This window comes from Quercus lobata, chromosome 10 (genome assembly GCF_001633185.2).
Source record: "Quercus lobata isolate SW786 chromosome 10, ValleyOak3.0 Primary Assembly, whole genome shotgun sequence".
Classification (NCBI taxonomy): domain Eukaryota; kingdom Viridiplantae; phylum Streptophyta; class Magnoliopsida; order Fagales; family Fagaceae; genus Quercus; species Quercus lobata.
Window position 1 is genome coordinate 21,484,175 of NC_044913.1, and position 72,089 is coordinate 21,556,263.

General features: G+C 36.3%; 4 protein-coding genes across 7 annotated transcripts in view; 2 read left to right on the forward strand and 2 right to left on the reverse strand.

Annotated features, from left to right (window-relative positions):
* Positions 1–2,603, forward strand: part of LOC115963993 — a 3,216-nt gene extending 613 nt beyond the window's left edge. The window contains exons 1-4 of one of the 2 annotated variants that reach the window (XM_031083276.1): positions 1–1,186; positions 1,352–1,435; positions 1,540–1,994; positions 2,089–2,603. The exon at positions 1–1,186 is cut by the window's left edge and continues 613 nt beyond it. In XM_031083276.1, coding sequence (XP_030939136.1) covers positions 1,135–1,186; positions 1,352–1,435; positions 1,540–1,994; positions 2,089–2,289 — 792 coding nt within the window. In that variant the 5' untranslated portion in view covers positions 1–1,134 and the 3' untranslated portion in view covers positions 2,290–2,603. Of the gene's footprint in view, positions 1,187–1,334; positions 1,995–2,088 lie in introns of both variants that reach the window. The other variant, XM_031083277.1, reaches the window with a different exon arrangement.
* LOC115963992 (alpha-galactosidase-like) overlaps positions 1–7,819 on the forward strand; it is a 16,432-nt gene extending 8,613 nt beyond the window's left edge. For 2 of the 3 annotated variants that reach the window (XM_031083273.1, XM_031083275.1), the window contains exons 14-15: positions 7,299–7,448; positions 7,555–7,819. In XM_031083273.1, the coding sequence (XP_030939133.1) occupies positions 7,299–7,448; positions 7,555–7,686 (282 nt within the window). In that variant the 3' untranslated portion in view covers positions 7,687–7,819. The remainder of the gene's footprint in view (positions 1–7,298; positions 7,449–7,554) is intronic. The other variant, XM_031083274.1, reaches the window with a different exon arrangement.
* Positions 7,820–23,468: 15,649 nt separating this feature from the next.
* Positions 23,469–36,227, reverse strand: LOC115963268 (serine protease SPPA, chloroplastic). The gene is made up of 13 exons (XM_031082213.1): positions 35,679–36,227; positions 34,811–34,994; positions 33,756–33,893; positions 32,625–32,795; positions 32,448–32,551; positions 31,886–31,953; positions 30,696–30,862; positions 30,061–30,130; positions 26,925–27,079; positions 25,744–25,849; positions 24,682–24,769; positions 24,401–24,544; positions 23,469–24,142 (listed from the first exon to the last, which is right to left on the reverse strand). Exons 1-13 carry the CDS (start codon positions 36,132–36,134, stop codon positions 23,912–23,914), a joined length of 2,082 nt encoding a protein of 693 aa, XP_030938073.1. The 5' UTR covers positions 36,135–36,227; the 3' UTR covers positions 23,469–23,911.
* Positions 36,228–44,269: 8,042 nt separating this feature from the next.
* LOC115965579 (rRNA biogenesis protein rrp36-like) lies at positions 44,270–45,315 on the reverse strand. The gene has a single exon (XM_031084838.1). It carries the CDS (start codon positions 44,884–44,886, stop codon positions 44,443–44,445), a length of 444 nt encoding a protein of 147 aa, XP_030940698.1. The 5' UTR covers positions 44,887–45,315; the 3' UTR covers positions 44,270–44,442.
* Positions 45,316–72,089: the final 26,774 nt, after the last annotated feature.

Here is a 72,089-nt window from a genome sequence, read left to right on the forward strand (position 1 = left end):
CGATTTTTTTATTGGTTGAAAGGATTTTCCAAGTGGCATGTCAGGGTGATTTGGGATCAGACGTCTTGGATGTTGACACGTGGCGTAATCCTAACAGTCCACAGGTTGTGTTGTTTCGTTCTTCAAAAAATTGCCACGTGGCATATTCTGGTTTGCTCGCGTCATTTTAGTGTCCCACCGTGTTGCCTATAAATAGGGGAATACCTTTCCTACCCTCTCACATTTCTCATATTTTCTTCTCTAACATCAATCGTCCTTCGCTCCTCGTCTAGAAGTTTTCTTCCATCCTTAGTCCTCTTTATTTAGAACCAAGTATCCTCTTTTCTTCGTTTGTAGGTTTTCTTTAGAATTCTTTACAAAATGGCTGAGATAGTAGTGTCTTCGTCTAGTGATAGGGATGAGAGAGAGATAGACAAATACCAGGATGAGAGCAATAGTAGTGATAGCAGTAGTGAGAGTAATAGTAGTGGTAGTGACTCTATGGATGAGCAGTACTCGTCTGGAGTCCTTGGAGTTCCCTTAAAGGTTCTTCAGGAGGAGTTGAGGCAGAGGGCAGCATCTAGGTCATTCGTTGGTCTGTCCACCAGTGCCCAACCATCCTTCCCTTCCTCTAGTGAGGAGGAGGACATTTTGTATTGCTGCACCATGGACATTCCTTCAAAAATAGATGAGAAAAGGCTTTATCCACTTAGGGATAAATACCAAATCTCGGACGAGGTTAATCCTCGTCTTGCCACTCCTGGTGAATGGTGTTGTACCTCGAATTCAGGGGTTGTCATATATAAGGCTTACTTGTTAGGGGGTCTTAGGTTGCCTCTGAATGCTTTTGCTAGGGAGCTTCTCCATAGGTTAGGTATAGGACTAAACCAACTCAACCCCGATGCATAGAGGATCATTGTGTCCATACAAGTGCTATGGAGAGAGGTTTTTGATGGGAATCATCCTCTTACTGTGGATGAGTTCTTATATTGTTATAAACCCTTTGAAATAAGCAAATCTTTAGGTTTCTACTAGCTTTTAGCTAGGGGTTCTAGTTGTAGGTTAATAAGGTCCCTTCCCTCGTTTGATAAGAGGTGGAAGACGGTGTTCTTCTTCGTCTCTGGGTATTGGGCAGGGAGCCCTGTTGAGGTAGGCATGGACCTATTTCCTCCTTACACCGGTGAGATGGGTCATCTGCGTTCCAAGGGTATGTTACCTTTTTTAGCTCATCTTACTTATTCTATCATACTTGTCTAGCTTCTTTTTTTTTTCTTTTTTTTTTCAGTTGTAAGACGACCTTCCCTGACCAACTTCTTCCTAAACCGCATCCAACAAATGCATTCCTTTGCTGACAGGACCTTCTATTCCTTAGTGACGCTTCGCAGTCTAGCGACTTGGGGGCTTGGACTTGAACCTACAAAAGAAGCATTAGCCCACAAGCTTACTACTCGTCAATGTAAGTTATTTATTTTCTTACAATTTTGCTTGTTCCTACTCATTTAGTTCGTCTAGACTCTGATGAACTATGAAGGAAAATAAGGGGAAATGTCTTGCTGCTAGTGATGAGGTTGTCCAATTTAGGGACAGGGTCCCTATCTGGACTCGTCCACCTGCTGGCCACATTGAAGCTCGTCCCTCCAGCCTCATTGGAAAAAAGGAAGACTGTGTCTAAGAAACTGGACATAGGTAACCTTCCTAGCCGTCAAGGTAATAAGAAGCAGAAGGTTGATTCTTCGATGCCGTCCACCACTCTTGTCGTGGTTCTTAACCCTGCCGCTCCTATTGCTAAATCTATGGTCCCCAAGATTGATGCTTCCCTCACTCATCCTGATGCAAAACCGTCTAACCCTTCTCTTAAAGCCCCTCTTTCTGACGACGGTCCCTTGACTGTTCTAAGGAGTGAGAACCTAGCTTGGAATAGTTTCAAGCAAGTGGTGAGAAATGAGGACGTCTCCATATGCTACGATATGTCCATCAAGGAATTCGAGCATTCCACAATCCATGATCTCTTCAAGGTAACTTTTCTTTGCCCATATTAAGTCATGTACTTCATCTTCAAGTAACCTTTTGACGATGCATATTTTGCGTATACTGCACGTTATGACTAAGTTCATGGCGGCGTCCAGGCAAGTCGTGTATTTGGATAAAGAGAGGATCAGGATGAAGACGAAGATAAGGGACATGGAGGAGTCAAGTCGTAAGGTTGGGGAGAGGAGGAAGTTGGGGGATGAGGTGAAAGAGTTGAAGAACCTTGCTGAGGAGTTGAAGGTGGACATTGTCGAGAAGGATACTTGCCTGGACCATCTTTAGAAGCAGAATGACGAGCTCAGATCCTCTCTGAGTAAATCTAAAGACGAGGTCATCAAGGAATTCAAGACATTAGTTAGTTTATTGACCTCCTGGACAAGAAATACGCTGCGGGCTTCGAGGACTTCTATAGATGCCGTCGAAGCTTTTCCTGAGGTGGATTTTGATTCCATCAAGCTTTTCACTATAGCTAAGAGTTCCTTGCTCCAGACTAGCTCAGAGGACGTAAATATTGAAGATGATGCCTTTACCCCTCATCCCACGAAGGACGACTGAAAGTCTGGGGGTGTTGCCCTTAGTGGTTTATCCTAGTAGTTTAATTTGTAAGCAAAAATTTATTTTCGTCATCATCATTTTCTTTTCTCTTTTTATTTTTTGGGGGGGGGGGGGGGGGGGGGGGGGTCCGTTGTTCTGGACCATTTTAAATTTCTCCAAGTACATTTACTTCGTCCATGTTTAAGGACGGAAGTTTTATACACTTTCCTTTTTAGGCTTATTACTTTAAGGGTTTTTGGATGGTGGTCATCTACCCTTTTTATTTTTAAATACAAATCTCATCTATCTTTGTTTGTTTTTATCCCTTTTGTTGCTAGCTTTATTGTTCAAGTATTCATTTGTCCGTGGTTTGGACTTCACTTATTTAGGGACTTTGAAATGGTTAAGTGTTTGCTCGTCAATTATTGGGACTTCACTTGAGATAAGACATGATGGGAGTGGTCCAGTTGGCTTCTCAATCTATATGATGTACCTCTGGAATGTCTATATCAACTGCGAGTCTCCCTATTAGGACTTCACTCCAAGCGACTTAGCTAACTCTAAACCTTTGAGGAGGGCTTCATACTTAGGTTCGTTGTTGGTCGTCTGGAATTGTAGACGTATTGCATACTCTAAACGATCTCCTTTGGGTGATTGCAAGATTATACCAACTCCTCCCACGTACTGAGTAGACGAATCATCCACGTGGACAATCCATTGTTTTGCCCCCTGGTCTCTACTCTGCTAATCATGGGCAGGAGTGAATTTTGCGATAAAGTCTACAAGTACTTTTATTGCTTCTCTAGGGTGATATCTTACGTCAAACTCACTGAGTTTTATTGCCTACTAGATCAGTCGTATAGTTGCTTCCAGCTTATTCATAGCCTTCTTGAGCAAATGATCTATCGGGACGTTGATGATGTGAGCTTGGAAATAAGGCCTGAGTTTTCTTGCTGCTGTTACCAATGAAAAAGCTAACTTTTCTATTGGCGGGTATCATCCTTTAGCCCCTCTTAAGGCCTTGCTGGTGTAGTAGACGGGCTTCTACACCTTTCCTTCTTCCCTAATTAAGGCTGAGCTCACTGTATGAGGGGACACCGCTAGGTACAGATATAACTCTTCACCTGGTTTGGACGGGCTCAACAACGGAGTTGAAGTGAGTTTTCTTACTGTTGTTACCAATGAGAAGGCTAACTTTTCTATTGGCGGGTGTCGTCCTTCAGCTCCTCTTAAGGCCTTGCTGGTGTAGTAGATGGGCTTCTTCACCTTTTCTTCTTCCCTTATTAAGGCTGAGCTCACTGCATAAGGGGACATCGCTAGGTATAGATATAACTCTTCACCTGGTTTGGACAGGCTCAACAACGTAGTTGAAGTGAGATACGCCTTAAGGTCTTCAAATGTTTGTTAACACTCATCCGTCCATTCAAATGTTTTCCTTAACACTCTGAAAAATAATAAACACTTATCAGTAGCTTTTGAAACGAACCTGTTGAGGGCTGCTACTTGTCCAGTAAGGCTTTGGACTTCTTTGACATTCTTTGGGGGCTCCATGCTTAGTATCGCTTGGATTTTGTTAGGATTCGCTTCAATTCCCCTCTGTGAAACCATAAAACCAAAGAACTTTCCTAATGAAACTTTGAAGGCACATTTGTTCGGATTCAACTTCATGTTGTATCATCTAAGCATGTTAAAAGTCTCTTGGAGGTCGTCCAAGTACTACGTTTCCTTTGCGCTTTTGACCACCATGTCGTCTATGTACACTTCAACATTTTGCCCAATTTGTGGACGAAACATATGGTTGACTAGCCTCTAATAAGTGGCTCCTGCATTTTTCAGATCAAAAGGCATTACTTTGTAACAAAACAAAAAAAGCATTACTTTGTAACAGAACAAACCTTGAATTGTGATGAAGGATGTTTTCTCCTGGTTTGCCTCGTCCATCTTGATCTGATTGTACCCCGAAAATGCGTCCATGAAACTCAACAATTGGTGTCCAGCTATTGAGTCGGTCGTCTTATAATGGCATTTTATGAAGATGAACAATCCACAACAAGGAAGTTTACTTCTTTATTGATTTGTCGTGGGTAAAAGTTGACAACGATTGGTAAGGAGATAGTGCCTACTGGTAGAACCTCAATTCCTCCAAACCCAATCAAAGGCATATTCACTGGACGAAGTAATTCCTTATTAATTCTCATTTGCTGGAAGGCTGGATAGTAGAGGATATTCACTGAACTCCCATTATTTACTAACACTTTTCTTGTTGTGTAATTTGCAATCGTCAAAGTGATAACAATTGCATCTTCATGAGGATGATGCAGTCTCCTTGCATCTTCGTTCGTGAAAGTAATAGTAGGCTTGTCTACTCTGGACATCCTTGGTGGGAGGTCAGTGAGTTGAACATTCTAAACTACCTGCAAGTAAGTCTTCTTGGTTTTGGACGAGCTCCCGGTTGACATTCCCCTTACAATAACCCTTATTTCTCCTAGTGGCTGACACACTGACTCTTCCGCTTTTCCTTTCAATGGTTGCCTTTTGTCTATGTGGTCTTGTCCAAGGAAATTCTTCAATTTTCCTTGCTTAATGAGAACTTCAATTTGTTGCTTCAAATCATAACACTCGTCTGTTTCATGTCCATGATCTTGGTGGAAGCAACAGTACTTGTTTTTGTTTCGTTTTCTGGGATCTCCTTTCATCTTCTCTGGCCATTTCAAGGACAAGTCATCTTTGATTTGCATCAACACTTGGTCAAGTGGGGTATTCAAAGGAGAGTAGTTGGAATATCATCCTGAGGATAATCCTGCTTTCCTGCCGTCTCGATCTCTTTTCTCCCTTGTCTTGGCCTTCTTTGGACAAGGGCCTTGCTTTGGATGGTGTACATATCCAGCTTCCACTCGTTTAGCCTTTTTTTTTCTTGGCAATAATCACATCCTTAACATTTATGAAACTTTAGGCTGAGTGTATCAATTTGGCTATCGTCTGTGGCTCTTGGTCATACAACTTGTGGATGAACAAATCCGAAATAACTCCATTGTAGAAGGCTGCTAAGAGGATCTTATTGTCCATCTTGTCTACCAACAGGGCTTCCCAGTTAAAACAACTGGTGAAAGTCCGAAGACTCTCGTTTTCTCCTTGCTCTATGTTTAGTAAACTAGACGAGGAACGCTTATGCCTTTGGCCTTCGACGAAGTTGTTGACGAACAACTTACTTAACTCTTGGAATGAAGTTATGGTGTTTGGTGGTAGTTTACCAAACCACACCCTGGCTGGGCCTATCAACTTGATAGGAAAGGCTCTACATATGATTACATCTGGTATGCCTTACAGATGCATGGTCATCTTGAATGTGGCGATATGATTGCAAGGGTCTCGCGTTCCATCATATGAGTCCAAGGTAGGCATTTTGAACTTGGGGGGGTAAAGGATGACTGTGATGGACATGGTGAAGGGAGAGTCAGTTCTATGGATGAGATCATCCACATGGTTTGCTCTCCTTATGGAGTCCTTCATCTCCTCCATGGCTTTCTTCATCTGGTCCATTTCTCTCTCCAAGTGTGGCACCATCCGAGTGATGGTACCTCTGGACTAATCTCCTCCTTTAACACTATTCTTCGTCCCTCCGTTTTTTGAATTTTGCCCGTGCTCCTCGCCGCGTCGCTGTCGACGTTGTCTATTGACTTCTCTAGTTAACTCCTGGTTTTGTTACATCAAGTCTGCCATTGCAGTTGCTATGAACTGTAGCTATTGTTGGACAGACAGCAGTGGTGGTGCTGGTGCACGATTTGGATGACTGGAGGCATTTCCACTCTCCTGGTGTTTTGGAGTGGTGGCCATCGATTTAGTCTAAACCATGTAGCCTTTTTTGTCTTGGAAAACAAGGTGGTTAACACATAGAAACTTTGCTTACTCCCCACAGACGACACTAATTGATGATGCACAAGAATTAGTAGGCTTGATGCTCCAGGCTACGGTGGTGGCTTGATGACCTGAAGAGAAAAAAGAGACTGTCAAGAGTGACTGGTGTGAACCGGCCAAGAACCCTTTGATGGTTAAGTCAGTTTTCTCTCTAGAACACAAGGATGGTGAATTAGTGAGTAGTAGAACTTAGCTTGGTTGAATGAGACTTGATCATTTTATAGAGAGTTGGGAGTGAGTCTACTTGTTCAGATCCACTATCATCATGGGGGATGTGTGGAGTTAATGGAGAAAATGGAGTGGATTTCGAGGAATCCTCCCTGCGTTCTAAATGGCAGATCGTGGTCTGATTGCATAAAACCTGTAGAAAGCTCCTTTGAAATTGGCTAAGTGTTGTTTGGTCGTCCATGCCCTTGTGCCATGGACGACTATTATGATTTGGACGATCACGATATTCATGGATGAACCCTGTTCATGTTTGTGGTGCTTCTGTTGGGCTTCCTTCCTTATTAAACGTTCTGGATGCGATCTAGTTATGGACGAACTAAACTTAATTTAAACCCCCATCAAGTATATATATATATATATATATATATAAATTTATCATATATGAATCCATGTTTATACACGTGACATTTTGTGCATGTATAACTGGCTAAATCATGGGCATCAACTAAAAAAAAAAAAATGAAACAAAAGGTTGAGTAAATAATAATCGACTGTTACTGCTAGAATTTGCATTGCATAAATGGAGTCAATCAATTCTTCATCCATAGTTAAACGTCTAATTATAGTATAAGATATAATTACATAAAATTTTTAAAAATAAAACTTGTATGTAGGTTTGGGCTGGTCCTCTCAGTGATAACAAGGTAGCAATAATCCTGTGGAACAGAGGTTCATCAAAGGCTACGGTTACTGCTTATTGGTCTGATATAGGCCTCAAACCAGAAACTGTTGTCAGTGCACGAGATTTATGGGCGGTAAGATTTGTAAGTTGTAACTAGGATTTGATTTGATTTATTTTTTTTCCAAAAATGCGAGAAGGCATATTATACTCTTCTATAGTGTTATTTAGAGCTTCCTTGATTTGTGCAGCATTCAACACAATCATCCGCACAGGGACAATTCTCACTCGAAAAAAAGAAAAAGAAAAAATCAGTTCAGGGACAACTCTCTGCCAATTTGGAGTCCCATGCTTGTAAAATGTATGTCTTAACTCCTCAATAAAGATGGATTTCGTCCGACCTATTTCAAGGCAATCAGATAGATATGACTTGTAATATCTGGTGGTTTGTTTAAATCACTTAACAGACTGATCATTTAAATATAAAAATAATGGATGGGAGTAGATTATAGCAAATTAATTTGGAAAACACACTGTTTCATTCTTGAAGGCCCTACTGGCTGCTATTTTGCTCGTATTTTGCCAAAACATATAACATAAAACAGATCAAATAGCCTCCTAAGAAATACTTTGCTTCACCATTGTAAAGTCCAAGATCCATAATCCGAAAAATTGCATATATGAGAAAAATGAGAGACACCCATATCGATTTTCACTCAATAAAGTGGAAACTACCAATTTCATAAGAAAAGAAAAGAAAAGGAGGGACACCCGTACAGAGTTGTGGTTGTTGATCGTTTTTCTTCATTGAGTGAACCCAGATCCTGGAAACTTCTTGTTTGTTGATGAACTTGCTCCCTCCTTCACTATTGTTTAGATTAGATTCGACATCATCTTGAACATCAAGGCATACAACTCTTCTTTGTTGGCGTTGGGGTTCATTGGATTCTGTCACTGACCCACTTTGTAGATTGTTTTTTTTAATACAATTTACCCATGGCTTTAGATCTTGTTCTTTATTAACATGTGGATGAATAAAATCCATACACTACCATTTTTCTGGAATATTGCCACCGCCATCATAAGAGCATCTTCATGTTTGTGGGACCAAAAGGATTGGGATGGCAAAGAAAGAAAGAGTTTCTATCTGGTTTTTTTTTTTTTTTTTTTTTTTTTTTGGGTATAAATTTTATACCAAACTAAGAAATTGGTAAATGATGGTATTGGAAAGGAAGGGACTTAAAAATTAAAATCCTATCATTTATGAATTTCTATGAATTTATCAATTTCTTCACCCAAACACAGGTTAGTGGACCCAGATAAAAACGTTATTCTCAAAGTGAGAGAAATAGTCCCCCAGGTCGGAGAGAAAAAATAAAATAACAACTTCAACACTCTGTCACTTTCTTCCATTTGCTCCAACTCTTTGTTTTCTTCTTCATTGTCTTTGGTACCAAACTCCCCATTATATTTTGGATAGTGAGATTTTGATTGGTTGAATAATATGTAAAGGTTTATACTTTATAGAAGAATGGGGGACCTGGTTTTTTTTTTTTTTTTTTTTGTTAGTGAAAGCATCTGCATTTCGATTATTTGTAGTAGTGGATGAGTTTGTGAAATCTTAATCATGGGATTTTTAGTATAATTGAGTTTTGTTTTGTTTTTTATTTATTTATTTTTGAGTTTTGGGTTTGAAGGAGGAGAGAAGCATAAAAGATTATTGAAAAAAAAAATTATTCCTATTTTTCTAAAAGTAAGGAGAGAGGCAGGTTACGGCCGTTTAAAAGAGGACATCTCAAGTGGATTATGTAACACTTTTTAACCATGAGTAAGCATTATTAAAATAGGTCTAACCAAAGGTGGGTTAATTGCAATTGCCCCCTATACTTTTTACACCATTCTAATACAATGGTCTCAAGAAAGCAATTAATTCCTTTTATCTAGTTGCATACAAGCAAATTGAATGATAAATGATTGAGGTTTTCTTCTCACTTCAATAACACAAGAAGCAAAGATTTTTAGATATTAAATGACAAAATTCATGCCAAGATAACCTAATCGTAGTAAAGTTAACAACATATATTTGAAATTGTTAAGTTGTGATTTTTCTTGTTTTATGTTGGCTATATTATGTACCACATTTCTTTGTAATTTTATGCATAATTTCTTGGTCATCTGACCAAGGTACATCAAGTTGGCTTTGATCCAGTTTGTCGATCCCCAATTATAAGTTCTCTTCCTGTTTGCAACGGCTTATGTACAAAGTTTCATTCAATAATTCCTAGACTTTCTAATTTTGGTCCCTAAATATTTACCAAAGTTTGTTTTTCATTCCTAAATTTGAAAATGATATATTTTTTGTCCTTAAACTTTGTAATTAGTTTTTCTTAATAGTTTAGAGACAAAAATAGGGACATAAAAATGAACATTTTTCAATATTTTAATGATGAAAAAAAAAGATATTTTTAAAATTTTAAGGATGAAAAATGAAACATTTTCAATAGTTTAAGAAACAAAAGACGAACTTTTCAATAGTTTAGGGACCAAAAAAGAACTTTTTAAAATTTAAGGATGAAAAATATTTTGGTAAAATTTAGGGACCAAAATAGTATTTTACCAGAAAAAACAAAGACAAAAATACAAAACAATGGGAATAGATAAAATAAATTAAAAAAAAAAAAAAACTAAATATATTTAGAATTGGCAAGGTAAAACTTGAGAGGACAAATATTTATTAATGCATGGCAAGATAGCCATGAGATCCATCAAGTACTCATGAATCCTCAAAGCAAGTCCGCATCTGCCTTTATCTTATAAATACTTCTCTTCTACTGCATCTTGTATGACTCTTTTTTTCTTTTTCTTTTTTTAAGAAACAAACATACACACATAAACGCACAAAAAAACCCAAAGTAACTTTTAAGCAAGGGTAGAGTAGATTATGCTATACACAACACATTCCTTCTTTCGATTCCCATTACTTTTAAATATTATTCTAATTATTTTTTGGTAGCCCCAAAGTTCTCTTTGATCAATAGAGCCTTAATGTGAGCTTCTTTAAATTCCTATAGTATATTACTCTTAAACTTTGTTCTTCCATAATCATAGTTGATCAATACATAATTCTTGAACCATAGTGACCTTATGAAATTGTGAATTACATTGGTGTAGAGGGGGAAAATTCTCGATGTAGACACTTGATTTTGCACCCATAATTTAGTTCTGGAAGATGACTAAAATGACCATTTCAAATACCCAAAAATCATAGTTGCATTACATGCATTAAATTATTCATTGCATATCATAAAAATGATCTTGAGATTCTAACAGTCACGGCGATATGCCTGATTCCCAAATTGGACTGTCGGATTGAAAGATATCACAAGATCAAGTTTTCACGGTTTGCATGCATTATATGGGGGTGAAGCCGATCACGTGTGATTAATTGAAATTAATTCTAATTGGTTAAACAATTAAAATTAATTAAATAATTGTGTGATTGGTTGTTGGTTTTTATCAAAAATAAACTTGGTTGCATAGGAATAAAATGGATAATCAGATAACAAGAGAATTGTTGATAATTAAGTCTTTTTAGAATATTGATCTATTAGATAATTATTGTTTTTAAGGACCTGATTATCAAAATAAAAGGGCTTAATTTTAGACTACGAATTAAAAATACGTCCAGGTGCAATTCCTGACTCAGAAAATCCCTAAAAAAGAGTCCAGATCGAACAAAAGTTGGGAATTGGGCTCGACACTTAAGAGTGCCAATCAGCACTCTTGGAGTGCCGATTGGCACAGCTTCGAGGCCTGGCCTAGAAATGTTCTGATCAAGATAAAATGCATCCATTTTGAATTTTTAGGGATAAGAATGCAACCTAATTCGTATTTGATCCAATCCAGCTTATTTTTTAAGCACCAAACCTCTATAAATAGGGAACAAAAATAAGAAATCAGGACCCTTTTTCTAACTTCTCTCTCCCCTTATGTTAAAGAAGTTTTAGAAGCTTTGCATTAGGAATTTCTTTTTTGCTAAGAGGCTTCACTTAAATCCTTAGAAATTCACTCTCTTTGATCTCTATGATAGTTCTCTACTAGTGGATTAAGTTCATGTAGGTATAATTCTAACTTTGTTTCCATAACATGCTTTCATATATGCTTTATTTTACATGGATGTGATGTTGTTTCTTTTATGTTTAGATAACCATGTTTCTCATATGTTATTACATGATCTCTTTTGCTTTCAAAAATTTTCACATGATTAATTGATGAACATGCCTAGTTCTGGGGTTGAATCTTTCCTTAAGATTTTAGATATGTAATTTTTCTGTGTTTTTCTTAAACTAAAATCAAACCTGCAATTTTTCTCATGTTTTTCTTAAACTAAAATCAAATTTGAAAATTTTCACCATGTTTTTAAAATTAAAGTTAGATCTGCATTTTTCTCTTTGTTTCTTTTTCAAAGTAAAACTAGATTTGAATTTTATTTATAAAGTTTGAGTAGAATTTTATTTATAAAATCTTATATGTATTTTTCTTTCAAAAATCTGGTCTATATTTTAATAAAAAATCTGATTTGCATTTTTTCAAATAAAAAAATCTGACCTTTTTTTTAAGTAAAAACCAGATCTGCATTTTTCACAAAAATTGGTGTTTTCAAAATAAAAATCAGTTTTTTCTCTCACATTTAAAGGTGTAGGGACACGATTATTTAGGACCCAAGAATAATATCGGGCTCGAATATAAAGGGCCCGAACAATATGATTTGTAGAGTGTGGGCTTGAAAGGCTGGACCTTGGTCACTGGACAGCGGTTTGGGCGTGGTTTTTATAGAAGCTCGTATGAGGGTGGACTTGGCGTGACTGACAAAACCGTTCCTCAATGCATCCTATGGGGTTTTTGTCCTCGGACCCCGTCCGAGGAGCTTAGTGTTCTTCTCATTCTCCCATTTTTTCGGCCCCCCTTTTTCTCTTGGGTTCTTCTTCCCTTTTATACAAGTAGTTACCTCCCTTCCAATGTCCACGTGTAAGTTTTACCTTCTGGGATGGAGACTTGTCCTATCAGCCCATACCTAAAGTGGTTGGGAGTAGACGTAAAAGTTTGAATAGCATGGTGAAGAGCATGGGTCTGTCAGACACAGAGTTCTTTATTACAATATTGGCAGCTTTTTCACTTGTCCTGTCCCTGCATTAAACTCGTCCTTTTTCTTTAGGTGTCTTGGGGGATGCTGAGCATGAGATCGTCCTCGGCCACATCCTTGGGCCTTTTTGGGGCTTTCATTATGCGTCCTCGACAATGGATCTCCTCGGCCTGGGTCTTGGGCCCTAATGTAAAGTGGGCCGGTACCACAAATTCCCCGGCCCCACAAAAGGATTTAAACTAGATTTGAATTTTTATTAAAAATTCATTCTCTTTCTTTCACAAAAAAACTCAAATCTAAATTTTTTGCCAAACATTCCCATTAAACCTTTTTTTACATAAAATAAACTGGCAGATCTAAGGTTCTTAAATAGAAGTTTAAGCCTAGATCTAGGATTTGACATGGCATCTGTTGCATATTGTTTCATACTTTGAATATGGGTATTTAATGGTCATTTAAAGTCTAGAAGACCAGACTATGACTGAGCAGGGTGGGTGCCTAATACCTTCCCATCCTGTAACCTAGACCCCAAACCTTAGAATTTTAGGTTTCTAGAACTAGTGCTTTATTTGGTTCTTGGTAGATTGTATCTAGGACCAAAGTTTTGTATATTTTTTACATAGATTGTATCTAGGACCAAAGTCTTGTAAAGATATTCTACCAAATTGTATTTATATAATCAATTAATGAAATTTGAGTTATTTTTGACATGTGAATTTTTATTGTATTTTTTCTTATTCTTTTATATAAAAAATAAGTGGCAACTCTACACATAATCCTGAAAAGGGAAGGTGCTGATGCCTTAACCCCTTTTCTGAGAGCACCCAAGTTTTCTCTGATCTCTCACAGTGGCGACTCCGCTGGGGATGTCGAGGGCTAAGCTTCACATTAGACTTTAAATGACCAATTAAATACCCTTGTTTTTGTAAGCTGTTTTTGTTTGTCTGGTTGCTTATGTCTATGTATTGTCTGTATAATATCTTATTTGAAAATGCCTTGTTGATTGTTAAAAGCTTTCCTTAACTGTCATAGTGTGTGCCATCAAACAACAAATATGCATGTACCAATCTCAAGTAGTAACCATGGATCACCGGTCTTCATTAGATTTGGGTATCAAGTGGTGAACCCACCAACTCAGAGCCGAAATTCACTGGATTATTTCTTGTTGACTAAAAAGGATAGACTATGACATTCGGACCAACGTAATGTTCATTACATTACAAGTTGGGAGGTGTAATGTCCTAGCTATGGGAAACAACAAAACAACAAACACACCCTACAATGTAATGACTTAGAACCTATCCTTAGGCCGGTTTGGTTAAAATTGCATTGCATTTTGTGTGTGTTTGTTTGGTTGATAGATTTATATAGATGGGGACCTAGCTTTGTTTGACCCAATCAAGCCTTTTTTTAGGGGAAAATTTGGTCAAGATCAAAGGGAAGACTCCAAAGAGAATCCAAGAATGATAGCCAAGCCAACAGTTCCAGTTCCAAGCCTATCACAATACTGAAGCCTTTGAGTATAGAAGGCACCCCACAGTTACAACACCTTAACCCCGTGTTTGACTTGCAAGATAACCCAACCCACAAGAAATTTGAAGACTCTGTCACCATGGCAGAGGGAGAGGAGCAGCAAAAACACTGAAGAGCCAACGAGTACTTAAGAGCTACTAAACACTATGGTTGCAAGCCAAATTCAGTTGAGGGAAGACATGAACCTTGTGGTACAGCAGTTTCAGAATCTTAAAGATGGTCAAAAGGAAAACAAGATTGATTAGACTTCCCCTATTTCAGAGAGTGAGAAGAAGATTAATGAGAAGATAAGTAAGATGGAGGAGATGATAAAAAGGGCACGCAGGATGGAAGACCTCATGGATTATCAATCACTCTCTCTTTTCCCAAACGTAAGATTGCCCCCAAAGTTCAAGATATTAGTCTTGGACAAGTTTGATGGCACTGGTTGCCCCAAATCCCACCTAAAGATGTACAGGAGGACTATGCAGCCTCTAGGAGCTACTGAAGAAATGTTGGCACAAATGTTCCAAAACACCTTGACTAGAGCCGCCCTCAAATAGTTCCTCAACATGGAAGACAATAGAACTAGAAACTGGGGAGACATTTGCAGGGAGTTCTATAACCAATACAAGTACAATATAAAGGTGGCCTAACAAGAAGAGACTTGGAGACCACTAAACAAGAGCCGAAGGAGTCCTTTTCCGCCTTCATTACCAAATGGAGGTCCAAAGCCACACAGATGATGAATCCGAATGAGGAAGAGCAATTAACCATGGTTGTAAAAAACTTGTTACCTGTATAATATAAATATTTGTTTGCTCAGTACTTTCCAAATTTTAAAGCTTTAATTGCTACTGGTACTCAGATTGAGGATGCAATAAATTATGGGACTATAAAGAATGAGGATGCACCTAAATTTAAAAAGAATTTTGGGCCTTCTAGCTCTAAAACTACATAAGTATCTAATATATATAAAACTGATTCATACTAACTTATTGCCCCAATGCAAATATCACAAGGGCCACCCTAAGGCCTAAGAGGGAATTTCATGAACTTTATATGCCGATGAGTCAAGTATTTGAAAAGTTGAAAACAAAAGGGTTACTAAAACCCTTAGACCTAAGACTAGTCTCAAACCCATTACCTGCAAAGTTTGATGTGAGTAAAAGGTGTGCCTACCATCAAGGCACAGGCCACGACACTGACAGGTGTTATAATCTCTGTCATGCAATCCAAGATTTAATACACACCAAGGTGATTGCACCGACTACAAGGCCTAATATTACCAACAACCCCTTGCCCAACCACAATTTTGGGAGAGGACCAAGGATCAACTATTTGATTTTTGAGGAGGAAGGAGAAGAAGACTTGTCTGAATTGATCTATGACCTACCGGAATGCTTTATGATGACATGGGAAGAGTTGATGGGCATGACGTCCACAACAGGATACAATATATGGAGTGAGGATACTACAGAAATCCTAAATTACCCAACATCCACACATGGGGGGAGACTCTTCAAACCCCAATCAGATAACCCAACATCCATATATGGGGGGAGACACTTCATGATGGAAAAACACATGTTTGCATCGCATACAAAACATACACAACGGAAAATTAATGAATCTATTTCATTTGCAATTGATAACATGTATTATGTAAATTTTAGAATATAAGAACAAGAGAGTGTACCTTGGTGCGGTGAAATTCAAAACAAAATATTAGAAGTACTCGAGTACACTTTTAATATTCACTTCAATTCCATTTATGCCCAAGAAGTGTGGTCTCTCAATCAGTTTATATGTTTGTGTTCAAGGGAGAATTAGAGTGTCCAACACTCACATACAAACCATTTTATTCACTTACAAAATTCTTTATGTTTCTTTCCTTATAACTGGTTATCTAATTGTGCTAGCCTTTTGGGCCTTTCCAATTAGGCTTTAGTATGTGGCTTGGAGTGGGGCCAAAAGGGAACGAATAAGACACTAGCTCCAATGGGTCTTAGGCTTTTCTGTCAACTCTTGACAAGTCTAAAGTTACCATTAATTATATTTAATACCACTATATAAATATAATTGCATTCTAGATCTTATTAATAAATTATATCTCAAGACTTTATTCTACATACAACCCCTTCATAAAATATTTGTAGTAATACAAAGTCATGAATGTAGACTGCCACTTTGAAGATTACTACATCTTAATCCTTGAGTACCCGGTTTAATCCTTTAAGTTATTCATCATATATTTATGAAATCCAATTTCATAAATATATACTTTAGTAATTCTTTACTAAAATAGTTAGGCCTAACATTCTAAATAACCAAACCCATTAAACTTATCTCAAGGAAATATTTTATATCTCCATTAAGAGATTATCAATTCCATCTTAAGACTACATGTTCCATCAACACTAAATGTGGCTACCCAACATAATAAGGTTTTGATCGTGACTTTAAATCTCACTCCTGATATATCAAAGCAACCTACACTTCATGATCAGGTCCATTATTCTCTCAGGATTAAGACTTCATGTAAATAAAAGTCATGAGATTTATTATTCATTTGACAGTCGTTAGGAGAATAATAAATCTCACAGCGGTCCAGTTTAATATGCCTTAACTCTTAAAACATATTAACATATCAACTAGAAGTCTCCACTTCCATGATTAAGACAAATCATCTTAATTGATATGTTATAGTCTTTACAGATGAAATGCTCAATTTCATCACCGACTATGAACTAAAATTCTGAGTTTACAAAGAACTTGTGACTTATATCTTTTGTGACTAAATCATATAAATAACATACTATGCATCTCATGGACTATATGATAATGTCAAAATATTTATGTTACCATCATTTTAGATAATAATAAAACAACTTTATTAATCACAACATTAAGTCATACATAATATCATACATAGCATCATACAATAGGATTTAAGGGCACTAATCCTAACAATCTCCCACTTGCCCTAAAAACTATTGTGCACTAATCTAACTCCCATTCCCTCCAAATATGACTCAAAAGTCCTTTGAAACAAGGCTTTGGTAAAGGGATCTGCTAGATTATTTGAACTATCAATCTTTGCTACTACTACATCTCCATGAGCAACAATGTCTCGAATGATGTGGTACTTTCTTTCAATGTGCTTTCCTTTCTTGTGATTCCTTGGATCTTTGGATTGTGAAACCGCTCCACTATTGTCGCAAAACAATGTGATAGGAACTTGCTCCATTCTCATAACACCAAGATCAAAAAGGAATTTCTTGAGCCAAACAGCTTCCTTTGCCGCTTCATAAGCAGCAACATATTCAACCTCCATGGTGGAGCCAGCAATACAAGATTGGTTAACACTCCTCCAACTTATGGCTCCACCTCCAAGGGTGAACACACAATCTAAAGTGGACTTTCTGAAATCAAGATCTGATTGAAAATCTGAATTTGTATAGCCAATAGGTATCAAATCCTCACACCTGTAAACAAGCATATAATTTCTCGTTCTCCGTAGATACTTGCGAATATGCTTTACAGGTTGCCAATGTTTTGGTCCTAGATTTGATTGATATCGGCTGACCATGCCAACTAAATAATAAATATCTGGTCTAGTACAAAGCATGACATACATGAGACTTACCACTACAGAAGCATAAGGAACTTGTCTCATCATATTTTCTTCCTCAAGAGTCTTAGGCTTTTGTTCATCAGATAGAGGAACTCCATGTCTAAAAGGAAATAATCCTTTCTTGGAGTTTTGCATGCTAAACCGTTCTAGAACCTTATCTATATATCCAGCTTGTGACAAGCCTAACATCTTATTCTTGCGATCTCGCCAAAGCTTAATCCTTAGAATAAAGTTAGCGGCACCCAAGTCCTTCATATCAAATTAGCTTGACAACCAAACCTTTACTGATGACATTACCCCTACATCATTTCCAATGAGTAGAATATCGTTAACATAAAGCACTAGGAACATTACTACATTGTCTTGATGTCTTTTGTACACACATGGTTCATTAAGATTTTGTTCAAAACCAAATGACTTGATTGCTTGATCAAATTTGATGTTCTATGACCTAGATGCTTGCTTAAGTTCATAAATGGATCTTTTCAACTTGCATACCATATGCTCTTGGTTCTTTGCTATGAAACTTTTCGGTTGCATCATATAGATTTCTTCTTCAAGATTGCCATTAAGAAATGCAGTCTTGACATCCATTTGCCAAATCTCATAATCATAATGAGCAGCAATGGATAAGAGAATTCTGATAGATTTAAGCATTGCTACTAGTGAAAAGGTTTCTTCATAATGAATACCTTCTTTTTGTATATACCCTTGCTTTAAAGGTTTCAACCTTTCCATCTATCCCTCTCTTCCTCTTGTAAACCCATTTGCAACCAATATGTTTAATGCTGTTAGGCGCCTTTACAAGATCCCAAACTTGATTGGAATACATTGAATCTAATTCAGATTTCATAGCTTTGACCCAATTATGTGCATCTATATCATTCATTATCTCTTCATAAGTGTAAGGATTAGTGTCGGCTTCTTCTGAGATAGCTTTATAAGTTTCTCCCAAACCTATAAATCTTATAAGTGACCTAACAATCCTCCCACTACGACGAGGCACCTGTGTACTAGTCATCTCATGAGTAATATCTTGTGGTGTATTCGATACAACCACATCATCCCTAGTTTCATCCATTGGTTGTTCAATTACAGGTTCATTCATTTCAACCAAAACAACTCTACTTCTAGGAGTATAATCATTCATATAGTCATTTTCCAAAAATTTGGCATATGTACAAACAAATACTTTATTATTGTTATGACTATAGAACAAACCTCCAATAGTTCCTTTTGGATATCCTACAAAGAAAACCACTTCTGTTTTAGACTGTAACTTGTCAAACTTTCCTTTTAACACATGTGTTGGACAACCCCAAATACGAAGATGTCTCATACTAGGCTTACGCCCAATCCACAACTCTATAAGTGTTTTAGGAACAGACTTCAAATGCACTAAATTTAGAAGATACATTGCAGTATTTAAGGCATATCCCCAAAAAGAAATTGGTAGAGTCGAATAACTCATCATGGATCTAACCATATCTAAAAGAGTCCTATTCTTTCTTTCTGCTACACCGTTTTGTTGTGGAATTCCAGGTGCAGTCAATTGGGATATAATCCCATTTTTAGTTAAGTAATCCTTAAAATCCCCAAGAAGGTATTCGCCACCTCGATCAAATCGAATGGTCTTTATGCGTTTACCTAATTGATTCTTAACTTCAACTTTAAACTCTTTGAACTTTTCAAAGGCTTTGGACTTCTGTTTCATTAGGTGCACATAACCAAATCTAGAGTAACCATCAGTGAAAGTAATGAAATACTCATAGTCACCTCTTGCTTGGGTTGACATAGGACCACATACATCTGAATGTACTAGTTCTAGCAAATATTGGGCTCTCCTACCTTTTGCATTAAAAGGTCGTTTGGTCATTTTACCTTTCAAACAAGATTCATAAACTGGAAATCTATCAAAGTCCAATGGCTCTAAGAGACCATCTTTGATTAGTCTTTGAATCCTGTTTGAATTAATATGACCCAAACATAAATGCCAAAGATATGCATCACTAGTAGAAGGAAACTTTCTCTTTAATGATTTCACATTTGAATTATTATTTAATTCAGAATTATATAATTCATGCTTATCAGGAGTTAAAATATAAAGACCATTAACAATATTGCTAGAACAAATAAACATTTTACCCTTCTTTATTACAACATTGTCTTTCAGGATAACATAATATCTATGTTTACCTAAATAAGTTGTAGAAATTAAATTCCTACGAACATTAGGTACATATAGATAGTCTTCCAATATTAAAACCTTTGAATCAAAGCATAAATTAAACATTCCAACAGCTACAACTGGAATCCTGCTCCCATCAGCCAAAGTAAGAAACAATTCCCCTTCATTAAGCTTTCTGGTCTCCTTGAACCCCTGCAAAGAATTGCAGATATGATTAGTACAACATGAATCCACACACCAGGAATCCGTGGGATTTTGTACTAAACATATTTCAAGGAGGAATGAACTTTTCATATCCTTATTATTGACAGCTCTAAATTTTGGACAATTCCTCTTCCAATGTCCTTTCTCACCACAATGGAGATGCTTTCCTTTGATTTTCTTTCCTTTGTTGGCAACTCCTAAAGTAATTTGTTTACCATCTTGCTTGGTGAAGTCCTTCTTCTTCTTCTTCTTTTTACCCTTGCTTTTCGATTTAGGTTGAGAAGTAGAAGCTTCAACCATATTTGCATCAACACTGGATGTACCAAGAATGTCTTCCGCCGCTACCAATTCATTAATTAATTCAGACAATGAATAAATCTTTTTGTTCATATTATAATTAAGTCTGAATTCCTTGAAGGATTCTGGTAGTGACTGGAGTATCACATCCACTTGGGATTCTCTATCCATATCGGCACCTAAAACTTCCAGTGTATTCAGATTAGAGATCATCCGAAGACAATGCTCCCTCACTGAAGTGCCATCAGTCATTTTGGTATTATAAATTTACCTCATAGTTTTTTGCCTTGCAGAATGGCCTTGCTCACCAAACATCTCATTCAGACATAGCATTATGTCTGAAGCTAGTTCTACATCCTGCATTTGATGCTATTAAATATTTGAGATAGATGCTAGGATATAGCACTTGGCCATCTCATTAGATTTCTGCCAACGATCATATCGCTATTTTTCCTTAGGAGGAGCATCTAATGATGGAAAGCTAGGACATGGTTGGGTAAGCATATATTTGTGCTCTTCACCAGTAAGAATAATGTCCAAATTTCTTTTCCAGTCAACATAGTTGGATCCAATCAGTTTATTTTGATTAAGAATAGTAACAAGTGGGCTAAATGATGCCATGATCAAATCTGAAAACAATAAACATGAATATAATAAGTAAATTGGACATTATTAATTTAGCATATAAACATATAGTATGGAACCTTAATAAAACAATAATATAATATATGCAATGACAATCCAATCCCATATTTAATATCCCTCAGCATAGAGTGAACATTAAATACTATGATTGATTGAGAACTATTCTCATTATTAGTGCTATCATGATAACTCTTATCAAACACTAATAATATGCCGTTATACATTTAGCCTCTAAATAATAATAGTTAGAACTCAACATAGAGGATACTATAATATTTAGTCTAGTGTATACCATTGTCTAGAATCATGTGTAGCCACATTTCATCTCCCTTAATAGATTTATCTTGTAGTACCATGATACAAAACACTAACTGCATGGAATGCAAAGCTCAAGGCTAAGACAAGGTGTTTGATCAAACCACTATAAACCAGGAAATTCAATCTTGTAGGACCATGAAATAAATACTCACCGCATGGAATGCTAAGTTCAAAACAAAGACAAAGTATATATTTCATACTACTATGAACCGGCAATGGAGGCCGTGAGATGCAACCCTTGTATCTCTCTCCCACTAGATGTTTTAAAAGAAAGGTTTTTAGTTATAAAACATGCATAATCTAATTACACACAGCCTTGCACTTTATCCATGTGAAAACACTTAGAAATATTCAGAATTCTCAGTTTTCGATCGATTGAATGTATGTCTCGATCGGTCGAAAAAATTAAAAAATTGTCACAAAACAATCTGCCTAGCTCGATTGGTACTCGATCGCTTCTCAATCAATCGAAAAAGAACATTCGATCGATCGACTAGCAATCAAATATCAATCGAATCAAACAGATTGGTCACTGTTTCACTCGATCAATTGAAAGCAATTTTCGATTGATCGAATCTTGTGAAACTTGAATTTTCCAAAATTTTTCTTGAGTAGTTTTCAACGGTTTTTCATGATCAAACAACCATCATATGAATATGATAGACAGAGATTGATATCAAAACTGAATTCCATTGATGTTATAGCCTTAAAGTTCAATTTAACATACTTAAACTTGAACTTAAACAACATCATAACATCGATATCAGTTTTCATCAAACAAAAATTTCAACAACCATGCAGAAAATTAAATATATAATCTTCTAACAACATGAAATTATTATCTCTACTTCCAAAACTCACAAAGCATGTTATACAGATTCAAAATTGAAGATCGCTCTGATACCAACTGATGGAAAAACACATGTTTGTATCGCATGAAAAACACATGTTTGTATCGCATACAAAACATACGCAGCGGAAAATTAACGAATCTACTTTATTTGCAATTGATAACATGTATTATGTAAATTTCAGAATATAAGAACAAGATAGTATACCTTGGTGCGGCGAAATTCAAAACAAAAGATTAAAAGTACTCAGAACACTTTTAATCTTCACTCCAATTCCATTTATGCCCAAGAAGTGTGATTTCTCAATCAGTTTATATGTTGTGTTCAAGGGAGAATTAGAGAGTGTCCAATACTCACATACATACCATTTCATTCACTTATAAAATTTTGTATGTTTCTCTCCTTATAACTGATTATCTAATTGGGCTAACCTTTTGGGCCTTTTCAATTGGGCTTTAGTATGTGGCTTGGAATGGGACCAAAAGGGAACGAATAAGACAGTAGCTCCAATGGGCCTTAGGCTTTTTTGTCAACTCTTGACAAGTTCAAAGTTACCATTAATTATATTTTCAACTCTTGACAAGTCTAAAATTACTATTAATTATATTTAATAACACCATATAAATATAATTGCACTCTAGACCTTATTAATAAATCATATCTCAAGACTTTATTCTACATGCAACCCCTTCATAAAATATTCATAGTAATACAAAATCATGAATGTAGACTGCCACTTTGAAGATCACTACATCTTAATTATTGAGTACCCGATTTAATCCTTTAAATTATTCATCATATATTTATGAAATTCAATTTCATAAATATATACTTTAGTAACTCTACTAAAATAGTTAGGCCTAACATTCGAATAACCAAATCCAATAAAATTTATATCAAGAGAATATTTTATATATGCATTAAGAGATTATGATTTCCATTTTGAGAATATATGTTCTATCAATACTAAATGTGACCGCCCAACATATTGTGATTTTGATCCTGACTGTAGATCTCACTACCTCATAAATAAATATTTGAATTGTCTATTTTCAATTAGTAACATATCAATTTATAAGCTTAATGTAGTGAAATTTGTAAAACCACTAGCACTACTAAAAAGAAAAGAGTCCGCCCCAAAGGATTTATTTTTTGCCATTTTAAATTAGCCGAAGTCTGAGACTGACACGTTATTAGGAGTTTGTAACTGCAAAACTCGTTTAAAGCAATTGGAGATCAAAACAAAGCCAAACAATACATAAAATTGAATGTAGAGTGGCATTCATAGTTTGTTTACAACTTACAACTATTCTTTGTTAATTGTTAGATAAAAAAACTCCTTGCCTTTCTACTTCCTGGCATTAGGAAAATCCCCAAAACACTAATTAGCATTAGAAATTGACAATTTCGGGTGGGACAATGCATGTTATATGCATGTTATCCAAAAGATAAAGAGAAAAACAATGAATAATTACAACACAATATTTCTCTCTTCCTTTTTTGGTATTGCTCGAATAATTCTGTATATTTATATACAAAAGCACAGAGAAAACAGATGCAAACCAACAGGGAAATTGAAAAAAAAAAAAAAAAACACCCTCAAGGTGGCTCTGTTTGCTTTCACCAGTTTTCCAAACGAAGCATATACCCCAAACTAACCGCTCCTCCATTGTGCCAAATTTTAGAACACATATATGTCCAACCAAAACCAGATTTTGGAGAAGCAGTGAGACTCTGCATAACCAATACAGGTTAGAGGGATTAAGATGATTTTTTATCAAAATGATGTGATACACAGGATAACCAATAAAGGTTAGAGGGAACTCATGTAATCTTTTATCAAAGCGAAAATGGGATTGGCATAAGAATATCCCTCCAGTCTCTGGAACATGATTCCATCCATCCTGGCTTGAACTCCCTCAGAATTTGTCAACTCTTGCAGTAGTTCTTTCAGTGTGTTGTCAACTCCAACTAGAGTATTCCCTATGCCACTTAATACCTCTGGTAGTGTTGGGGATGGTCTTGAAAGCTCCACAAGAGTAACCTATATCCGTCCAACCAAATGCATTATAACACATTCTGTAAAGATAGTGAAAGACACAACCACACACTGTTTCTCACTTATAATATGTATGACGACGTGATTACAGATCCAAAACCAATGTATGTGCTATAATTATAAGCTGGAGTAGACTTATGAATTTTAGAGAATTAATAATCAGCAGTAGTATTCATCCAAAGCAAATTCAAGACACACAAAAGATAAAGAGAGAAGAAAGAAGAAAAATAGCAAACAAAAAACCTGTGTATCTTGAGGTATATTAGCCTTCAGTTTTGCTATAGCAACAGCCCGAGAAAGTCCACCAATAGCATCAACCAAACCTCTTGAAGCTGCATCTTTACCAGTCCAAACCCTCCCTTGTGCAACCTCCTCCATCTTATCTACCTAGCAACAATATAATAGGGACATTGGAGACTGTTCAGATTTTAGGGGGGGGGGGGGGGGGTGGGGGGGGGGAGATAAAAAAAAAAAAAAACAAAAGCGATTGAAATTATTATTGAAAATTAAAATGACCAACATACAGGCATTGATCTGGAAAAAGCTGCCTTGTCCCGAAATTGCATATATGCATTCTGTGCAGACTTAGCAAAAAGTTCTGCTTCATCTGGTCTGTATATAGAAATTGTAACTGGTCAATTGTAAAATCATAGAGGGGTAAACTAATTTTGCATTTAATGCACACCTTAAATTACAAAATTCTGCAATCAACACCCTTATTAGAGGTACATTGGCAATGTTCACTCCACCATCCAAATTGGCATTTAAATTAATAATTTAATGAGCAGATTAATCTCAGATTAGTGAGTTGATTGTGGAAATATTTTGGTTTGGGATGCACATTGCAAATGCTCTCATGATTAGGGTGGATATTTCCCATTCTACAATTCTCTTATATCTGGAAACAAGATAAACACTGTTAAGTGTATGGAATGGTAATTTCAGCACCCCAGAGTAAAATATCATACTCAATTTCTTATTTCAAAGCCTTGTTCGCTATGAGAGAGAGAGAGAGAGAGAGAGCTACATATATAAAAATACAGTTCCTCTTTTGATATAGAAATAGACAAAAATTTTGGGATCTCACTATACCCTTCTTGAACTTTGTTATTGATTTGGCATCCTGGATAATGATATATTAAGAAAACCCAATTATTGAAGGACATCTAGTATTTGTGTCATTATAACTATAGGTCATCATAATACTTAGATATATATTTTTTTTATAAGTAATATAACTTAATTGAAAAAAGAAACCAATGCAAAAAACCAAAGCACATAGGCAGTATAAATACTTAGAAATATGAATTCTAAATATAGTTGATATATTAAGGATCATGGATTTGTTTGGGCATTTCTAATGTCCATTTCATCCATAACTTCTCACATTTAAACCAATATTAATGATTGGGCATAACTGCATAATCAAGGAAACAAAATGATCTACACAAAATAGGCTTACATGGTTGGTGGAAGACTCATTCAGGTTTCAATTTGAACATGAGATTTATATGGACAAAAGAATACTTTCTGTTCCTGTTTCACAAAGGAAATGTAAAGCTAGCAATTGAACAAGGCCTATTTACCTTAAAGGTCTTTGATCCGCTGCAAGGAGCTCAGCATATTTTCCCCTCGATAAGATTTCTTTGTTGAAACCAATCTTTTCATACAGCTTCCCCAGGTTAAACCTCCCTACAAGCAAAATCACTAACTCATTAACAACTTCTTGCACAAGCCAAATACATTGTATTTAAGAGCCAAGGGAAGGTTTAAATAGAGAGAAAGAGATTGTGTGTGGGTGTTTTCAAGGCAACCAAAAGAAGAGAGGGAGAGAGTAAATCAACTTCCAAATGAAAAGCACTTTCTAACCCAGGAGTGATGCACAAACATGAGAAACAGTGTATTGTTGAAAACTTACTCATATGACTTCTTTAGTTATCAGAAAGAAAACAAAATAAAACCAAAAAAAAAAAAAAAAAAACTCTAGTTACAGATCTTCAAGGCCATTTCTGATTAAGATGTTGATAAGGATCAAAACATTCAATCTTGATCAGCCAAAGTTCAATCATGACTGAGAAAAGGGTAGAAGTAGCCATTTGGAGTGTGACCTTGCAGCTTTTATGGCGCAAGGAGACAACAATATGAGCTTACTTTCAGTCACAATCTTCCATGAGCAAATATTATTTAATTAGAAAAATTATTTGAGATCATTACAAAAGGTAAACAAATATATTCTCTTTGTAGAATTCAATATTTTTTAAATATATGGTATGCTCAGTATTGTGTCTACTAATAAGTTTTCATTATGATCGTATTCTTTAGAAAAGGATAGACTCACAACTCTCATATGTGATTTTCCTGTTTTCTTTTGGAAGAAAATTTATTTACTTAAAAAAAAAAAAAACTAAGGTTCTTCCTTTAGTAATATCTGGAGAATCTACATAAAGAAATTAATCAGAAGGTGTTTTTATTGTAAGAAAGGTTTGACAGAGAAGTCCATATATTTGACTAAACTAACTTAAGCTTCTTGCATATGTCCTCAGTTATATTTCATAAGATGTAATCGAGAATATAAAATAGGTAAAAAGAAAAAATGAATGAGAACCTTTTTCTTTTTAACCAATACCTTCTGCACACATATGTAGGTTTCTTACTGCTATTAGTCTATAACCAACAAAAATTTCTTCTATTTAATATTCTGACCAACATTATATCTCTGAAGTTCACTTTTTTTTTTCTCCTTTCCGTGAAGCATTCTTAGGTTCACCTGTTACAACTCCAATGGAACCAGTCAAGGTTAGATTTTCTGCAACAATAGTCCCTGCTGCCATTGCCATATAGTATCCTCCACTTGCTGCCACATCAGACATTGATGCAATGACAGGTTTTGATGCAGCCAAAAGTCGGATTTCCCTCCACATTCTGCACAACAAAACACCAGGGGTTATTAAGCCATAGGATAATTTCTTTAAATAATTCAATAAAAGCAACCAATGCCCCTTTGCCAATCTTCATGTCTTATTCCTCAACTCTCCTTTTGTCTTCTTGTTCAAATTTTTTATCAGTTGGCATTGCTTGGAAGGTTGGTCCTTTGATTTAAAATACCAATTGCATACATACTAGGTTTGAAACTTTTGACAGACTCCAGAAGTGTAATGGACTGGATAAGTTTTTAACAATGGCAGATGACTACATAAGTGCTGCTACCAGAAGCAACACAGAAACTAAATTTAAAGAGTAAGCAGGAAGGCCTGTAAACAGTCGCCATGGTCAGCACCACAAAAACAGCTTTTATTCAGAGAAATGTGTATTTTTTGTCCTATGCCTACCTCCACTTTGCCTTATTAAATCTAACAGTAGGGTTCCACAGTCCATACTTTTGATTGACATCAAACAAGTAGACACAGAATGTTTACCGCTACTGTGCCTCAATATTATACAATAACCATAGTCCACACAGGGTATGTTTGGAACGGAGGGGGATGGAGGAAGAGAAGTTCCCTTCTCCTCTCCCTACATCTCCCTCCATCCAAACATAGGGACAAGTTTCAGAGTCACAAAAGCTTAGTGGGAGGACAATAAATTCTCGACTGTTTTGGTGCCTAATGAGAAACTACTGCAGGTTTTGAGAGCAGGACATCTCTTGGTCTTAGTTTGCAAGCTAGATGTTGAAAAGGCAATCATGTTAATTGGGGTGTATTAGTTTTGGGGCAATACATCAAAGATGAAACACTTTTGGATTTCCACTATCAAGATTTAATTTCTTGTGAACAGAACTACCACTCTTCAACCTTCTCATTAGCCACAGTCCACACTTGTTTCAGAGTCACAGAACGCCTAGTGGGAGGACCATAAATTCTAGACTCTATTTTGGTGCCTAATGAGAGACTAATGCGAGTTTTGAGAGCAGGAGTCTTGGCCTTAGTTTGCAAGCTATGCAGAAAAAGAGATCATGTTAAATTGGAGTGAATTAAATTTGGGGAGATACAACAGAGATTAAACACTTTTGGATTTCCATGATTGAAAGATTTAGGATTAATTACAGTTTACCCACGTGGTTAGGCCCATTTTAATAGTGCCTACCCGTAGTTTGGATTTTGTCACTTTACTCACTTGAGGTGGCCTCATTAGGTCTCTATAACCCACCTTTCACTTCACCAACCAGAAAAAAAAATAAAAAACAAATAAATGAAGATCTAAAAGTTAGGGTTTTGTAAAAAGAACTGACAGGCAACAACAACAACCCACAAACCGAAGAAGCAACAACAACCTCCATCCACACCAAACCCAAACCAAAAGAACCCCCAATCTCAATTACCAACCTACATCCACAACACCAGTCAAACACTACAACCTACAAATTCAGGGGGGATTTTGGCTAGGAAGCTTCAGAGAAGAGATCGAGATGAAAAAAAGGAACGAACTGCCACCCGTGGAGAACTGAACTTGAATTTGGCCATGGCAGATTGGTGGAGAGAGAACTGAACTTGTGGGTCTTTTGTTATGAAAAATAGAGAAAGTTGGAACCGGTTTAAGCAGCACCGCCAACACTTAAGATGGAGCACAGCCCAATTTCCCACTTTTTAAGCAAAACTCATATTGAAATTTCATGTATTAAGCTTCTCTGATTTGGTGGAGAGAGATGCCTTTGTCAAATAGAGAGAACAGATTGACAGTGGTTTACTTTACACACGGAAGAAATAGTGGTAGAGACAGATTGTTAGGGCTCCGTTAGCAACCAAAAAAAGTGTTTTAGTTTGGAGTAGAAATAAATTTAAAACTTGAAACTACCGAATCCACCAATAAAAAAAGCCATACAGAGAAACCAAAACCCCAACTGCCACTTTTCTCCTTTCTCATATTAACACCAATATGATTCAATGAGGTCAAGGACTTACTCTCATGCTTGAAACTCAACACAGTTTGTGAGGAAGCCCAATGTCCTAACATTGAAGAGCGTTGGAATGGAGGTGGAGATGGAGATGGTATTGCAACTGCAACTATTATGCTTCTTGGGTACACTTGTACACATGGATGTTGATTTGGTGCTGTCAAAAATGGTAGAACCTGCTGCTCCTAATCCTATGAACCTCAGAACACTGCTGAGGCTTTACTGAATTAGGGATATTAATTTTTACCAAACCCTATATTTAGATCCTTTTAAAAGGTGAAGTGATGAGGTGGGTTATAGAAACCTAACGGAGGCCATTTCAAGGGGGTAAAGTGACACAGTCCAAACCATGGGTAGGCACTATTAAAATGGGCCTAACCATAGGTGGGTCAACTGTAATTAACCAGAAGATTTAATTTCTTGCAAACAGAACTACTGTCACTCTTCAACAGTTTGATAGGACTAAGGCAAGGTAATCCACATTCGCAGCTTTTCTCTATTCTTGTTAGGGAATTTTTCAGCATACGTTGGCTAGAGAAGCAGAGGACAGTTTATATCAAGCTTTACCTTTGGTAATAATAATACAAATCGAGTGCTGGTGACTTCAAATTTCTACGCGCAGATGACACTACTATTATTTCGGGGCTGATATAAACTTTCTAAGATGTCTACTCATACATTTTTAAGTAGTTACAAATATGAGGATTATTTTTGAGAAAAAAGAATTAGTTTCAGCGGGTGCTCCAGAGGAGGAGGTCTTGCAGAGGTTTTAAGATTTGGGGCAGGCTTCCTTCTCACATATTGACTCCCATTGGGAGCGTTGTGGGATCTTTTATTACCCAATATGAGGTTTAGTGTGTAAAAAAATTGACAGAGAATAATGAATCACCAAAGAGTAGATTATAAAGAAAACAAAATAATAGGCAACTTGTCTACAAAATAGCCACTATCTTAGTTCAGGTATCAATGGATTCATAACACATATATAGAGGTAAAATATTCCAGAACTTACAAATCAGAAGCAAGAGCATCACCTCCAGGGCTGTCAATTCGGATTATTGCTGCCTTGTATCTTTTAGACTCTGAAGGTGAGGCAAAGGGAGGGAAAAACAGATGACTGGAAAAATAATTTATGACTATGCAAATATTGGGTAACTAAAAACAGAAAGCAAGAATACAGACATTAAATTCAAACTAGGCAACCCCAAGTAGATGAGACATGATCCTTGTAGACTTCATGCTTTGCTCTTAGACCTCCAAAAGCAAAAATTATAGATGAATGTTGTGGATGCATATGGACATTACCATTTATTCAAATGAATAGGACTAACTCACTTTGTTCTTTTCTTTTACATTAGCAGTTTTTTAGATACCTAACCAGAGGTCTTCTCAAAGTCAAGTTGCACATTATGTGTTTTTCTTTCATTGTATCTTCGAATGGTTCCCCATGTTTTCACAACGTATAGCATGGAATAAGTGTATATTGTCACATAGTTTCTATTTAACATGTGATGACTGTTAACATGAACATAATTGGTATGCCACCATCTCAAAAGGCAAGGTCACATCTTAAGATCAAGTTGATCATCCAAAGAAAGAAAAAGAGCATTAGATCAAGAAAAGTGGAATTATAAGATAATGTATTACCTCTCACTGTACGAATCTTCTCAATGAACTGCTCCCCAACAATACCTGAACCAGAGACACTTAATGGACTTCGTACACGACTAATGCTCCCTGAGGCTCTGATTACAGCTATTTGGTCTTTACCACCAGATAAACCGAGAGTCCATTTTCTAACTCTAGAGTATTTTCTGTAAGATTAATATTCACATCTTTAAACATCCAAGTGATTGAACCAATGGAAGTCTTAGATTGGTCACAAGTCACACACAGAAAAATGAAGATGTTCATATATCACTAATACAAAATAGATAAGACAACAATGATTGCACACGTGTCAGTGTGTGTGAGGCAAAGAAAGTTAGCTCTTAGAGTGCTATGAATTTCTGTAAAAAAACCTTAATGCACCTTGCAGTGTAAATCTAAACCATTAATAATGCTTACATATCAAACAAAAACAAAAAAGTCGCATGGATATGTTAGGATAATGGTTAAGTGATTAATATACAATTTCCTAATAGTTTAAGCTTTTGGAACAATTAGTAATTTAACATGGTATTAGAGCAAAAGGTCTTGAGTTTGATTCCTATCTCTACTCTATCTCCCATTTCAAATGTTAAAAATCTTACCTATTGGCCCTGCTTATTAAGGAGGAGTTTAGGCCCACATGTGAGGGTAAGTATTAGGATAATGGTTAAGTGATTAAATTCACCATTACCTATAGTTTAAGATTTTGGGACAATTAGTAATGGAGTGTTAGGATAATGGTTAAGTGATTAAATTTATCATTTCCTAATAGTTTAATCTTTTGGGACAATCAATAATTTAACAATATATATGGAAATACAAAACATGATAATTATTCCTCAGACAACTTGTTGAGAAATTTAAATCGTAAAAGAATTAAAAATTCAAATAAGAGGTAAGTGAAGCCCCATGACTAGTATTCACCCAAAATATTTAAAAGCTAAAACAGCAGGATGTTGAAATCATTTTTTATATGACAGATTATGATACAGCAATCAAATACAGTTGGATGAACAATCTAAAGATTAGATGTCTAAACAACAGAAAGTAACAGGCATTTTTTTTTAATTAAAGAAAATGACAGCTTTAATTGGGAGGAAGGGGTTGTCAATTTGCCAAAAATGACTCCAGGAAACAATACACTCCATTAAAACACACTTGTAGGCCTCCAATAATAAGTTGACTACCTGTAATCAATCATAGGGACCTGTTTATCCTTAGGTAATCCTAGTTTCTCCCTCAACATTGAAATAACCTGCAAGGACTAAATGTTACTAAAAACCACCTGAAATCATCATATCAATCAAGTGGGAAAAAAAAGCATTACTGTTTTATGGACACAAACCATTCCCAATACCAATGGCTGTCACACTCATACTATTTAACAGAAACTATTGAACAGGTATTAATGGACAACATATGATCAAATTTAACAAAAATATGTTATATACATGTCTGAAAATTTGTAGGTTCCATTTAGACTTGATAATTACTATGCATTAGAAGCTCTACCTATAACTTATCTGAAGGAGCATGGAGGGGCACCAAGTTTTAGAAAACCTTCTCAAGTGGCTGTTAGTATAATGTCATTAAAATCTTGTAGACCAAACACTAAATGAAAATGCTACCTGAGTAACTTCACTCTCCAGATATTTTTAAAAATTCTTAATAAGTGCAGTTGCAGATATTGATTCTTCCACATAAACTTCAAGCCCAGGCTTCTAAGCCAAAAGGAGTAGAATTCTATACCTCGTCATCATAATGTATGTTTGTTATCCAGCCCTCTTCTTTCAGCCTTTCTACTTGGTAAACACCATCATTAATGAAGTTCTCAAGATCTTCCCTTGTCTTTCCTGCAGAATTTGCTGAAGCCTGTGAGTTTATTTAATACTTGAAGATTGAGAAAAGCATCAGATGCAAAGCTACCTTTTGTTGAAGAAACTTTATCCAGCCAATTCCCATAGATATTTTCGAGCAATGCAGTCAGCATCTCACAATTTTCCTTAGACATTGTTTTGCGTATAAGTTGATCCCCCGCACTTTTGTATTTGCCAAACCTTTGCACTTCTGGCCCAATTCCTACATTGTCAAAGACACCTACAAAAAAAAAATTTTGAAACCTCTATCAAATAATACAATTGGAGCCATAAGTTAGCTCAGACTACATTTTTTAATTAGTGGAAAATTAGGACTGGACTTTTGTATATGTTCCATTAAAAAAATTATGCAAGAGCATAAGACTCTAAATACTTATCTTACAAGCCTCCATAAGATGCACATGTGAGCACTTGGGATTAAACAACTACTATAAAATGAAATTTCTTTTCTATTTAAAATTGAGTGACAATAAAAGAGCCAAGGCCACGCTGTCCATATTTCAATGATCAATTTATGTAATTAACAAAACTTCACAACACTAATTACTGGAGAGGATTACATCCTAGTGCTCCTAAGTATTTTCCCATTTTATTTTGACATTCATGTGAAAACATAGAAAGTGGTAAATCTCAGCTGTAAAGAACCCAAATGATGTTACAGAATATGGAGATAAAATTAGAACCGATGAATACTGTCCAAATAATCTGACCATGTTATTTAAAAAATATTTATAACTAGTTCCATGACACCCAAGGCTACAATAAGGAGCAACATAGCTAACAAGGAAAACTGATTTGTGATAGCAGCAGAATCAGCATGTTCTCCATTTTAGACATTAGTTGCAAGTTCAGGCAAGCGAAACAAAGATAGAATACCTGCAAGGATACATATTTGTACACGCAAGCTTTTGGAAATGATGAATTTAATTGTTTTAACCAGCATTCTAACACTCTCCTCATGTTTGGACCCAAACTCCCCTTGATAAATGGGGTCCGACATGTGGGTTTTTTAATTTTCAAATGAGTCATATTGTAGAGATGGGGTTCGAACTCAGAACCACATATGATATCATGATAAATTACTACTTGTCCAAAATCTTAAGTTATTAAGAAATAATGAATATAATCATTAACCATTATTCTAACAAAAACTATACAAGAACTAGCAAAATCAACTTACCTCTAAGGAATGATGCTTGAACAGTTAAACCGAACAAAGAAAAATAAGCACTTGAAGGGGCATATATCTCTTCACATGCACAGGCAAGGTAATATTCTTTCTCACGACATGCAGGGACATATGCCACAATGAATTTGCCTGCATTTGAAGTATAAATAAAGATCAACGTTACTGGTTGTAGTAATAGATAATTTGCTGGCTGATCACGATAGAAACTTGAAGTTTCAAAGACATAACTCAGCTATCTAGTCAACGAGGTATCTAGTACTTTGGACATAACAAACAAAATCATGACCTTGTGATGAAAAGAAGATAGAAGAACTAAAAAGGTATAAAATGCTTCTTACTTTAAGATGATACAAACACAACTCCAATTAAAAAGAAGTGGTGCACCTGAACGTCCAAAGAAGAGAAATGCCCGTCATTTAGGTGCATACATACCACAATAAGCTCTAACTCATATGGCACTTCTTTCTCCCATAAAAATAGGTGGATGATGAGGTTGTGGGTTCAAAACCCACTAGGTGCATGTGTAATTGACCATTTTAAAAAAAAAAAAAATTTATATATATATATATATGTGCACACAAACACTAAGTTAATCTCTTTTCTAATGAGTTCTAGCTCAAATGGCATCCCTGCTCCTTGTAAGAGTAAGGCTAAGGGTAAGGTTGAGGGTCAAGGTGAGGTCATGGATTCAAGACTGTGCACGTATAACTTACAAATTGAAAACAAATAGCGAAGCTCTTCAGGTGCATGCATACACATGAACCAAGCCTCTTCAAGCACATGCAAACCATGTCGAATCACTTGACTAAACATGTCTAATCAAATAGTTCACTGCTGTCCCATCAAAAAAAAAAAGTTCACTGCTGCTGTATGCTGCATGTGTGTGTGTTAGCGTACTCGGGAGCCAGCACTTGTTTTTTACAACTACAATAACCATACATACTCCATCAAAATTCCAAAGACAAAGAATTGATGGAGGGTTAGGTCGTGCGTTCAGAAGGATTATCCAAGTATTATGAGAAAAATAAATAGCAAGATGGTACTACCTGATTTCTTGAAATCGAAAATATGCCTTCGGATTTCTTCAACTTTGCCCCAGCCACAACTCAAGGTTTCAATATGAAGATAGATACCAGAAATGCGTGGATCATATGCTGCTTTTACAATGTTCTCACAAATTTGAGGTAGAGATAGTCCTGAAGAGAAACGGCTCTTTAGCTGATCAGATATCTGAACATAAAAAAGAGCAACACAATTTCAACTTCTAAAATAAAACATATATTCGGCATCTATTAGCCTAAGATAGATTGTATCATGGTATCAGAGTCGACACTACACAGTCCAAACAAAAAATGGCAGTAGATTATTATATAGATGCCGCTTCATTTGTTTCAATGGAAAGCATTTTCTGGTTTTTGGTATAGTGAAAACACAAGTCAATGGAAAATGTTTTCTATGATCGATAGAAAACAAGCTCAATAGAACGGGAATTTTTTTTTTCTAAAATGTCACATACTCAACAGAACACCACAAATGTTTTCTAGCTCATTTTCAAGGTCTCAACAAAATGAGTCATTTTCAATGTAATGTTCAACCATTGTTGAAATTGAACCTAGTGTAAATTATCACAAGTATAACCAGAGATAATCGAAGACCAAATACACCTAGCCTTCACTTAGAGCAGACTGAGCTGTAAATTTTCTTGTTTAAACTTTTCATAATAAATATATTAACACAACTGGTATAAAAATCAAAACAAAACAAACAAAATTGTAGAGCAATTCAATCGTGACGAAATGATTATCATCTAATATGCTCAAATTACAGTAATCTAATCACAGTCTGTTTCGTTGTGCTCTTTTAAGCTAAATTTTTTTTCAAATTATAGAAATGGAGAAAGAAAAGCAAAGCAACCTGGCCGCGAATGTTCATGGTCAAGACGGTGCCTTTGCGAACTCGCTCCCAAGGCAAAGCAGTGAGCATCTTGAGCTTGACAGTGAACTTCTTCCACCAGTTAAACTCTTCAAACTGAAATTCACCGCTTGGATACTCTGAATCTTTAACACTACTACTCTCGCTACTATTAATCTTCTTCGTCTTCCCTTCCTCATTTCCTGATTTCTCTGCTTCTTCTTCTTCTTCTTTGCTTTTGGTTTCGGAGGAGTCGAATGCGCGGGCGGAAAAGGTTCGGAGAGGAAGGGAAGGAGAAGGAGAGGAAGGAGAGACGAAGAGGGAAAGAGAGAAGCGGTGATGATGGAATTGGAGAGAAGAGAGAGAGGGGAGAGGCTTGGAGTTGGAGAGGAAAGAAGTGAGGGTTTGGCGATGGAAATAGGTGATATGGGGAGTGTGGAGAAGAAGGAGCCTCGACATTTTTGCGAAACGGATTTTGAAATTTGTGTGCGTGTCTCCTTGGAGGAAGGAAGAGCAAGAAGGAAGAGTGGAAGAGAGCAGAAGATGGAAAAGAAAGAATAAAAAAAAGGGTGAAGTTTCGTCCACGTCGTCGGGGTTTTGGACTGTCACGTGTCATTTCCTTGTGCTTACACTCGTTTTAGCATGTACACTACTAAACCACTAGAATTTATCCTCTTTTTTTTTTCTTTTTTTTTTTTTTATTTATATATATATATATATATAAAAATATTTTTCCAATATAAAACTTTATTGAAGCCACAAGCTCAAAATATTTTTCTTACTTAAGTTTTCAACATAGACATTTAGACTTCAAATTATTTTGCTCTTTCAATCATCGAATTATAAAATAAATATTTATAATATATCACTTTTTGTAAGAATATATATAATCCGTTAAAAAAATGTATAAATTTATTAGTTGAGAAGAGAGAATTTGAGGTTTTGATGTCTCTCTTAAGAACACCAAGAGGTACTAATTAAATTACAAAATATTTAGTGAAATAAAAGGTTTTTATTTAGTAACTATGGCAATTTTATATCAATACCGACGTAGGATATAATCTACTATTTAATTTTTTTAATTTTTTAATTTAGACATTTTTTAGGTAATTTTTGTTATTTTAGGTCTAGAGCATTTATTTCATTGATTTTAGAGACTTGTTTAGTAAGGTTTTGTAGGTTTTCCTAGCCGCTTTAGGTTTTTTAACCACTTAGGTTTTCTTTTTACTATTTAAATGCATTGTAGTCTCCAAAGGCAATTCGGTTTTCAAATTATATTTATCAAGACTTTTGTCTTTTTTTTTTTTTTTTTTTTTTTTTTTTTTCTAGTGGATTCCAGATCTATCATTTTATGAATTCAAAGAACCTCTCATGGATTTAAGGTATACTACTAAAAATGAACAATTTAGTTTCTATTCCATCAAAGAAGGTATTGTGTGTGCTTTTTTCAGGTTTTCACAACATAAAATACGATATCCAATATTCAAATTGCATGTTCTAAATCAATGCAATCATTCTATAAAATATACCTTTTTGAGTAACCAATATATGATTGCAAATTTGATGTGATCATTAGTGTTGTTGAATATAATATTGCAACATAACATTTTTTACAATTTTTATTTTTATTTTTTTAATGTATGTTACAAATTTACGGTGATTGTTGTAATTAGAATATAATAAAAGTGGTATATATTAGTGATGGGCCAAGATAAATTTTATGTTGCTCTAATAACAATATATCATGTTAATAGTTGTAAAAAATATTATATTCCTACCATTTCTTAGTTGAAAATGAATAATGGTAGAGATAAGAGTTTATGAGTGTTGAGGTACATTTTTTTCACTCATGCCACATGCTCCAATCCTATTTAATCCTATTTATTTATTCACCAAAATATCACCCATAAATTATTTTGGGCCTCCATGAATACTTTTCATCTCATTGGCCCACAAATATTTCATATCTCATTATTTAAATTGGGTCACAATATAAACCATCACAAAAAACCCAAAAACTCATATATGATCTAATTTTATTATTATTTAACTAAGTCCAATTTACGTTGACACTATTAAAAGCTTAAGCTAGCTACTTGGCATTATTTAGTAAAAAGCCCAAGGTTATCAATATTTGGCAAAATACTATATCACAAGTATTTCACTTAAAGTCCAACGATGAACAATGTTTTTAGTTCTTAAACTCATTATTATAATATTACAAGCCCATTGAATCTATCTTACAAAACCCATGGTGACTATTTATGTTACGTAACACTATTCATTTTTCCAAAACTCATGGTAAATATATATCAAGCTCAGGGAGAATTATGAATTTGTGTTACTAATATAAAAGCTTATGGAAAGTTATGATTATTTATCTTAAGCCCATGACATTTATTTATTATATACTCATGGTAACTATTTATGTTACTTTAACACTTTTCATTTTTCCAAAACCCATGGCAAACATATATCAAGCCCATGAAGAATTATGAATTTGTGTTACTAATATAAAAGTCCATAGAAAGTTATGATTATTTATTTTAGACTTGTGACATTTATTTATTTCATATTATATTATAAACCCATGGAATTTACATAATTAGAACCCATGGTCACTATTTATGTCACAACATTCATAATATTTATTTCCAAAACTCATGGTAATTATTCACCTTACAAGCCCATTATGATTATCTATAGAAAAACCAATGAGAATATCACATTATTCCATTATAGTGGTTGTTACCTTATTTTATTTGAAACCCATGGATATTGCCTCTATTAAAACTTATGGAAAATATTATTCACAAGAAACATTGGAGGTTACTATTTAAAAGCCCCAAAGAAAATGTCATTTACAAAATAATTCATGGCAAAAATTATGAGAAACCATACATATTGTTATTTAAAACCCATAGAAATTAATATCCAAAACATATCATAAATATTTATTAAAGCTCATTAAAACATTTAATTTTTACTAACAACTAAACCCATGTGGAATAAAAATTCATGTCAATATATGACGGCTTTGTCCATTTTTTAGGGCTCACAATGAGAAGGCAAAAGGATATGCCCAAGTGGAGAGAACCACCAAGTCAAAGGCCCATCGAAATACTCAGCTCTCATGGCCAAGCCTAACATGAAATTCAGTTAAAACAACTCGTGTGCAAACTGACCTAGTTGGGGAACTCCCTCTAGTTCTACCTTTTGCTGGAGAGCACCTCAAGAAGCAACCAAGCTCTCAAACCAAATTTGGAGCTGACCACCTATCCCATCAGTCTCTCTGCCATTGTAATTTTTGACGTGGACAATACTAAGAGGCTGGGCTGACACCAAAAAGCTGAGGCTGTGTTTGGTTGCTATAAAACGTTTTCCGGAAAATACATATTTTCCGGAAATGCTAATTTCCGGAAAAGAAAAATGTTTCCATGTGTTTGGTTGCATTTCAAAAAATTTTCCAGAAAATATTTTCTGGTGTTTGGAAAAGAAGAAGGAAAACACAAATTTAGAAAACACAAGCCACAACCCAGAAAAAAATCATCAACGATCGCGATCCAAGATCACGATCTCGTGAAGGCAAGATAGCAATCAACGTCGTGATCTCGCGTTCGCGAGATCGCGCCGACGATCGCGATCTTGATCCGGCGCGATCGACGCTTTGCGAGATCGCAATCGACGCTTTGCGAGATTGCGATCGACGCTTTGCGAGATCGCGATCGACGGCGCGATCTCGCGAAGCGTCGATTGCGGTCGTCGGACTGGAGCTCGCAAGATCGGCGCGGACTGGAGCTCGGAGTACGCTCGGACTGGAGCTCGCGAGATCTCGCGTGCGCGCGCTCTCTCTCTCTCTCTCTCTCTTTTTCTAGAAATACTTTGAAGTGAAAATGAGGGGAGAAAATCATTTCCGGGTCAAAAGTGAAAATATTGGTAAATCGGAAGTCATTTTCCGGAAAATATCATTTTCCGTGACAGCCAAACACGTGGGTTTTACGGAAAATGATTTCTGGAAACGGTTTTCACCCAATTCAAACACAGCCTGAAATGCAATAAATGTCATTCTTCCTCCCTAAGTTTCAGTTACTGCTAGAGGAAGTCATGACCAAATCAACCAAATTTTAGCAAACTAGCTTCTGAAGTACTAAAAATATCTAAAAACTAATGCATGAACCAAGCCCATGAATTCCCAAAGGGGAAATTTAAGGAAATGTGGTTTGGAGGGCATAAAAAGATCTCTAGCGGAGCTCCCTGAAGTAGGCTAAAAGCTTGACACCTAACTTGGGGTGATAGCTCCTACTCTTTGAAGCTCAATCTTAATTGCAACAACCAAGTTTTAGCCTTATGTTTGTCTTGATCTTATTGGTTGAGATCAATCTCTAAATCTCAACACTTAAGGGCATTACCCAAAGAAATTAAACTACCCATAAGCAAATCACACAATTTTTGGCCAAACCCTAGGTTATATGCTCTGAATTTTAGCTCTATCTGAAATTGCCCAAATGAGACAAACATTCAAAAATGAGCTCACAACATTTTTGGCCAAATTGGATATTCTGAAAATTCTCTTGCTGATTAAACCCAATGTTTTTGGCTTTTGCCAATTGCTCCCTAAGCTTCACTATAAAAGGAAAGAACCATTTACCCATCAGGAGGGACGAAATCCTCTCAAAATCTCCATCAATCTTACTATTTTCACCCCTTGATTCAGAAATAAGTTCCTTTTTTAGTTCATAAATGCCCATACCCATCAACTCACAAATATTCATTCCCTTTTCTAACAAAACCCAACACCATAAAAGTCTCATGATTAGCTACAATCAGTCTCTCTCCACCATGGCCAAAAATAGCCAAGTACCTTTACCATTTTATTCCCACATCACCACATATTTGTTCACCCACTCATATAAGAGTAGTTTCCATCATTTACCATACATCCTTCCATATATTCCATCATGGGCATAAGAACCTTGGTTAATATTTGCTGCACTAAGCTGGGGTTTTTCTCTCCCTTCATTCCATCCTAATTTTCCCTCTTTTACTTGTAATTATAAAGCCTCTAATCCTTTTTTATTGCTATTATAATGAAGATCATAATGTCTTGGATACTATGGAAGTTTTATTTCATGTTGACTTAATAATAATGAGGAAAATATATAATCATATAAACACATTTATTGACTAATCAGACGTTATTGTTGGAGGTCTGTCATATTCACTATAACGGGCCCACTTTTATATTAATCGACTATGGAGACATTGCATAATTTTTACTATGCAAATACATTTATTAATTTTCCAGACATCTACCTCTGAACGTTTCTCTTGTTTACCACTGGACTATTATTTAAACACTTATTATGGTGGGCCATCCTTTGTGCTAACTTATCTTTGCAAGAGTTATTTATTTTATTTTTTTTTGAAAAGGGCAAGAGTTATTTTTGGAGCCTTATTATGATCTTTGTTGAATACAACCTAGACCTTAAGCAAAAATTGGTCTTTCACACTTCACCGATAGCTTTGGGTTATATTCCAAGCCCAAAGTATAGTCTCGATCTTGACTTCCCAAATACCAGATTGGCAAAGAAAAAACTGCGACCGACAATGAGAAAATACTTCTCAAAATAGATAAGATTTCATTAATTTCTAGAATCTACGCATCAGTATGCATGGATGAATCCTACAACATGCAATTTAGGGTTGTTCAAATTCACCAACCACCCAAATTGAGAAGACCCAATTGCCCACCACATAAAAACTCATGTAAAATGTTTTATTTATTTTTTTATTTTTTCAAAATTTTTTCCAAGAGATAACTGACCAACCAAGCTGACGGAAAAAGTGTCACACCACCAACCTCAGCTTTCCGTCCATAGGTAAGTATTCTTTTATTTTCATGATTATAAAACGTGATGGCATGGGTTAGTTGACGACGTTGCATTAGATTATAATGTCACCTCACCTCCCCTCCCTTTGTATTTTATAGACTACTTACCTGCTACTCCGAATAAACTTTCATTACCTATTGAATTCTTGCATAGTTTATTTCATTTTAAAATCTTGCATAATTTATTTCATTTTACTTTTTTCTCTATTTTTCTTCCCTCCAGCATTCACTGTAGCGTTATCCAAAATTTCAAACTGATCATTGTGTACTCTTCTCTTTTTTAATTTTTTATTGGATTGATAACGAGAAGGTGACTCAAAACAGCAGTTTAGGGTGGCAGAAGATCCAAAAAGTTAGAGAAAGTCTAGCTAGAGACAAAAAAAAAAAATTGACAACAAATTTGAACAAATTTGACACTGGTTGATGTAGCAAATTGTTAGTTGTACTGATAGGTCAAAAAATGATCTCAATAATGAATTCAGATGAGAAACAATAAAAGGTTACAAACTTTGGTGAAAAATGTTAATTTTTTTTTGTACCGTAGCTTTACTCTAAAGGTTTTATAATTTTCAAGACCTTTTGTACGATACGAAGTGTCGGATGGAAAGAGTATATTCTATGAAATGATTGTTGGCATCGATGGGAATAATGAATAATCTACAGCAGCTTTGGCTATAGATATGGAGTTGTGTATGATGCTGCCGACAATATGCATATATGGATGTATGCTCCAGGGAAAGAGTTTAAGGGTTGTATTCGAAGCCTACAAGGGTACAAATGGAAAAATGATCATAAATAATAAATTTTACTAGTGCACTACTAAACGAAGGAATTTGCCCAAAAAACAGCGTTTGTCATGGCTGAGAGAGGTGAGTTTTGATCTCACTGTGATTTGCTTCAGGTTACAAATTAAATATCGTGTGATTCCTTCACTAGCTTGATGGTTTTTTACGGTTCCCTGTTCAAGAAAAGTGTGTGGGGGTCATTCAACTGTCATATAATTTGGTTACTTTTGAAGTGATGATCAATACGCCAAAATAAAATTTTCATTGTGATGATGTTGTCATATACACCACGTTATATGCGACTCTAACCGCTGCTAGCAGTTTTGGAGTTAGTTTGTTGTTGTATGTTTGTGTGCTATAAAAAAAAAAAAAAAAATACACCACGTTGTATATTTAAAACTTTAGTCAAATTTCAATTACAAGTGAAGAACTAAAATGTGGCATGAGAAAATAGTCATAATAAATAAATCAATGGCTTTGGTACAGGAAACTTAAAACTATTTTGTGTATTTTATTTAGCATAGCATAAAAAATTTAGTCTAAAGTACACCTTTTCCTTTTAAAAGTTTAAGATTGTTTTTATTCTAGTTATTTATGTTTCAAAATTTCATTTTGGCTCCTGCTATCAATTTCTGTTCTTACCATCAATTTCATCTAGTAACCTGACCACTAATATTTCATGAAATAGTTAAACATGAAAACGCTTAACGATGACTACTAACAAAGGCGAATAATAAAGCCAATATATGAAAACGTAATCAAATGCGGCTAAAATAAAAAATTTGAAACTAATAAATGTGCCAAAATGAAAACGACCTTAAAGTTTAATAAACACCATAACTAAAAACAACATATCTATGAAACGGTATATGATGAGACGTTTTGTAGGACCTTTCTCTCATAATATGTTTGATCCTACATGTATAAATCTCATGTGATGTGAGAAGGTAGTCTCATAAGATACGCATTATTGTGAGTACGAACCCACAAAATTGTCCATGCCCCGTGGGTCGTGGCACGGACCTGCATGTGATAGTGGTACACTGTTTATGGAGGCAAAAGAAACCTTCCCCATTGAGTGGCCCCGGCAGTGAGGAATTGTCAAAATCCAGGCCAGATTAGTGAAATTCTCTTTTTCCCATAAGGAGGGCAATGTGTCCCACAGATTCAGTGAGTATCTGTGTGTCGCTTTGTATGTTAGAAATCCAGGTGTTATATATATTTATATGGTCCATTCGTTCACGGATGAACTTGTAGTACATAGATTTTGTTCAAATATATGGAGCTCACAGTCACAGTCATCTGCCCAGCTATTTTTTTCAAATATAGCATATAGGTACTAACAATGGCATGTCTTTTAATCATGAACTCCGTGATCCTAAAAATATTTGCTTAAATGAATTTTTTTTGGTCTTTTGATTTTAAGTACATGAATTTCCAGTTGATTACTTTTATAGATTGTCAACAAAGAATTTTAAGTTCAACAAAAGTACAGTATCAATATTTCTCATTGTTCGGAGGATTTGACATATATCCTTCTCTCTTTTCCATAGAACAATAGAGCCATTATATTTTTCTCTCCTTTCACTTCATATGGTACATTTGGTCAGTTCAGACAGAAAGAACTAGCCTTACTTAGGCTCATGTACTTGGAATTGAACTTCCTGTGAACCCATATATACTTCAAGATCTTCACAGTTGGGACTTGTGAGAATTATGAATAGGCATGTGGACAGATTGAAGCTCTTGTATAATAATTAAGAACGAGTGCATGGTGTTTTCGCATATAAATATACAAGCAGAATGTATGAAAGCATTCACTCTCATATGGTGTTACTGTTATCAGTTATATTTAACCATATTTGGTTCTGAGTGTATGTGCGCGAGATATTAAACAAAACATGAAGGCATATCCACAAACTACAAGCATTATGCTTCTCCATTAATATTAGTTCTTGATTCAAACTCTCACATAAAGAAGTTCTAAAACATAATACATGGTCATTACTTGTAGCCTATTCTTCTTATATGAGAATTTTCAGCTACATAGCTACTAACCTAAAAAAACAACTTGGAGAACTCTAAAAAACATTTATTTCCTTTTGCCCATCCAGATGTTTTTTCTGACCTTGGCACTACTCTGAGATGGAGCCTCAGCTTTTTTTGCCCTGAAAATCTTCTGGTCTTTTTCTTCCTTCATCTTTTGAGCTTTCTGCTTCTCCTGTTGTTGTTTGTTGGCTTTCTTGTCAAAGCAATTCTTCTCTTCCTTCTTGTTTGCACTCCCATATGCATGACTTGGGCGAGAAGAAGCATCGGAAGCCATGGAATCATCACTATCATCATCTTGATCAGCATCAGTTTTTCCATCATCATCATCACCATCATCATCATCACTTCTATCATCACTATGTCCTTCATCACCACCATCATCATCATCATCATCACCACCATAGATAGGAGAGCCAATATACATAGTCCACCCAGATTCACTGCTTTGGCATTCTTCAGTGCCTCCAAACATTTGGGAAGAGTCCATTGCTAGAAGAAGCAAGAAGAACAAGGGAGTAGAGAATAATACCCAGGTGTCAAGTATAAGAGAATTTATAATTGACTAAATGGCAAACTAAGGAGCGAGCTGTGTTCAGATAACTGAGAAAACCACTAATGCACGTTTCTCTCTCTCTGACCAGAACAGCTTTCCACACAAAGGAACAGATATACCCATCCCACACACTATGAAAGCTACACAAAACCACAATCTATTTAAATTAATTACTCTCACCACACCACCTGGAAGTCTAAACAACCATAAATTCTCATATTTCACTGAGTAGAAGACAGCTAGAAGCTGTCAATGAAAGTGAAATCCACCTTACAAAAGGCATAAATACCAAAGTTCCTTGAATTTGAAAGGACATGAGGTTGTTCACTTGGTCATTGGGTTTTATAAGAGAAGATGCAATCATCTTTACTACTCTGCATCGTTCATTTAATAAAAAGGCAGCTTTAAATGCAAGGACAGAGATTGGCCCAGTCTACAAAACTAGAGAGAATATAAGACACACACATACAATGTTTTTAATATGAAAAATACTAACAAATGTCTTTATGATATTAGTTAATAATTTATTTAAAGAAAATTTTTATAAAAAATAAAAAAAATAATTAATATTGTGACAATTTTTTTTATTTCTCATCAAAATAGTATCAAAATTTTCTTAAAATAAATTATTAAAAAGTGACTTAAAGACACTCATTAACCTGATACTTTTAATAAAGATAGAAGTAGACCTTAGTTCCTGATTTAGCTGTCACACCTTTAATTCTTAATGCTGTCACTAAAAAAACAGAGCAGGCTTTTTAAACCAGTTTAAAAATTACATATATAGAACCCAACTGGAGTTTAGGTGTATGAGAGGAACTTGTCAAATATCTGTCTGCATCTGCTTTTCTGTCGTCCAAGTTGCTGGTTTCTGTCGCCTAAGAAAGCAGGATTATGTCTTTTGTGTTGTTGGGGTAAGAACAAGGATATTCTTATCACTTTTATCTTATTTACTCTAAATTTGCACTTGTAACACTTTCTTAAACTATATATTTATGCCTATAATTAATTAGAAGTTGTATAGTACAATATTAGAGTTCGATGTTAAATATGGATAAATATTGTAGCAACTAAAGGAAGCATGCGTGTTGTGTTGGCTAAAGTAGTAATGAAATAATTTTTGGCCTATATCCTTTATGTTTTTCCAAGGAGAAGTTCTGATATGTGAAATAATAGCTGATCGGACATATACCTTCCAGAATTTACTTCTCTATTAACTTGTGAAATGACTTTTTTTTTTTAAAATATTAAAATATTAAACCAAAATGGAGATGAGTTCCATCAAATCTTCTGATACTTAAATTGTTTTTGGCCTTTCTCAAGACTTAAATGCTTTTCTCATGGTGAATTTACAAACCCTTCCACCCGTTGTTTAGGGACTGTGTCCCCCTCAAGTATTAGTTCTAGGGTGTAATTGAGATAACTTATTGATTTTATTTTGTTTAAAACATTATTAGTTCGGTAAAAGTATAATTTTATTTTTAAAAATTGTACATAAACTGACAATGAACATAAACTGGATTTAAAAAATTTCAAACACTACTTCTAGTCATTGATATGTTCACACATTCACACTCACTTTAATTTGAGCACGTGCTTTGTGGAGAAATACGAGCTGACTGAGTCATGAGGGGAATGGATGAAGGACAAAGTTTGGCTTAAACTGAAGTTATTTTTTCCAAATTGGTGGTGGTTTATAAGATTATCATTGTGTATTATTTAAGCAAGTCGTATAACTCGTTATTATATGACTAAAAATACACATAAATAATCTCTTCAATCAACGTATCACGGATGAAATAAAATTGAGGTATTACTAGATCTAGGCTAGAACATCAAGAACAAAGAGGGCCCAAAAAAAGTGCACTACGTTATTCACGGTGAGAATTGACAATTCTTCTAAGGGGACCCTTCTTCATTTAAGAACAAAAATGAACGTAATTGTTAATGCTTGGAAGCATTTGGCATGCCCTGTCCCAATAGTATAAGGCATGTTTTGGGCTGTTCCCCACATATGTAATTCCTCACACAGCTTATAATATGGTATTCACTAGACAGGGTTAGGCCCATGCATTATCCTTGCTGCTTGTCTTTTTTGTGGGGATCACATCCTTCTCCTCTCCGAAAAGGCATATATGGTTTTGCAACTGGACAATTTTTCAAAGCTGTAGGTCTGAATCTGATTTCCATTTTCACCATGTATACTTTGCGCATTAAAAATGTGATTGCATAATTCACATGGTAACAATAAGATTAATTAAATGTTCATACATACATGTGTATGTGTGTATATATATATATTATATAAGGTCAAATTATCTATTTTATATTTTTGATTTCTTCTTTTAGATGAAGTTTTCGTACAAATTATTTTAACAAAACTTGCTAAAAGTTTTGTAACTCAACTGACATTTTCTAGTGTTTTCAAAAAAGATACACATAGAGTTCAAATCTCACACTCTTAATTTTTGATGTATAAAAAAACTAAATGAAGTTTTTTGCCCTAATTAAGCAGATCTGGGATAATGAGAGTATTGACTAATCAAGTTAAAAATAAACTTTAAATAAAAGAATTTACCGTGTTCTAAAAAACTGATTGTGCCTTTTTCAATATTTATATGACCAAATTTCTTATAACTTTATATTTGAAGAATATAATAAACATTAATAAAATTCATTGTGGTACAATTAAAAGGGGGAAAAAAAACTCATGTTCAGAAGTGATCATTACATATATAAATAGATCAACTAACTATCTTATTTAGTACAGTGAGTAAGTTGTTAAACAACTTACTCACTCTACCAAATAATATCCTTACACAATCTTCTAAATAATTGTTAAAAATTAAAAAAAAAAACATTTATGATAATAAACTAAGTACAAAAATATTTTTATATATACAAATATGATTGTTGTTATTTTTATATACACGCTTGTTTATATATAGGGAGTTACAAACTAGTTAATTTTTTTTTTTTTGAAGAAACAATAATACTTATTAGAATACACGAACACGAAAGTAGTATATAAAGTTTTTTAAATAGACTCATAATATAATATAACCAGAGTACCACTATAAAATGACTTAACCTTTGTAATAGTAATCTGGGATTATATGGACTGAAACTTTAACACACACAAACTAGATAAACAACTAGTTAAAAATAAACCTAAAACATTTGCATAAAAATAGAGAAATTATTTTCTAATATAATAATTATTAATTAAAGTGATGCCGCTTAATCTATAGTAAAGTTGAAAGTTGAATCTGCAGGCCACTTCACCTACTCTTAATTTTTAAATCCACTTTCTATGTACAACATCAATATCATTCACACACACCTATATATATATATCTCACATCAAAGCTTTTTTTTTCTTCTTCTTAATTTGGCAATAGAGATTACTCTTTTATTTTCTTCTGCCTAGCTTTGAAAATAAGGCTTGACCTATTTGCTCAAGCCTTTCACTTCATCAAGGCATACAGCTAGCAATCCGTGTTGAGTGAATTTTGTTAGAATAATAAGGCCGAGAGAAAAAAACAATCAAATGGAACTCTTGGCATTATTTGAGAGCTCCTCCAAGCTCATGAATTGTCACCAGCCAGTCCAAACGTTACACCTTCTGTGCCACGTTTGCTTAGAAAAGGACGTTCTATCTATATGATAATAAGTGAAAAGGGGATATTGCACATCGTACAATTTGATCTAATCCCTTCACCAAAATTTTCAAACTTTTTCACCCTTTTCATCTGTTCTCAGTCATAGTAAGAGATTGTATCGGATCTCAATTAATCGGTTTTAGGTAGAGTTTGGATAGCGCCTGCGTTGTGCGATTGCGTTACTTTTCTGTGGGTCCCGTGCACCGTTTACGGAACCCGTAAATACTTTTTTCACCAAAAACAACTTTAAAATTGGGTTTCATGACACTATTCATACATTTAAAAATAATTTTGTTACAGTATTTTCAATTTTTAATTTTCAACCATAAACAGTATTCAAATAGACCCTTAGTGTTATGACGGTTTTAGGTAAAGTTTGGATAGCGCCTGCGTTGTGCGATTGCGTTGCTTTTATGTGGGTCCCGTGCACCATTCACGGAACCCGCAAATACTTTTTTCACCAAAAACAACTTTAAAATTGGGTTCCACGGCACTATTCATACATTTAAAAATAATTTTGTTACAGTATTTTCAATTTTTAATTTTCAATAATAAACAGTATCCAAATAGACCCTTAGTGTTATGACGGTTTCTCCCTCCTCTCTCTCTTACCAAATTAAGAGGGTTTTTGTTATTATCCCTCTACTTACTTTTATTAATTTCTACAATAATCATTCAAAATAGATTCTTTACCCTTTTTTTTCTTTCTTTTGTGAAAAGTTAGATGAACGAGTTTGACTTGGAGAGAGAGAGAGATTCACTACTTAATATATGTGATATGAAAATAAATCTCACAAAGAAAATTTAATTGAAAATATTTGAATATCTTAGTCACAGTTTATTGTTTTTGTCTTAGTGATATATGTAGACAAAATGGGAAGGGTGGGGGGGGGGGGGGGAGGGAATTCAAATTATAGAAACTAGTCGCTAACCCGTGCGATGCACGGGAAATGTATTGAGTACAATATATAATTTAATCTTTGTTTATTTTACTACAACACCAAAATTGAATTTGTAAAATAAAATCATATAGCTAAAACATTTGTTAACAGCTATACGTTTCAGACATTTATTAAACTATATTATTATTATTATTATTATTATTATCAACTTAACAGTATTTTAATATATGATACCAACATGCTTCAAGAAAATGTCCAACACTGAAAACAATTTCGAAAACAAACTCAACTAAACAGTTTGATGAATAAATATATTACAATCTATAATATAAGCCAAGAAATAAACTTTGAAACCAATATGAACAAAATCCACGTCAAACAAAACCATTTCGATCATTAAGAATATGACTCACTAAAGTCATGAAAAACACAGGATTCATTACCAAAAAAAAAAAGCATCTTTAGTCTTTATAGATTTTGCCTAAGTACCCAGATACGATGACACATACTCACACAAAAAGAGACATAAACACGGACAATTAAAGAAAAAATAAGAAAAACAAAAGAGACGTAAACACGGACAATTAAAGAAAAAATATAGGAAAAAAAAGTTAGGAATAGAAATATAAGATAAAGATGGGTTACCCTCAAAAAGAATAATCCATGGATATTCATTGAAATCTTCTAGATAATTTCTGATAATAGAAAAAATAAAACCCAAAAGTTATGATGTTAAAACTTCCAAAAGGCCAAAAAAAAATTTTTTTTTTTTAAATCAGAAGATTCAAAGCTTCAAAAGTATTGAAATAAAACAATATATATATATATATATATATACACATAATTACGCAATAGAGAAATACAATAGAAAGAAGGGAATCCATGATTATAGCTTTTCCACTTATGTATTGGACTCCTCTCCTTCTTCGGTCAATGCATCAAGGTTAGGGTTATTTGATTTGTTCAATAAAAATTTGAAGATTTAATTAAAAGATTCAGGCCCAGCAATTAAATAAACAAAACAACAATTGACAAACTTATAAGAAAAAGCAACAAATCTAATATTATTATTATTAGATTCGGTTTTATATACTTCTCCCTTAAAATTATTATTATTTGCTAGTCAGGTTGTTGGTTGCAAGATCTTGAACCAAAGTATATATTTTAAGCCCATATGCATTTCCTTTTAGAATAACTAAAACTAATTAATATTTACGTTATAGAGACATTGCATACCTGGATTGTTTGCCACAAATCTAATGGCAAGCCATCCTTCCTTAGGAACTCCGAAAGTATTCACTTCAACCGGATCAACCAGATTAAAACTTTTTGGGTCGGTTACATTGTCATAGATCCCAGGACCTGATCCAACCACATAGAAGCTATGCCCATGCGAATGCATTGGATGAAGCCCTGCGCCTTCCACCAAATTGGTACTTTGAAAAACCATCTCAACTGCTTCATTATAATTCAACACCTTCACTTTGGTCCCAAGTTCTGTTAAGGTATATGGAAAATCGTCTCCTGTGAAGTTAAAATAAGATGTTAAAAGATTCAGGCCCAGCAATTAAATAAACAAAACAACAATTGACAAACTTATAAGAAAAAGCAACAAATCTATAATTTTTATTGAACAAATCAAATAACCCTAACCTTGATGCATTGACCGAAGAAGGAGAGGAGTCCAATACATAAGTGGAATATGTGAATTGTGAAGCATGAGCCGCCCTCAAAAAAAATCTTGAAGAAAAATAAGTTTTAAGGAGAAAATTGTGTTGCGGCAAAAATAAGTTTTTGGGGCTTAGGTTTTCTACGCAAGCAATTCTTAAATAGGAGAGAGTAGAGGCGGTGGGAGAGTGTCCTTATTTGGCTAGAAGTCTAATTTGCATTGGAAAAGGAAAACAGTGATGAGGTGGAAAATTTAATTTAAATATTGTGCTGACGTGGAAAATTGTGGGAGCTTCAAAAGTTTCGGTTTTATATATATATATATAGATGAAATATTATAAAAGATGTTATTACTATTGAATTATCACTTGAACCCATGGAGTTGGTCCCCCAAAAAAATCCAATGATACTCATTAAAAAAAATTGGGCAATTAGGTTAGTGGTTATAGAGGCAAGTTACTTTTTTCTCAAATTTTTAATTTTATTTTAAAAGCTGCTCTTGTACTTACTAAAGTTTTGGGTCATGAAGTCATTCATGGTTTATAAGACTTCATTAATTTCATAGTAATACTGAAATTAATATTCTTATTCACTTTGGTAGTCAATAGGTGATTCATATTGTAAATGAAATTTCTAAGAATTTAACTATGGAGATAAATGATAATAGATGAATTTTATTCTAAGAAGGATCGTCTTCATAACTTTGATAAGAGATAATAAGGGTTTTTATTTATTTATTTATTCATTTTAAATACAAACATATCTAATGTCAAATTAGACAACTTTTATATACTTATTTGCTTCCTCCTATTTGTGGAATGCATGAAATGGATTGTCTTTGTTCATTACTTGTCATTGTGTTATGAAGTTATTTTTATCTACCTTGGGCGAGATGTACAAAACCAATTATGATGGGGTAGTATTTGAAGATTCGAAAGAGGCTGGAATTGGAGTCATAGTCCGAAATGATAGGGGAGAAGTGTTAGCTGCTTTATCTGAGAAAATTCCTTATCCAGGCTCGATGGTTTTGGTGGAGGTCCTAGCTGCAAGAAGGGCAGTACAGTTTATTATGTAACTGGGCATAACTCAGTCAATCTTTGAGGGGGATTCAGAGATAGTGTATAAGGCTTTGAAAGCAGTAGATGTGGGTCAGTCTTCAATTGGACAGTTTGTAAAAGACATTATGTCTATCGCTGGTTCGCTTTGAACCTTTTTTTTCTCTCATACTAGGCGGTAGGGAAACTGTGTAGCTCATGCTTTGGCTAAGAGAGTAAGATTTTCTTTTCCTTTATTAGACTGGATGGAGTATGTTCCAACAGACGTGTATCCGTTTGTAATTTCAGACCTTTAGTATTTAATAATATCACGCGATCTTGATTCTCAAAAAAAAAAGAAGTTATTTTTATCTAAAGAATAAGGAGGATACAAGGTTATAGCTGCCAAAGTCAAATAACGTCATGTACAACTCCTCTCAAGCAGTGGTGGAGTCAATTGTTTTTGTTTTTATTTACATCAAAACTAAAGAAAAGCCTTATTTTTCATAAATCACAACTACAATAAGGGGATGTTTGGTTCACCGTGATGTTACATTACGCCATAATATTACGTTATTGTAATCTTACGTTAATATAATTTCAATACAATAATACAACATTACATTATTTAGGAAGGTGATAAAATTAAAGTGATGTGATATATTTTGTAATTTAAAATTATGGTAATGTTAGAAAAAATAAAATAAACTAAAAACTTCAATGTCACATCATTGTAATATACATTACATCAAAAATACATTACAACAAACCAAACGTGACATAAGGGTTTCCCATTTCTTTTGATAAACTTTCAAAGTAGGAGAACAAATATAGATTTGTAACTTTATGCCAATTGATCATCGCTATTTGCATGTTTCACACAGTCAGACTACTTCAAGCTACACCTACTAAGCAAGATGCATGTTTGCTGATTCAATTTGAAAGAGTTGATACGGAATAATGGATTTATTTGCCTCTCTTTTGGAAATTCATTAAAAGAACCAAATTCTAATGGAATTGTTGCTAGAATGACAACACAGTTATAGTTTGAAAGCGAAAGCTCTAAGGTCGTACTAAACTCCTAGTTCTCTTTCTAAGTGGTTTGTGTTTATGGATAATGGATTGAATTGATCCTATTCATTTCTTCAATGTTGTAATGTTTGGTACTCAAATATTGGCTTGAGGCATTTTCGATCTCTAATTTCTAAAAATATTGTCTCTCTATTCTCAAAAAAAAATTATTTATATATATATATATATATATATGTGTGTGTGTGTATATTTGAAGAAAAAAAAAAATCTTCTAAAAAGATTTACTTAACTATTTTTAAGAGTATATATCTTGAATGTTGAATATGAACTACGTATGATGTAAGAGTAATGAGATTGGGTTTAGAATCCGCTTCGGTAGAGTCCACTGCCTTTGTGTAGCCATAATCAGCACGCATAATTTTTTTTTAAAAAGTTATAACTGTTGAAAGGCCTAATCAGGCACAAATGCATCATGGTCACATAGTTTCTGTCAACGCACCACAATCCCATAGTCTCTCTTACTCTCATATTATGGAGCATGAGAGGAGTAAATGAAAGCTTTACAGGAGTAAGTTCCAAACACATCTCAAAACTCCCAAGGTAGCTTAAGCATTTACAAAACCAATATCCAACACCCTCCTTAGTAATGTAGGATAGAGCCCAATGGACTCTTTAAAATTATCTATTTTTTTGGCAAAGTAATTACAAAAAATGAGACGATTGAAGAGATGAAGGCCTTTCAAGTATAATTCCCAAACATTACACGTACTTGGGACACCATCTCTCTCTCAAACATATCCTGTTCAGTTGTCCGATCTATGTCTCTCATTAACTTTGTGAGAGCTTGATTGATATAGACCAAAATATATTGTTGGTCTTTAAAGTTTACAAATATATTGAGTGCTTTTAGTCCCTAATATTTCAATTGATATTAATCCCCAAGTTAAAAAATGAGTGTCAATGGTACCTTGATCTATCTAATTTTGATAATTTTCTTGTGTATGTGACTAACATAGTAAGTGCCATTTTTTAATGACATGCATGTTAGCTGAATTTTTATTGGAAAAAAATTGCACATTGCCAAATCACTCACCCATTCCGGTGTGTGGTACTTTCCCAATTCAAACCCAACCCTATCTCAAACTACTTTTCTGCTCCTTCAATGGTAGGCATAGGAAGAAATCTTTCTCTTTGATTCCTTGAGCTTTTATGATTCTTTTGAATTTTTGTCCGGGCTTGAAAAAATTATGTTGGGTTTCGCTTTAAGCCTGCATTTCTCTCCACCATTGCATGAGACTTTTCAAGTGAGGAATGAGAGGAAAATCAAATTAGGAAAATTTTCAAAGTTTAATTTATCATCTTCTTGCGTTTTCCAAAAAGCAAACACGAATTCATTTAGAATTTGAATTATCACTAACTTTTGAGCAAGTGGTCTGAGTTCAGTAAATACGGAATAGTTAGTTTATTCTTTGAATCGCTTTTGTTCAGCCAATACCAATTTGATTAGAAAGTTCAAATTGGTATTGGCTTTACTTGACTTTTTACAAAATTTTGTTTTGTGTTAAAAACGTGTTAGTTAAAGTATATTTATTCTTTAAAAAAGTGAAAAAAGAAAAAGAAAAAAGTGAGGTTAAAAAAACTATACATAAATAAAATAATCTAAAAAGTTAAAAGAAAAAGTAGGTTTAAAAATTGGTTAAGGTCAAGTGAAAATCAGAGCAACTTGGAGGGTCCGTACATTTGGTTGGATGAGAAAATCAGAGCTGATCTGATAGAAATTTTTTTTTGAATTATTATAATGAAAATCGTTTTATGACTACAAGGCTGTTATGAGAAGATCTCAACCAATTTCACTGATAGAGTGCGGAGCACATCTCCTTAATTTGGATTTGAATTTAGGTTTAAATTGGGAAAAATATATACCAAACATGTGTATTGGTGAATGATTTGGCTGTGTAATTTTTTAATTAAAATTTAGCAGCCATATTATTAGAAGGGTTTTATTAACGTATGTCCACCAACGTATGCCTTTAGGACGTATATTAGTAAACCATTTTAGAAATTTTTTTATTGGGAATTGAAAAAGCTATGAATTTTTTTTTTTTTGATATTTTTTTCAATTTTTGATAATATTTTTTTATTTTATTTATATAAATGGATTGTGTAGGGATAAGGGCCCAAAGTTATGTGTTGGGCCTTAGACCTTGGCCGAGGACGTTGGTTGGTCCAAGAATGAATAAATAGTAGAAAAAGTGTCAAGCTTAGAGTCTCATGAGTAGATTGCAAGTGGAAAGGTAGGGGAAGGTGGTCCGAGGAGGAACATCTCCTCAGGTATACAAAGCACAAATCAAATGTATATCTCATTGTTCAAGGTGACCCTCTAGGAAATTCCACCGATGGGGACGAGCGTTTTGAATGTACAGGAAGGATGGAAGCTCAGAAATATCTAAGGAAACGTTGTTGCCACCGCATTGAATGCTCTGCAGCTAACTTTCTAACTGCATTTATGTGGAGAAGACCCCTGAACAGTGCTGCCTTAGTTATCCCAACTCATAGAGGGTCAGAGGGGGTGTCCGATAGGACAAGCACTCAAGTAATGCCCTGGATGGTCAACAACTTGAGGGCCAAGATCATAGAAAAGGAGATATATAATGTAAGAGACCCCTGAGAACAGGAGAGATCGAAAAATTAAGAGAAAAACACTGTAGTCATCAAGAACTGACTTTATAATCACACTTGAAAGAAATATATAAGAACAAATCTCCTCGGACTGTGCCGAGGACGATTTTATTTAGTTTGAATTAATTTATCTTCCTTTTTTTTGTCTTCTGAACCTGTTATATTTGTCGTCCAACTCGTTAAATCCCATTTTTCCAACCCACTTTTTACAAATTCATTGTATTGGGCTTTTTGGGCCTAAGTTCATCCACCCTCCTGGGCTTGGGATCCAAATTTGGTGCTTACAGATTGTTAATGTAAGCCATATTACAAGGAATACAAGATATTGTAATGTAATACTTATTATTGTTCATTTGTTTGGTGACAACATAATAATAGAACCTTGAACACAATGGAATGAAAACATTTTAAATCAAAGTTAAGATATATTTTAGGAAATATCTTACTTATATAATTATATATCCTAAAAAGTAATATTTTTTTAAATTTCAAAGAAAGATTAGTTATTTTTTTTTATGATTTTTTATTTTCATAATTGTTACGTGTATATGGAAAGTTTGTTTGTTTGTTTGATAATATATATTTATTTTAGAAATTATTACACTTACTAAGGAATAACTATTACAACTCTTTTAGAGATGAATAACTATTTCTCATTTTAAAGAATAGTTATTCATAAGGAATGACTATTCCTTTTAATAAAAACATAACCAAATTACTTAATAATTAAACCATAAGAATAACTATTATATTACAGTATCTATTACAGTCTACCAAATGTACTCTAAAGGAACAAATCAAAAGGATCATTATAATTTTTTTAAAAACTTTCAAGACTAAAATCACTCATTTAAGTATCCCAGTCATTAATTTAAATATGAGTCACCACTTCTATTTTCATTTTCTTTTATTGGAGTCAAATTTATATGGATAAGGTGAGTATTTGGTGCATCCCAATATGGACACTTTCGGTAGCCTTACTATGGTACTTTTATTGAGAACGACACTTTAACGATAGAGGTTGAACTTTCTTTCCTACTTCAAAAGCCGAGAGAGAGAGACGGGGGAAAAAACAAACACCAAGGGTAGGAATAAGTAATGGGGTAAAGAATATAGATACATAGCTAATTTCGCTTTCCCTAGAGTGTACCATGCAATTAATACATGAAAAATGACTTTAGAGTGAAAGTCCCCCTCAAAATTTTAGGTCACATAAATGCCTTTCATTTTTTAGCTTTTGTTTTTTATATAAGAAATTATTATGACTAGGCAAAATGATTACGTTGGAGTGGTTTGGAATTTGCAGTACGTAGCATATTCTTTGGCCACAACCTTCAACAAAGATATAAAAAAGAACGTATTAAAAAAAGAGTGGTAATAGTTACACGGTATATACAAAACACTTCGGTTAAAATCGTACTTGCTAGTTACTATTGTTGGCTCACAATAATTTTCTCCTGTGTCTACAGTGTCCACGGATATGAATACGTGCTTTTGCGGACATAACTTGACTATTGCCATTGTACACATTCTTTGGATTCTACATATGCATGCATGCGTGCTTTAAATTATTATCATGTGAAAAGCCTAAAGCGACTGCATGACATTGACTCTATATTTTTGTTGTATTATTTTGATATTGTTACCAATGTAGTGATTGATTCGTAAACTAAAGTCTTTCATCTTGACTATTCTATTCTTAATTCATTAATTGTTTGAAAATAGACAGCGACTGTACATTTTCTTGCATACTTTGATATGGTGATAATTAAAAAGAGTACTTGATTTGTAAATTGAAAATTTGACTCATTTATTTTTTATTATTTTTTATTATGAGTCTGTTTGACGAATCTTGTCATAAGAAAAACAGTTCTCTAGTGTTATCCTTTCATTCTAGAAGGTATATGTCAAAGAAGAATGATTTATATTACCAATAACATCAAATCGTATGACAGTACCAACTACGAGCATAAACTATATAAAGTATTCCTTAATTAAGGGTTTGTTTGACAAATTTGGTAAAAAAAAATACAATTCTCTCATACATATCACGTGCTCTACTTTCATTTTAGAAGTTGCATGTCGAGAAAGAAGGATATATTTTATATTATTGGCCTTTTTTTTTCATGTGAGTGTTGTTATTACATGTGTAACAACAGTAACACCAAATCTTATGATAAGTGAAAATCATGAGTAAAAACAATAAAGTATAGTTTCAATTGGAATATTTTCCTTCCAAAAGAAAATAATAATACTTTTCTTACCAGAAAGAGTGATTTTATATCACTGGGCCAATTCCATCATTCCATGTGAGTGTCGTAACATATGTAACAATTGATCTCAGAGATTAAGGTTGCCCCCATTTCCTTCTATGCTCGAAATACTGATCGCATCACTTGGTTTTCTTCCCTGAGTGGGAATTTTGAATTGAAAGAAGCTTATAAATTAGCAATTATGGAAGAGGAAGGGCACTGCACAGGCTACTTTGATGGGGACTGGATTTGGAAGGCTTTCACTATCCCGAAAATCAAGTGCTTTGTGTGGCAGTGCTACCACAAGAGTGTCTCGGTCGTACTGTTCTTGTTGCAAGGGGAATGGATGTTTCACCGGTGTGCCAGCTGTGTAGGGAAGGTTTGGAGTCCATTTTGCATGTTCTTAGAGATTGCCAAATTGCTTGTAACCTCTGGAACTCGTTATCTCCTCCAATGCCTGCTTCTCTTTTCTTTGGTTTAAACATTACTGAATGGATTAGACAGAATTGCTGCAACTCTAAAACCTCTCCTAATTCGGATATCAGATGGGATATCATCTTTTCTTTTGGGATCTGGACATTATGGCTGAATAGGAATGGTGTGGTGTTTCAAAATGAGAGTGGGCAGCGAAATCTAAAGTTAGAAGTCCTTGCAAAAGCAACAGAATTTGCTTACATTGGTATCAATGCAAAACAGACCCCCCACTACATAAAGATTGCAGTCAGATGGCTCTTTCTTCCTCAGATCTGGTTCAAACTTAATTCGGATGGCTCTTCACTTGGCAATCTGAGGAGGGCGGGTGGTGGAGGACTAATCTGAAATGATAAGGGGGAATGGCTTAAAGGTTATGCTAGAAATGTGGGTTTTTCGACTAGCGTGGCTGCGGAACTATGGACTTTACGTGATGGACTCAGATTATGCATAGCCCTCAAGCTTCCTGCAGTGATCATTAAATTGGACAAAAAGCTTGTGAGAGTGACTTTTTTTGTGACACTCAGGCCCAAGGATCCCGGGCCTAATAAGTTGTGGTTTGGTGGACCGAGCCTTGATTCACTGCAGCTAACAAGCTATTTAAGAATCAAGTGATGCATAGGGGATGCTTCCTACAATACACGTAAAATGAGAAGCAAGGATATTCGTATTGAAAGACATATCAAAACAACAAGGTAAATGCAGAGAACAAGATCAACAAAGGAGCACAAAATAATGTTATAAAGATCTTTGAATCAGTGGGACATATTTCATTAATATTTTCTTTGTTATGGTTACAGAATGCTCACTAAGACGTGATACAAGGTTCAATCAAGCTCAAAAATTATAGTTTTGAATGGCTATTTCAGCCTTCAATACTTGCAAAGTTTGATTCTCTTTGAATCCAAGTATATGCAATAGTGGCTTTTACAGGATACCGGGAAGCAATATTATTAACTTTCCCTCAGTTTTCTCTTTTTTTACAGAATTTTATCGATAGTTTTTCACCTCCCAAAAATCTCTGCCTTTTCTTCATAACCTACTCCTCCTTTTATAGTGAAATTCTGGCATCCAGGGGAACCATTGGTTCCCCTTTTTTGTCTTATGGTTAACAGAGCTTGTTCAGTGTCCATCACTTGGTAGGTTCTATTTCCTGTTTTTTCATTCTTTCCCTTTTTTCAGCTTTGATTCCTTTGAAAGTCCATGGTTGGTTACCTACTTCGAGATGTGCTGAGATATGCCCTTCTCGATCTCACTGTTTGGCAGTTCTTCTTTTTTGCCCTTTTTCCCATTCGGGCGGAATCCCATTCTATCAATTTGAAAGTCGCCTGTTGCCATTCCCCTTTTCGTACTTCTCCATTCTAGTTCCCCGAGACGCTTCCCACTTGCGCCATGAGAGGTCGCTGATTGTTTCTTCTTTTTTGGCTGGGTCTTTTGGCGCTTGTGGCTTCTACTCTGTTTCTTATTTTCTTTTCTTGTCCTTTTCTTTCGAACTGTCTTAATCTTCCTTTGACTGTGCTTATGCGCCTAGAAGGATCCACGCCTCTTGGTGGTTGCTGAGGATCCTGGCTATTTTTCTTTAATCTCTTGCCGTGGGTTTCTTTTCCTTCTTGATGCTTCTTCTTTTGGGCTTCAAGTCCTTTGGGCCTACCATTTCTTTCTCTTTCGTGGTCCCCTTGCACCTGCTTCCTTGGTCTTGGCTTATTTTCTTTTGGGCTTGGCTTACTTCTTTAGGCTTGGGCATTGTGATCCTTTTAGACCTCAACAAAGCTTATTGTTGATCTCCTGTAGAAATTAGATGGTCATTAGAATTGTATTGATGCTTTAGTGAGTGATTATAAGACTGAACTAGGAAATATTCCTAGGGTCCAAATTAAACATTGTTATCGTGAGGCAAACAAGTGCGCTGATGCGCTTGCTAGAAGGGGAGCTTTGCTTTCCCAAGACTTTGTAATTTTCTTAGACCCCTCGGCGGAAGTTTCCTTGTTACTGAGTCTTGATTCTGTTGGGGTGGCCTATGACCATGTTGTTCCTGTTTGTTAGTGTTTTATGATATTATCCCCTTTCTACCAAAAAAAAAAAAAAAATCAAATCGTATGATAAGTGCCAACCACGAGCATATATAAATTGTAAAATATTCCTCAATTATGAGTCTGTTTAACAAATCTCGTCACAAGAAAAACAGTTCTCCCCTACATATCATGTGCTTTACTTTCGTTTTAAAAGTTGTATGCCGAGGAAGAAGGATTTTATATCACTAGTCATTTTTCATGTGAGTTTCATTACATATGTAACAATAACACCAAATTGTATGATAATTGCCAATCATGAGTAAAAACAATAAAGAATAGTTTCAATTTATCTTCCTCTGAAAAAGAAAATTGATTTTCTTACCTTGAATAGCATATACATATACGTGTATTGTCAAAAACCTGATCATTATAGAGTGGAGTGAAGTTCCATGAATCTTGACCTGTTGTAGTCCCATCATACATCAACTATTGTGGTGTATACTAAATTGACCTTGGTTTAAGGACATCACCATAAACAAAACATATCTATCAATTTTGGTCAGCAAATGAGCCCTACTCATTCTCTTAATGTGCTTGATCTGAAATAAAGGGAGGCTGTCACTAGGGGTGTTCACCAAACTGCACAAACCGCAAAAACCGCACCAAAACCCCACCAAAACCGCCCGCAAAATGGCATAACCACACTGCACCGCAAGTAATAATGCACCGCACCGTATGGTGCAGTGCGGTTTTATAATAAGAAAACTGCATAAACCGCACCGCACCGTACTCTCTCTATATATTAATATATTTATTTATTTATTTTTAATATTAAATATATTATTAATAGTTTAATAACCCTAGTTTTCAAAAAAAAAAAAAAAAAGGTTTAATAGCCCTAGCAAGTGTTGACTAGAAAAGCCAACCCAAAATAAAGAAAAACTAACTCAATAATTTAAAACTTGGCCCAAAAAAAGAGGAAAAATTAGTTTTGGGTTGAGTAGGAAAAACCCAAAATTTGAAAAATATACCGACTTCAAACCGCATCTTATGCATAGTATTGCACATGTGACCGCAAAAATGAGGTGCAGAGCAATTATGGTTTTGATTAAACTCTAAACCACACCACACCGCACATGTAACCGCAAAAATATGGTGCGGTGCAATTCTGGTTTTAGCTAAACCGCACCGCAAAGTGCGGTGCTAAAAATGACCCAAAACCGCACCACACCGCAAACACCCCTAGCTGTCACTAAACTAAGATTACAAAATACTTTGCACTGAATGAAGATTACATTAAGAATTAATATTAATCTTTATTATTGAGAATAGAAGATATTATAATGAAATAACTATAACTATCCATAAGTTTGGTCGTTACATATGGAAAGCTTGTAAAAGATGATATATAAGGAAAATTTATATTTTTTTGAAATATATTAATTTTAAGACCTATTATATACACTAAATAATAACTATTACATTCATTTTAAAGAGGAATAGCTATTTTTCAATTTAAAAAATAATTATTCCTTTGTAATAACTAATCCATGTAATAAAGATGCAACTAAATGACCAAATTACTATTACACATAAATAGCTATTCTATTATAAGAGCTATTACACCATACCAAACATACCCTAAGATCACGTTTGGCATGTTGTAATAGATAATGTAATAGGATAGTTACTAAAGAATTATTCAATTGTTTAGTTCCATTTTTATTACAAGGAATAATTATTCCTTAAATTGAGAATTAACCATTTCTTTCTAAAATGACTATCATAGCTATTCTTTGATACATTTAAAAACTTTTAAAATTACCAGTATCTATTAGCGAGTTGGTACCATGGAGAAGTAGGGGGTGTGGGTTTGGCAGCATATATATTATGTAACTATTTCTAACCATTCAAAAAAAAAAAAAAAACTTTTCAATTAAATATTTCCAAAAATACAAACTTTCTATATATACATAACAATCAAACTTATGAATAGGAATATTTATTCTACTACAACACCTGCTGTGGGGACTGGCCCAAAATAACAGGCTGGTTGGGCCTTAGGCCAGTCCGAGGATACAGCCCATCCGAGGAGTCAGCGAGGCCCAGGCAATCCCTATTCGGGCCCACTGGGGCAAAGAGAACATGTCCGAGGAGTAACTTCTCTTCGGATACTACAAAATCCGGAGCAAAGGTACATCCAAGCCACTATAGTCCATCTTCCAAATACGTAAAAAGGAAGGAAACCCGAAATATCTCAGCAAAGGCTGTCACCACCACATTAAATGCATTACAACTACTCTCCTGGCCGCATTAATGAGGAGAAGACCCCTGAACAGTGCTACCTTGGCTACCGCAATTCACAAAGAATTTAGAGGGGTGTCTGATGGGACAGGTGCTCAAGTGGGGGTTTGGATAATCAACAAGTGTAAAGCCCAGATGATTGGAAAGGGCCTATATAATATGTAAAGGTCCCCCAAGAGAAGGGACGGAAAAAAGGAGAGGAGACTAGAGAGAAGTCTCACTGCATTGATCTGTATCTATTAATCAAGTTTTTAGCTCTATCATGACCGGTTGACCTTTCAACACAATAGCATTTCGTTCTTGTTCGTGTGTTCTCTTAACCCATACAACAACCCGTTTAAACTTACTTAAACCGAGTTCTTTAACCCATACTCTACAAGAATTCATTGTGTTGGGCTTTTTGGACCAAGGCTTGTGACAACAAGAACTGGGTCACCAAATTGTTCACCTACAATTGGCGTCGTCTGTGGGAAGAACTTAAATGTTGGCAAGTACGACGGTTAGGCATGGCAGAATTAGGTCCACACTAGGAGAATCCCCACCAAGCTGACCCTCAACTGATAGAACCTGCTGGCTCTCAACAGCAAAATAATCCTCCCAACCCGGGAACAAATCTAGGCAATGAAAGGAATCATGAAGGAAGCATACATACTACCCAGACCAGCAAAAGCCGTACCCAAATAAGTAGTCGTGTATCCCGAAGGCGAAACGATCATCAGGCCATGCAGCGAGAAATAGAAGACCTGAAAAGAAAGTTACGCCATGCACGGCGAAAGCAATCTCCCTTCAGTTCAGATGCGTCCTTTAATGAGGAGGAGGACGTCAGCTACAGACGGAGGTCAAGAACCCCCCCGAGCGAAACTTTTTCTTACAAGAAGGAGGTGCGCCCTACACGAAGGTATGAGAGCCCATCTAGCAAGGGATTGGGTAATGACGCCATGAACAAGGCATTGGATCAGATCTCCAGATCACTCTTCACGCACAGGATCGAAGGGGCTAAATTACCCCGACGTTTTAATCAACCAATGTTTGTCATCTACAACGGCCGAGCAGACCCGGTAGAGCATGTAAGCCAGTTTAACCAAAGAATGGCCATCTACTCCCAAAACGAGGCTCTGATGTGCAAAGTTTTCCCATCCAGCTTGGGGCCAATGGCGATGAGATGGTTTAACAGCCTAAAGACAAATTCCATAGGCTCCTATAAGCAGCTCACTCAGGCTTTTTGTTCTTGCTTTATTACAAATAGCAGAGTCCCTCGACCCCTAAGTTCGTTACTCTCCTTGTCCATGTGCGAGGGAGAGACCCTAAAGGCGTATTCGGATAGGTATTGGGAGATGTATAACGAGTTGGATGAGAACCACGATGATGTCACTATCAGCACATTCAAAAGCGGTCTCCCCGCCGAGCATGGCTTAAGGAAAGGAGAAGATCATTCCCCCCAAAGGGAATGATTTCAGGTCGGAACGATATAACCATAACCAGCCGAGGAGAGATTTTTCGAGACAGGCTGGACAAAGCAACATGCAAACGGTTAATGCCGTGTTCAGAGAGTCAGTACAGCAAGTTCTGGAGAAAGGCAAGAATGAACCCCTCTTCAGATGGCCGGGAAAAATGGCTGGGGACCCTTCGAAACGCAACCAGAACCTGTATTGTCACTATCATCAGGACCATGGGCATGCCACTGAGGATTGCAGGAATCTATGGAATCACCTAGATCAGCTGGTCGGAGAAGGAAAGTTACGTCACCTTTTACACCCCTCAAGCGGTCATTTGGGTCAGGCAATGCAAGAGCCTCGAAAAGATGTATCATTAAGACATCCCACGGGGACAATACACTTCATCCTCGCTGCTCCAGGAAGAACCGGCTCATTTCCTTCTAGGGTGCTGTCTGTGGCTCGACTTTCCGTCGAGGACAGGGAAAGAGAATTTAAAAGGTCTAAAAAGGGAAGCTCTTTGATATTAGGATTCTCGGACGAAGATAAGAGGGGAACTATCCAACCTCATGACGATGCCTTAGTGGTTATACTGAGAATCGGAGGCTTCGATGTGAGGAGGGTACTGGTAGACCCGAGCAGTGCAGTAGAAGTAATGTACCTTGATTTATATAAGGGGCCTTATCAGCTTCGAAGGGAAAACTGTGGTACCAAAAGGGCAGATCAGATTACCCATACAAACCAGATTAGAGGTAGTGGAAGTGGACTTTATCGTGGTCGATGCCTACTCGCCTTACACAGCGATAGTAGCCAGGCCATGGATCCATGCCCTGGAGGCCGTATCTTCTACACTTCATCAAAAGGTAAAATACCCATCTGGAGGCCGAGTGGAAGAGACTCGTGGAGATCAAGCCATAGCAAGGTAATGTATGGTGGCCGCCACCTCACGACAGTCCAATGCCAAGTCCTCGGCTTCTGAAAACTTATAGCAATCAACCATCTCGGCAGGGCAAATCAGTGGGCTAGCCGAGGAGATAAGGTGTGAAAGTTTGGAAAAGTTTACTGTTGAAAACGATCCAGAGAGATTTTTTTAGGTCGGCTCAGAGTTACCTCCTCAAGAAAAAGAGGAACTGGTCGGATTTCTTAGGAAAAACGTTGACGTATTTGCATGGGACGCTTACGATGCCCAGGGGTTGACCCTAGTCTTATTTGTCATTACTTGAATGTTAACCCATTTTCCATTCCAAAGAAGCAACCACCCTGATGTCCTTCGAAAGAACATGCCAGTGCCGTTAGAGACGAAGTGACGAAGCTGAAAAAGGCAGGGGCTATCAAAGAAGCCTTTTACCCCTAATGGCTGGCAAATACGGTGGTGGTGAGAAAGAAAACGGGGAAGTGGCGAGTCTGCGTGGACTTCATAGATTTGAACAAGGCATGCCCGAAAGACCCATTCCCGCTATCTTGAATTGACCGATTGGTAGATGCGACTGTAGGCCACCCTCGAATGAGCTTCCTGGACTCCTTCCAGGGCTATCATCAGATACCACTGGCACTAGAGGATCAGGAGAAAACGATGTTCATGACACCCATCGGAAACTACCACTATAAGGTGATGCCTTTCGGACTAAAGAACGCAGGGTCAACCTACCAAAGAATGATGACCAGAATGTTCGAACCTCAGTTAGGCAGGGTTATTAAAGTCTACATAGACGATATGGTGGTAAAAAATAAGGTGGTATCCGATCACGTGAAAGACCTGGAGATCATCTTTGGCATCTTAAGGGAGTATAAGTTGCGGCTCAATGTTTCCAAGTGTTCATTTGGGGTCGGATCTGGGAAATTCCTAAGCTATATGGTAACTCACAGAGGAATAGAGGTAAGCCCAGATAAAATCAAGGCGATTAATAGCCTACAAACTCCTCGGAATTCGAAAGAAGTGCAGAAACTCACTGGCATGATTGCAGCATTGAACCGGTTCATATCACGATCTGCAGACCGATGCCGACCTTTCTACCTCTTAATAAATAAGTGGAAAGGGTTTGAGTGGTTGGAGGATTGTGTCCTGGTCTTCTAGCAACTCAAAGAATACTTGTCGCGATCACCCATCATGACTAGCCCTGAGGCGGACGAGGTACTGTTTGCATACATAGTAGTAGCCCCTCATGCTGTAAGCCTGGTACTGATACGGGATGATAATGGAATACAACGACCAGTGTACTACGTAAGTAAATCATTACATGAGGCTGAAGTGCGCTACTTACCATTGGAGAAAGCAATTCTGGCGGTAGTGCATGCCACGCGAAAACTCCTTCATTACTTTCAGGCACACACGGTCATTGTTCTAACCCAGCTTCCCCTTCAATCAGTACTACGAAGTGCCGATTACACAGGAAGAATCGCCATGTGGAGCGCGCTCTTGGGTGCGTTTGACATTAAATACATGCCTAGGTCCTCTGTAAAGGGTCAAGTCCTCGCGGATCTAGTCGCAGAATTCGCTGAGCCTTCTGTGGAAACATTAACACCAAAGGAAAACATGGATGGAAAATCGGTTGGCACAATCTCGGCTCAAGGAACCTCGCGTTGGAAGGTCTATGTGGACGGCGCGGCCAACCAAAAAGGATCTGGGATCGGGCTAGTTCTGATATCGCCCGAAAGTATTACCATTGAAAAATCGATAAGACTGGGGTTCTCAGCTACGAACAACGAAGCCGAGTATGAGGCCTTACTTCAAGGAATGATGATGGTTCAAAAATTGGGTGGAAAGACAATGGAAGCGTTTTCGGACTCCAAATTGGTCGTTGGCCAAGTGATAGGTGAGTTAGAAACTAGAGATGCTAGAATGCAAGAGTATCTCGATCGAGTCAAACGCCTACAGTCAGACTTTGAATCCTTTAACCTGATGCATGTTTCTAGAAGTGGGAACACACATGCGGATTCACTGGCCACTCTTGCCACATCCTCTACACATGATCTGCCATGAATGATCCTTGTTGAGGATTTATGTCAGACAAGTTCAACCGGAAGAGACACAGCTCGGATCCATCAGATTAGAAAGAATACCAGTTGGATGGATCCTATAATGAACTTCCTCAAAGACGATACGTTACCAGAAGGAAAACTGGAGGCCGAGAAGATACGGAGGAATGCTCCTCGGTTCTGGTTGTCAGAGGACCACAAGCTATACCGGCGTTCCTATTCTGGCCCATACCTATTATGTATACACCCAGAGGAATCCGAGTCCTTGCTCGAAGAACTACATGAGGGGATTTGTGGAAGTCACACAGGAGGAAGATCACTAGCGCATAGGGCACTCACCTAAGGGTACTGGTGGCCGAACATGCAGAGAGAGGCCCAAGAATATGCAAAGAAGTGTGATCAATGCCAGAGATTTGCCCCAAATATCCACCAATCGGGGGGAGTCCTTAACCCCTTCTCCAGCCCCTGGCCGTTTGCTCAATGGGGTCTTGATATTGTCGGCCCTTTCCCTAAAGCAGCAGGGAATAAGCGGTACATAATAGTCGGCACCGTTTATTTCACCAAATAGGTAGAGGCTGAACCTTTGGCCAACATCAGGGACGTGGATGCCAAGAAATTCATTTGGAAAAACATTATTACGCGTTTCAGAACTCCTCACACCCTCATCTCGGACAACAGTCTTCAGTTTGATAGTAAAAACTTCAGGGAATATTGCTGCGACTTTGGGATCACAAACCGATATTCCACTCCTGCATACCCCTAAGGAAACGGGCAAGCCGAGGCCGTGAACAAGGTCATAGTGAGTGAGTTGAAAAAGAGGTTGGATGATGCAAAGGGGAGATGGGTGGAAGAGCTCCCCCACGTTTTATGGACCTATCGAACGACGCCGCGACGGTCAACGGGCGAAACTCCTTTTTCAATGACTTATGGGGTCGAAGCCGTACTCCCAATCGAGAACAGCTTCCCCACATTGAAGTCTAGCACTTTTACCCCAAAAAAACAATGACGAGTTACTGGGGAGAAGTCTAGACTTAGCTGAGGAAAAAAGGGAAAAAACGATGATCCATATGGCTTGTTATCACCAGAAGCTAAAGCAAGGATATGATGTTAATGTAAATCTGCGACCTTTGAGTCCAGGTGACCTCGTGATGAGGAAGATTCTTGGCAGTGCTAAGAACCCTTCCTAGGGCAAGTTGGGACCCAACTGGGAAGGATCGTATCGCATCACATCTGTGGCCGGAATAGGTGCTTATTACTTAGAAGACTTAGATGAAAAAACTGTACCTCGCCCGTGGAATGTAAATAATCTAAGAAGATATTATTATTAATGAAAACGGCTCTACCTACATTTTGTTTCATGGTCATCGCATACCCATTGGTCCATTTCCATCTATACAAGTTTTAAACAGAACCTAAGTCCTGCATGGATCCTCGGACCACAGACTTAAGGAAAATTAACAACTCATGGCATCTATCCAAGTTTTAAATAGAACCTAAATCCTGCATGGATCCTCGGACCACAGACTTAGGGGAAATTAACAACTTATGGCATCTATCCAAGTTTTAAACAGAACCTAAGTCCTGCATGGATCATCGGACCACAGACTTGGGGGAAATTAATAACTTGAGGCATCTATACAAGTTTTAAACAAAACTTAAGTCCTGCATGGATTCTTGGACCACAGACTTAGGGGAAATTAATAACTCCTGCATGGATCCTCGGACCACAGACTTAGGGGAAATTAATAACTTGAGGCATCTATACAAGTTTTAAACAGAACCTAAATCCTGCATGGCTCCTCGGACCACAGACTTAAGGGAAATTAATAACTTATGGATTCTCTACAAGTTTTAAACAGAACCTAAGTCCTGCATGGATTCTCGGACCACAGACTTAGGGGAAATTAATAACTTGAGGCATCTATACAAGTTTTAAACAGAACCTAATTCCTGCATGGCTCCTCGGACCACAGACTTAGGTGAAATTAACAACTTAGGACTCTTGTGCAATTTTAAGGTACGTTCGTAGCTTAGTATACTGGCATCTATTGTTCTAAGTTCGCCGCACGACACTGCTTTTTCTCATTTGATTATATTGGTAGAATCTTAAGGATTGTTGCAAACATCAACTAAAGGAGCAGTAGCATTAATTTTGAACAAAGTAATGAAATTATATTACCATTGGTCATAAATACAAAAAGAGAAATGGGAGAAAGAACATTCTGTATTAATAAGCTGAGAATAATACAGATAGAGGTCTTTACAAAAGAGCAAAAGGTAAGACAACTCCCATTTTAAAGAAAATACAATAAAAAAGAAAACCTAGAAACTAAGTCTCAGCAGGAGGATTCTCTTTTTGCTCTGGTTGAGGAGGAGGAACCTCTTTGGCTTGGGAATCTGCCCCAAGACCCTCGGAGACGGACTCCTTGGCAGGATCCTTGGCCTTATCAAGCAAAGGGATGGCATCAGGAATAACCATGGCCTGCTCAGAAGCTTCAGAGGCCCCGTCAGGAATCTCTCGGATCTCAGGAGGGAGGAAGACCTTCTTAGGCAACCCCAAGGCCGAGTCTGCAGGAATCCCTGCAGCATCAAGGGCATGAGCCCATGAGATGTTGCAGTAATCCCTGCATACCTCTGGAAGCTCCTTAGAGAACCTGGCTTCAGCCTCCTCCGCCCCAAGCTGATAAGAAGCCTTTTTTTCAGCCTCGGCTGCTTCCCGAACTTGCTAAGCCTCTTTTCTAGCCAGCCGGACCTCCTCTTTAGCTTTTTATAACGCGGCCTTGAGATCCAACACTGTTTGCCTTTCAGTGGCAAGGTTGGTCTCGGTCACATACAATTTTGGCGCTGGTCCTCGGTTTGGGTTTCAGCATTCTTTAGTCTAGCCAGAGCGCTCTTGCGACCTTTCTCAGCCTCTTTGAACTTCTCCGAGAGTTCAAAATTCTCCTGCTTAAGGGATCCTACAGATTTCTCCACCTCAGCACGAGACTGAGCCTCAGCTTCAGCCAAGTACGGCAGTACTCTTCGGCCATAAACACTTGCTGAGTAATCTGCCCACAAAACAACAACGATATCTTAGAATGTGACAAGGTCTAAGGATTTTATCAAAGGATAAAAGAGTCACTTTACCATTGCAAGGTCCCGCTTGAGGGATAGAAAGAGCTCAGGCTGAAAGAATCGCTTGTAGGCCTCCATGTCCCGGGGAAGGAACACTGGCTACTCTAGGGCCTCAGCTATATATCCTGCTCAGCCCCTATTATATTCTTGGACTGAGGCAGTATAGGAAATGACGACCCTATCTACCTCGAGCTTTGGGCTCCAAGTGCGCGGATTAACACGCACTTCGGCCCGGTTCTTTTCATCCCGGCTTTCTACGGAGGGAGACCTTTTATTCTTCTGCTCCCGGGTGGTTTTTTGCTGCTTGCCTTGGCGGGGGCCCACCTCGCCTTCCTCAAGGGTTTCAATCGGCCTTTTCTTCTTCAGGTCCGAGTTAACCTTTAGGCCGGGATCAAAAGGGAGCTGAGGAGCAATGGGAGGAAGAACAGGGGTTTGCGACTAAGATGCCGCCTTTGAAGATTGACCTTTGCCTCGGGAGGCCATCAACTCTCGTAGGCTTTTTCCTTTGCCAGAGGCCATATTATCTACCTCTTCGTCTGAGGAGTCGTCCGAGCAGGCTATAACTATTGGCACGCCGACCATTGAATTTCGGTCCTGCTCTCCCTCGGGGTCTGAAAGCTCAATAAGGGGAGCTTTGAGAATATCTTCTTCGAAGTAGAACTCGTCTATCTCCTCCTCTAGAGAAAGACGAGATGATTCAACTTCTTCTTGAGGTTGTGCGGCAACCTTGAGATTATCTGGTGAAGGCAATTGCGCAACTGGTGGAGGATTTTGAACGCGGGGCAAAATGACTGGCTTGAGATCATGGCGGGCTAAAAATTTGGGCTTGGACATGTCAATCCTAGCAAACCTCGGACTACCAGCTCTTATGGCGTGGCCAATGTCTTAGAAGGCACGGGATAGGGGTTGGTAGCCCAAAACCAGATGAGCCGCACGTAGTTGCCCGTCCTCGCTAATGTAGATTTCTGACCTCAAAAGATAGTTCAAGGCCGGAACGTTTATGTGGCTCAGCCGAGGAGCAACTTGAGCTCTATCTGTAAAATAGCCGAGGAGGAGATTATGGTTAAGTTATAAAATTTTTTGATTCTTAAGCAAAAAAAAAAAAAAAAAAAAAAAAAGGAATGCATCTAAAGAGCTAAGCCCCCTCCTTAAAGGATTGGCCCTAGAGGCGCCGCACTTGGAATTCCTGCCCGAGTTGGACAATGAAAACCATCGCTCCACTCTCCTAAGGCAATGAGGAAATCATCCTTCATAGTCTTATTGGATATAGGGAGGCAGGAGATTAGCTTAACGACCCCGGACCGAGATTTAAGATAATACCCCCCCTTCTCAATGTAGTGGCACTCGTACAGATGAACCACATCATGCCAGGTAAGGCCTAGACCCATCCGCTCGTTCAGGACATCTATGTAGCCTAATATCCTGAACATGTTTGGAGCGCACTGATGCGGTGTCAACCTATGGTGGAACAAGTAGTCTCGGGTAATCCTATGCATGGGAAGTGTCATTCCTCCTTTTATAAAAGCAATCATAGGAATGACGACTTGACCCACGTCTCTATCTGTTAATACTCCTTCTGGGGGACAGTACTGCAGAAC

Bases quoted from the DNA above. Each gene is read 5' to 3' on its own strand.
- LOC115963268 (XM_031082213.1), bottom strand. From the start codon at position 36,134: ATGTCGAGGCTCCTTCTTCTCCACACTCCCCATATCACCTATTTCCAT. The intron at 30,863-31,885 runs GTAGTCAACTTA...TTAATCTTACAG, and splicing joins GTCCCTATGATTGATTACAG to AAAATACTCTAGAGTTAGAA. The intron at 25,850-26,924 runs GTGAACCTAAGA...TTTTGCTTGTAG, and splicing joins TTCCATTGGAGTTGTAACAG to GGAGGTTTAACCTGGGGAAG.
- LOC115965579 (XM_031084838.1), bottom strand. From the start codon at position 44,886: ATGGACTCTTCCCAAATGTTTGGAGGCACTGAAGAATGCCAAAGCAGT.